This window comes from Thermobia domestica, chromosome 4 (assembly GCF_964235325.1).
Source record: "Thermobia domestica chromosome 4, izTheDome1.hap1.1, whole genome shotgun sequence".
Classification (NCBI taxonomy): Eukaryota; Metazoa; Arthropoda; class Insecta; order Zygentoma; family Lepismatidae; genus Thermobia; species Thermobia domestica.
Window position 1 is genome coordinate 289,613,887 of NC_137457.1, and position 72,089 is coordinate 289,685,975.

General features: G+C 34.8%; 1 protein-coding gene across 1 annotated transcript; it reads left to right on the forward strand.

Moving 5' to 3' along the window:
* The first annotated feature begins 21,956 nt into the window (after positions 1-21,956).
* Positions 21,957-35,534, forward strand: LOC145683161 (uncharacterized). Its single transcript, XM_081754525.1, has 2 exons — positions 21,957-23,319; positions 35,497-35,534. Exons 1-2 carry the CDS (start codon positions 21,957-21,959, stop codon positions 35,532-35,534), a joined length of 1,401 nt encoding a protein of 466 aa, XP_081610651.1.
* The last annotated feature ends 36,555 nt before the right edge of the window (positions 35,535-72,089 follow it).

The following is a 72,089-nucleotide window of genomic DNA, read 5'->3' on the forward strand; positions in this document are numbered from 1 at the left end:
AAAAAATGGGTTTTTAATTTGTTGTTAAAAAATTATTAGATAAAACTGATAAGGATAATAGAAATATAAAAGGCGTAGGTAATGTTATTTGACTCACGGTGAGAAACTGTTTTTTCTTGTTAAAACTAGTTGTTTTAATTCTCTCTTTTTTGCATTTTTGTGCGTGGATTTTTTCAAATCTGTTTAAGATTCTTAAAAACTGAATTGTCATTCCTTAAAACGAATACGTTTATTAATTAAACCAGATAAAATATAGAACGATAAAGCTTCAAAATGATAAAAATGGTAAAAAGGGGAGTAATTAAATGTACTTAAAACGGTTATAAAATACAAGAAGTAAATTCTTCAAATAAAGGGGGAATAAAAATTTAGGTCTTGTTGTTTAGTGTAAGAAATTAAGAACTTATTGAAAGAAACCTTAAATTACTTGAATTAAATTTATTGAAAATAAAATCCTTTATAGCTATGCAAATTAAAACCGGTTCATTTGACTTTAATTAAAAATGAGTCGTGCACAATAGAACCTTAAAACTTTATTAATTGCTTTTGAAACTTCTGATTTAAAAGATATACTTAAATAATTGTGTGAAAGAGTTGAATGTAAGTTGAGTCAAATAGGCAACCGTTTTCACATAGAACACGGAAGTAAGTACGTAACTGCTGAGTTTTGGTAAGTATTGATTTTTAAAATTTTTTGTAGATATTAGTTGGATGTACACTGCACTGAATGATGAATGAGAGTGATAATAAATTAAATTATAAATGAACCCTAAAATTTAAAAACTGAGTGAATGAATTCGGAACTAATGATTGTTAAAGTTGATATTTTTGGAATTTCAAGCAACGGCAACAGTTGAACTTTACCATCTTGCAATTTGATATATTACTACGTTAAAAGTTTTTTTTTAAGATAATTAACTTTACTAGGAGTCTTCTCTCCTCCTGTAAAATAATAACTTTGATAGTTTATAATAAATTGTTTGAAAGTGTAAATGTTCTTTTGATTATTTCAAGAAATTTCTACTCTTTTTTATTTAGATAAGGTTAAATTGTGCAGTGCACATAAGTGAATGTGATGTGTGAAAGCTATTGGATATTTTCTTGTGTTTTTTGTCTTTTCCAGGATAAATTTTACTTTTTGCGTTTAGGTCTTGAAATATGCCTTGCATATAAGACAGTTGGCAACATTAAACCTTTGTGCTCTTTAATTGCGAGGAAAAATAAGTTCAGTTATTTTACGAAATGCTTTTGGGCATTACATTTAATAGAACCGCTGAATTCCTCATGTATGCAACAATAATAGGTGTTACTTACCCTTATGAACCGCCAACAAAAATCGAATGAATAGCGTTTTTAATAATATACAGGGTGTCATAGCAGTAGATATCTATTTTCAAGTAAAGTAAATGTTAGTCTTGATTAGAACTAAGGTTTTCATGTGTATAGCGATCATCTTAAATAAATATACCGTATATAAAATTGATCAATAAATTAAGAATTATTGAGTAGGTCGGAGTACTGTTTGAATTTTTGTAGTTGGAATAATTATTAAATTGTTGGTATCGTTTTGTAATTGCGATTTGCATTAAGCTTTGAGAGGTTCTATTAAAATTGCGACATTGAATGTTGTTTACATTAACAGTCTATGCAGTTTATGCTATTGCCTTGTTCAAAGAATTCAGAAAACAAAACAAATATATATATATATATATATATATATATATATATATATATATATATATATTGGTTAAATGAGTGTTGAACAGAACTTTGTTTATATCCCATTAAAGTAAGACAAATTTGGTTTGTAACGTTATTCCTGCCCTTAGATTTTGTAACTGGGTTTCCGTAAAAAAAAAAAAAAGAAAGAAAGAAAGAAAGAAAATCGCGAGTAAGGTTGGTTAAATGATCTCTCATGTGTGATGTCCACATGATGGAGTCTGGTGCGGAGTAGCAGGAATATTATATTTTGTTAGTAATAAAATAATAAAATTGATTATAAATTGTTTGGTAATCTTGATTGTTGGACTTATTTATGGTAAGTTTTGATATTTATGAACTTTTGTGTGATTGTATGTGTGAGAGAGTAGTTAGAAGTAGATTAGTATAATTGTATTCTGGTTGCATATTTATATTTTTTGCCTTGTAATTCCTTCCCTGATTTCCTTTCGAATTTTTTTTAAATGGCTGAGTATTCGTCTTTCTCGCGCAGCAATATGAGTTTAGAACCTAAAACCTTCTATACTCATGATAGGACAGGGGAAGTCGAACCTTTAATTACTTCAGATTGTGCGACGAGTTCTTCAGGAATGCCTTTTAGCACAGTTAGATTAAATGAGACGGCTGAATTATATAATAATATTCCTAGTTATGATTCTGATTCTGATTCGAATAAATTACAGCAAAGTTATATAAATGTTAAAAATAATTTAGATGTAGGTAATGCTGTTTCGAGGTATAGTGGCGGTGTCGGGGTGTCAAGTCATGTGCCTTACTCTGATCCTAATAGAATTAGTTTAATGAGCGCTTATAGGCATAAGGGATCAAGTCAACTCAGTACAAATAGGAAATTTAACTAATAATCATGAATTACGGAGGGTGAAATCCGAAACTTTGATGTCTCCAATGAAAGGTAATCCGTTTGTGAAGTATGATCAAGGAGATGCATGTAACTTAAAAATTCCTTTTAGATCATCCGGTATAATTACTAACTTATCCCCTTCTAGTGCATTCAAAGATCACGAAACAGTAGTTAAAGAAGTTGATTTTAAAATCCCAACTATAGGAAGGTTTCAAAATGGTGGACAAAGTTTAACAAGTAATAGTAGCCAGGCTCAAACAACATTAAATCAAAATTTGTCAAAAGCAGGTTGTGATTCTAATTATGGCCAGGCCAAATCTAAAGTCAATCAGCCTTTAAGTCAAACGTAGGTTATGCTTCAAATATTCAGAACCCTGTTCAGAATTTCGAGGTAACTGGTGGATTTGGTGTACCGAATAAATTAATAGATAAATTTTTTTGACAAAGTTACCGAGAATTTAAACGAAAGGATTGGCAATTTAAAAAACATTGATGGTTTAGATAGTGTCGTTGTGTTTGAGCTTTTGCTAACTTTAAATGAGAATAGAAAATTATGAATTTCCCTTGAGATTAATATTATTTGCAATTACAACTAAAACTATAGGTCTTCTGTTGGAAGAAATTAGGTCATGTATTCAGCTTCAGTTGGGATGGAATGATGTTAGAAATAAAAACTTTTACAGATTTGTGTCTATGAATGCTAGGTCAAAGCTTATTTCGGAAAGAGTATATAGGTGTATAAGATTAAATGAAGATGTTAATGTGTTTATTAATAGTATCTCTCATTCAGCTAAAGTTTTAGGAGTTGGTTCAACTGAATTTGATATTGTTTCCATAATCTTTCATGGTATACATCCTAGTTATCGATTTAAATGTTTTGGTAATAGTTGGCCTAGGACATTAAATGAATTAGAACAGCGAGTTGAAATATATAATTCGAATGAACGTTCTACATTAGAATTTTTGAAATTTAATTCTAAGTCAAGAAATGAAAAACAGAATTTTTCTGGATATAAAGGTAGTTATATGTTGACCATGTCAACTCAATGGGGTTCCGGGTTCGAATTTGGACCTGATGTTAGGAAGTCAAGCTCAAATCAGGGAAATTATCTTAGTAATTCTTCGATGAATGGAAATTATGGTAGAAATAAAGGGAATAAGATTATTGAAGGTAAAAATTTTCACAAGTTTGGTAATTATTGTCTTTCGAAACAACAGCTTAGGGATGATAGTGGAAAATTTAATTTGAACAATGGAAATTCAAAACAAGGTTATAATTATAATAGTTATAAAAGCTCTGACTCAGATTTCAATAAACGCTCAAATAGAAGAGTGGTGCCGACCAATATTCAAGGAAAATCCGCATCATTTGTTATTGGTAAAGTTAATGGTCTTCGTGTAGCTCTTTGTGTAGATTCAGGATCATCATTAAATTTATCCAGCAAAGGGTTTTGGGAGTTGTAAGTCAGCAATGTGAACCAGTTAAGATGGATTTTGCGAATGGGAAACAACTTATTAGTAATTACGTGATTACTCTTCACGTCGAAATAGCAGGAATGAGAAATACTGTGTCATTCAATGTGGTGGATAGTTTGCCATGTGACATTCTATTAGAGGTGCCATATTTAACTGTGGTCAATGCCATAATTGATTTGTGCGATGGAAAACTAATTTACAAAGATTCTGGGAGATCCGCTAGTTTGTGTTAGATAGATGATCCAGAGGTTCGAGAGACTAAATTCGAAAGAAAAGGTGGTGCATTTACATCAGAAATATTTGAAAGATTCTTTTTCAGTTTGGGGATAAAACATATTAAATTGAGCCCCATCACTCGGAGGCGAATATTGCTGAACGTTATGTGAAAAATTTTAAAGTGAGTATGAAATCATATTTCGCTAAATGTCAAGACAGATGGAGTTATTTCTTGGAAGAATTACAGTTCAGTATGAATTTGTCTGAACATGAAGGCATGAAACCTGTTCCTTCAGAAATATTTTTAGGACGTCCTCTTCTTAGTCCATTAGAAGCCAAATGGAAAATATCAGATTCAAACATTGATGGGGGAAATCAAAAAGAGGATTGGATGAAAGCTTCGGAAAACATGAGAAAGAGTTGGGAGAAACGTAGAATATTATTTGAGAAAAATAGAAAAGAAACAAATCTTGAAATTGAAGATCAAGTTTTGATTAAAAACCACGCAAAATCTTTCTTAAAGGATAAATTTGCCAAGAGTCTTTCTTGTGTATGGGTGGGCCCGTTTAAGATAATTCGTTTTCTTACTACTAACACTTTGTTAGTTGAAGATGTTTCTGATGTAAACATAAAAAAGGTCCATGTATCTGATAAAAATTCTTTCCTAGAAGAAATTAGAATTTAATTTGAGTTGTGCTCAGATTTGTAAAATTACTATCAAATTTGGGTTTGTTGTGATAGGTTAGCAACCAGTTAAATTGTAATTGTTGACTGATACAAATTCTGTAAAGGTTTAGGAATAAAGAATTGAAGATTAAGTTGTTTGATACTTTTAGTAATGGTAGTAAAATGTTTATAATTCCCATCTCCGACTTATTCAATAAAGTTAAGTTTATGTATTTAATAATGTATAAATGTTTTGTAAATATTATTATTACCTTGTTTCTTAATATTTTCACAGAGGCTCGTCCTTGTTGAGGTGTGAGCGTCCTAGTCATGTATTCATTTTCTGTTTGTTTTTCATGTGCCTATTAAATTGGAAGTGATGGAGAATTGCATTCGCCTCATTGTATTGGTTGTCTTGTGGAATGTTTTGTTAAACTTGGTACTAAGGATTTTGAATGGAAATACACTGGACGCAATAACCCATCTTCAGTATATTGACTGAGTATACAGCTATAGGCTTTCATTGAAGAATCGATATGCAGAACAAAGCTACTATTAAAATCAAGCACTTTTAATAAAGTATGATTAGCGAAAGCTTCCTTTATTTTCTCCAAAATTCTGTCTTCCTGATCCTCCCACCTAAAGGGTGTTTTTTCAGATCTTAATTTATTCAAAGGATCCACTAACTCGCCATAATTGGGTATAAACCTCTTGTAATAATTACAAAGACCTAATATTTGTGACAAGGCTCGTCTATTTTTAGGCCGTGGGATGTCATTAACAGCTTGCAATCGATCCTTATCGATAAACATATTGCCCCCACCAAATTCAAAACCCAAATACTTGATATTAGTTTGGAAAAGGCTCGTCTTCTTTGGAGATACTCTGATACCCCATTGTCTTAACCTATCTAACACTTGTTCAAGGATTTGCTTATGTTTCTCTAAGTCATCTGTATGTATTAGGAGATCATCATAATATATATCAAAATATTCTCCTACAATGCCTTTAAACACCTTTTGCATCAAACTGCTTAATATAAATCCACTGTTTATGAACCCCATTGGCAAAGATCTATGCCTAAGTAATCTGCGTGGAGTCGCAAAAGTGGTATAGACTTTGCTACTTCCGTGAGTCGACATTGATTAAATGCTGATTTTACATCGAGCTTAGATATAATTTTATGATTCCCTAGATTTGCAATACAAGTATCAACCTGAGGACTCGGAAAGGCATTTATAATAACCCTAGAATTAATATCGCCGTAATTAATAACAAGCCGTTTAGATTTATTCTTGTTAACTACAAGAAAGCAAGGCAAGACAAAAGGAGAAGTATCAACCTCTTCAACCACACCCATTTCAATTAATTCATTAACATACTTTTCAAGTTCGGCAAGTTAATCTTTTGGCAACTGATACGGCTGTTTGACACAAGGGGATTTATCCCATATCTGAATTTGATATCTAAAATTTTTCACTTCTCCCAATCTATCTGTTATTACATCATCATAATTATTCATAAGGTTTACAACATATTCATTTAAACTAGGAAACTGTTTATGTAATTCAGGGGAAATAATTATATTACCTTTTTCCAAATCGTGCTGGTTGGCATCAAAGCAAGATTGACCCTTGGCTTCATGTCCCTCCGGTTGTAGCACAGGTTGGTCCAGCTGATGATTTGGGAACACCCCGGATGACTCGGTTTCAAAAATCCCACGCTTTTCCTGGGTCTCGGTGGCTCAGTGGTAGAGCGTTCACCTCTGGTGCTTAGGGTCTCGGGTTCGATCCCAGCCCCCGCCAAGTGAACTTTGTGGTGGATAAACACCGTGTGCTTGGGTTTTCTCGGGGTTCTCCCGTTTCCTCCCACTTTCTTCATTCCACAATTTCATTCATTACTCATCATCACCGTCTCCTTTAGCCTAACAGGCATAACCGTGGGACGTAAAACTGAAAGATTTCATTTCATTTCATTTTTTCCCACGCTGCTCCTGACACTCTGTAGACCAACGCTGATTTTCGGAACGTCTCGTTGAATTATGCTGTGGCAAATCCGATAAACAATGCATTGTAGTATAATCCTGTACGCCAATTGGGATGTTTGAACCAGATACCTTGAAGTTACTCGAAGACCCCTCCGATAAATCCGCCACTAGACGCCGCTGCACTGAAATATACTTGGAAGACCTGCCATGGAACTCGTCCTGGTTCTGCTTGGCTCCCATAGTTCTGCTCCGTGCAAATTGCCTTGACTTCTTTGGAATTGCTCCCTTCAACTGCATACATGACTGTGAACCCTCAGACACAGCACGAAGTTGACCATTCTCGTGACCATCCATAAGTTGACAATGCATAGGGCCTGTATCCCCTCTTTCCCCAAGTCCAAGGTGTCGTGGTGGACCGGGATCCGATAGGGAAACCCTACAAGTAGAAACATTACTCGGCAGAAAACGATTATTCGGTAATGGCGTAACTAACAATTTTGCAGTTAACTTCTCACTCGGTATAGTAAGCTCCTTGGCATTATAGTCAATGATAACAGGATGTCTCAGGAAAAATTGATTTCCCAGCAACAATTCAAAATCGTCTGTTGGGACAATATAAAAGCACTCCGAAAACCGTTTATTTTGGATCAAGAAGTATAGTTCGGCAGATTTTGTAATGTTAACATTATTTTTCCCTAGGATGTTAAATTGTAATTGAACCTCCGAAATCTTTGGTGAACACTTTTTAATAAGGTTATCGAAACAACTCTCACTTATAAAGCTCACGGACGAAGCTGTGTCTATTATTGCACGTTTCATTACACCACATAATTTTACATACACAAAAACCATATGTGAATATTCATCACTACTTACATTACAATGTAAGGTTTTATTTTTCGTTGATTGATCGCAGTAGCGTGCTACATGAAATTCAGAATTACATTTAAAACATCTACGCGCATTCTTTCCTTTACTTGCAGAACTACTTAGGAAATCTCTACTTTGATTCGTTGGCAAAGCTTCTTTACCTAATGCCGAAGAAAACTGTTTCGGATTGTTAACTTGAATACTAGGGTAAAGCAAATTACTAGTAGGACGCAACTGTTGATTTATTTTCACAAAATCGATAGTATACCTTTTATGTGAATCATAAAGATCTGCCATTTGACATAACTCTAGCAATGTGCTAGGTATCCCATTACTTAGATATAGCGCATGTATTTCTGGGACAACTAAATTACAAATTAGACTGACAAGCGAAGCTTCGTCAAGAGTCATTCCCAAGACATTCGAAATAGATTGTTTTTCATGTACAAATTGCATGAACGACTCCATTGAATTCATAACGCGATATAGTTTTTATTGTATAAACGTACAACGTGCAATCGTAGAAATAAATTTGACAAATAATCTGGAACAAATATCTTTCCAACCTGTGGTGTTTCCTAAAAGACATAATAATTCACGATACAATTCACCCTTGGTTCGGCTTAGACTAGCCACTAAGACGGCCTCTGACGGTATAGCTTGTCTTTCTATCATATCATCAATACCCACTAGGAATTCAAATAACATGTCACTATTCATGCCATCAACGAGTGGCAATTGAGTTATCTGCAATTGAGTGGTACTATATAATGCCCTCGATAAATCCTTATTAAATTCAAATCTTATAGCTGGCCTACCCATAGTTACGATTGAAGATTCAGCTTGATTACGGTCCGTTAAATTTATTAAATCTTCTATCCGAGAACTAGTATTACGCACCCTACTATAGGTCCCCACCTGACCCGGTACACATGCTTGCATTACTAATGGTTTAAGGGGATCAAATTCATCCGAAAAATTTAAACTTGAATTAATGGACATATTACGATGTTCATTACATTCCATTATTGATAAATATATATATATAACAGGGACACAATATTTTAGACCTTTAATTTTATATAGCAATACTCAAATCTAGTATTCTACTAACAACCATTTGACCTTGTTTGATTTCACTAGTCAAATTTTCTGGGATGCGTGTATTGCAAGCCTGCCCTTTTATGCCCAAGCTAAGCAAGCAACACTGACATGCAGTCTAAAACAGGTAACTTTAATATGTATCACTCTAAGTAGTGTCATAAAGACCTTAAGTTCAAGAAGAACTAGAAGTAATACCGGGAAATGTATGTATATATGCCGCAATCCCAGAGAAATCAAACAATTGGTTAAAAAACAATAACAATATTTTATTACAATTAACGTCTGTGGCTGCCTGATTTTTTGTTAGTAACTGAGAAAAAAATACATGGCCAGCTAAGGCAATATCTCAACAGTCGAGCCCAACCGAAAACGCTCGATAATAATACGGTTTATGTTAGCATTTGACAAGGCGAGCCTATTGCTCTGAAAATATATACATATGTTACTTAATTTCCTCCAAGGATTAATACGCGATGTGGTCTGCTCACCAATTTTTAAATTTAATAATTTTTCTGCTAATTAGCTAATTAATCCAATGAAATTCAATATATTATGAGTACCTAGTATTTTAGAAAAAATATATATTAGCGTACACATACGCATTATTTATGAGATTTCATGAACTGACTATATGTAATCGCATCCAGTACCTTGTACATCAAACCAAGTACGTTACCAGTTCCCATTCACAGTAACAAATAGCCCTAAATTATTCTTTCCACTTAAAAAAACTTTTTCTATTATGTGCTATCGTTTATTCTGGGACTAATATTCAATAGTAAATAATGGTATCGAACCCAAGGCTCTTATCATTCAAATGCAACACGTAACCAGTCACCTCTCGCCCACAATGTATAACCATCAAATCATACACTCGGTTATAAATTGTACCCGTTTCAAACAAGCCTTTTAGTATATTAAAACAACTAATAAAGACGAGCAGAAAGTAACTCTCCCATTCCGTAATAATCGCGTTTAAATAGAGCAAAGCATGAACGAACAAATGTTGGTGATTACTCCCAGATACCCTTTTTTTTATTTCTACACGTTTGTGTTTCTTTTAACAGCCATAAAACCAGTAGTTTTGAGTCTTGAATAAACGCAAATAGCATTTATAGTGATAACTGTATTAGAGACTTTAAATTACTTTTCGTTTTTTTAAACAAGTTTCAACAAGAATTCTAAGTTACGAACGTTCATTTTGACTCAAAACTCTGATTCCGTACCTTCCCTTAGTATTACCTGTTTTAAGGCCAACATACACTAGCGTATTTTCAGCGCGCATTTTCGGTCCGTAAAATGATGTCGTAAATTTCGGTCCGTAAGTTGGCCCATACACCTAGCGTAAAAATAGGCGCGTAAAAGAAGTAGAAAAAAGAAGCGGTCATTTTTCGCTCTTCCTTTTGCCTGTTGTTTCAGCACGCGGTCGTTTTCCAGTTTGCTCAAGTTGTTTGAACAGGACAGGTCTATGTTTTAAATGCAGGTCCTATAAACATTATGCTATTAAGGAATCGAATAAAAAGAAAGAACAAAACAATAGAAACATTTGGACTAGCAAGTGATATTCAATGTAGGAGTACTTTTTATTTCTTTTCATAGTAACGGAATGTGAAAATTCCCATAGAATGTTTTAACAAAGTTAAATCAGACAGATTTTTAAAAAAAGAAAGAAAGAAAGAACGAAAGAAAAACAAAAGCTAAATCCATGATTTTGCGAAAGCAGTAATTCAATTTAAGAAATTTTCTCACTAAATTTGTTAGATTTCTCGAATAAATAAATAAATAAATAAATCTACCCTCTGTGGCGTAACATATCTCATGGAACCAGAACCTACCATCCAGCTTGTGCCACTCATGCCTTTAGGGCAGGGTGCGAATCCCGGGGCGGAATTTCATTCTATTTTGTTTTAATCCCTTTCAAAAGCAACAAATTGAAACATTGGTCCCTCACAAAGCAATCAACTATCTCCTGTTAGGAACTATTTTATCCCCCTTCAAATATACACAACCTAATTCGCGCACAGCTATTGGGTAATATATGCTCAGCACATCTGCTGCTCTTGTAGAATCTTGTCCTTAATGAAAGGGCCAACAAAAAGAAGGAAAGTCAACCGTCTCCAAATACAAACAAACCAAGTTTTAATTCCGAAGTGTGACTTGACAAGCTATTTAAAAGTTACAAAGAATATCTAGAATAATTAAAATTTTATATTTAGAAAACGAATTAACACTTAATCTGGGATATAACATAACCAAATGAAAACAACACTGTAACCAATAACCGTGAAAATAAGTGCCTCCTACCATAAAAAATATACGGTTTACCGTTTTTCTAAAATAATGGTAGGAGACCGATTTCCTGTCAGATGCTTGTGTCGGGCATGCGCATTGGAGAGAAGAAGCACATGTTCGAAGCGAGGATTCATGGCGCGTAGGTTCGGATGTGTTGTGCTTTGTTTCGTTTCTTTCTTTTGTTTGTTTGTTTGTTTAGTGTGTGGTTTTCTGGTGTGATATATACGGTATTACAGTTGAAGATATCCTGGAAATTCAACATTAAGCAAGGTAATGTATGGTAAAGCACCATGTTAATATTTGAACTTTGTTCGGTGACAAGCAAAACTTTAGTTAGCTATCGTGGCAAGCAGATCTCTCCAAAGTGCAACGATTCTAAACCAAGAAGCTGCTGGATGTATAAAGTCTTATGATAATGTAGCCAACTACGAGTGGTATGTGAAGCTAGAATTAGAATCACAATGTTGAAATACTAACAAAAAAAAAAAAAAAGGAAAAGTGTTTCGTAGTTTACCGTAACAGCATTATATAACTTGTGTTGCATCAACTGGAATTTTTCATGTTACAGAAACAAAAGTATACTGTCACTCATGTGTGCCCGAAGGAGGGGCAGGGGGTCGCTCCCCTAGCTAGTGAAAACGTATTAAATTTCTTAATACAAATAAAAAATATCAGGGTATATAGTAACCAGGGAGTTGAGTCCCCTAGAAAATTTTCATCGGGCGCCCATGCTGTCATTATTTTTTCTGGATAAATAAATTGTTAATTTGAAAAATATTTCTGTAAATGCTTTTATCTTTAATTTTGTTCTGAGTACCTATAATCTGTTCTGGTGTCTTGTTAATACATTTGAGCGTTTAATAGTCTAAATATGATAAAGTTCGATAGTCTGGAAGTTTGGTGACTTTTTTTTAAACATTGATGCCACTGTTACATAATTATACAAACACGTATTTATTAATTTGAGATAGCGGATACTGGATACTGTAGGCAGTGTTGTGAGAAGTCATATGGTTTTACACTTGTTTAGTCGTACTTCTGGTCATTCTAAGCTATGTTGTCGAGTGCCCGCTTGGTTACCTGAAACCGTAAATAATGCGACTAATCGAATGAATCTCTGATTAGAATATTTGAGGTCTATTAGTCTACTGGTACTCATAGCGAAAATACATGCAATAAAGCTAGTCTTAACACTGTAACAGAATATCGATTTATGAATATCTTAAAAGGGAATGGATGTTTGTTCCAACTACATCTTCAAAGCGTGCGAAAACAGCTATAAAATTCAAGATTTTTTTAAATGTAATATCGAATTCTCTTCTGGTGTTTTGTTCAATACATGACAAAATTAGTAATTTTGAAAAGAAAAAGGCAATGTATGTTCAAGATGATATCAGAACAAGGGTTCGATATTACAAACTAAGAATTAATTTCAACTTTTATTCTTATGGATATTATGCACGTCGTAGGTGCTACGCTTCTTTCGTTCACTTTTGTTTTCTTTAGTTAAGTAGTCTTTAACAGCAGTGGACCAGTGTGCACTCTAGTTGCATCCATCCAGCAAAAATTATTGCTAGCCAGTGTGTGATACAGCTTCCAGCAATTCGATGAAAATTGGGTCAATATATATTGACCAACAAGAATTCTTACTGGATCTAGCAAGAGGGCACAGGTGTGTTATTACCGTAAATATTGTACGGTAATAACACACCTGTGCTTTTTTTAAAAAAAAACGACCCCTAAATATTACGGTAAATTACCGTAAAATATACAGTACCAAATTTGTTTCTAAACACGGTCAATATTATTTTGCTTCTAAATATACGGTCTGCCGTTTTTATGAAAAAACGGTGGTCTTAAAATTTAGGGTAATCGGATAGCAGCGAGAGTTGACGGTAATCGGTCAGTAAATTTAAGGCGAAATTTTTTACAGTGAATATCAATTGTATTGTTGTAATTTACTAGTATGAAATGCGGCAACTAATTCACTCTCCTATTTTCTTTCACAATCTTTGAAGTATAGCATTTGTTCTAACAGTGACGATATTAATGCACCATGCTACATTACATTGGATGATAAGAAGTTTTCGGAAGTTAAAATATCTTTTTAAGATAAAAAATACTTTACCTTAAATACAACTAATTTTTAAATGTATAAGTGCTTGTGTTATCCCTTATCCATTTAGCAACTGTAGAATAGATTGCTTTATATTTAGAATAGTTCTCATCAGAGTCGTAGCTAAGTTGGGGCGCCAGCGGGGCGGTTTCCCCGGGCGCTGATAGCAAGAGGGTGCCGAAGAAGCAAGAAGAAAGGAAAGTGTTGGAAATGTAAATAGATTTGTTAAAAATTTTCTTGCTCGCTACGCCCGCAATCCAAATGTTTCAATAAGAGTTAGAACAAGTTTTTACTTATTACTTTAAGAAAAAAGCTATTATGTATGATTTCTTAATGACGATGTGACATACATGCTGCCAAGTAATGACTTACAGTGTAAGCAAGAGCGTTTTCAAAATCAGAAACGGTCACAGTCTTAAATACGTACGAATTACGCATTTTGATGATGATGAGTTTGGTTAGTTAATCACGTTTTTCTACCCAATCGTTTTAATCACGACGGTGAGAATAAAGGTATGAAAAATGAAAGGAGTGAAGAGACACACAAGTTGGTGTTCGCGCTGGAATATTAAAAATGAAGGCAAACAAGGGGAATAATAACGTTCTTGAATTTGAAACAGTTGTAGAATAGGGGCTTAATGGGTCAGAACTTTACCCCACGAATTTCGTCTTTTTCAAAGACTCATCGCTACCAATGTTTTTTTTTTTATTATTATTATTTCATTGACATATGAAATGCTTCCAATTTAAAGGAATTTATTGGGATCATTTCTGCATTAACTACTTATGTCGCCAGGATTCATTTTTGTGCTTACGTGTCTGGTTGCATGATATTTTTTTTATTTATCTACATACCTATAAAATACACACACACATTATATATATATATATATATATATATATATATATATATATATATATATATATATATATATATATATATCTGTGTGTGTGTGTGTGTGTATTTTAATATTTTTATTAATAAAAGTAGCCTTAAATTCAGAATTTTCAGTCATTAAGAAATTAAGAAAGTACTATAATTTTAAACATACACTATGTGATCAAAAGTATCCGGACACCCAGCTGAAAATGACTTAGAAGTTCGTGGCGTCCTCCATCGGTACTGCTGGAATTCAATATGATGTTGGCCCACCCTTAGCCTTGATAGCAGCTTCCACCCTTGCAGGCATACTTTCAATCAGTGCTCGAAGGTTTCTTGGGGAATGGCAGCCCATTCTTCACGGAGTACTAAACTGAGGAGAGGCATCGATGTAGGTTGGTGAGGCCTGGCACAATCGGCGTTCCAAAACATCTCAAAGGTGTTCTATAGGATTCAAGTCAGGACTCTGTGCAGGCCAGTCCATCACAGGGATGTTGTGGTTGTGTAACCACTCCACCACAGGCCATGCAGTATGAACAGGTGCTCGATCGTGTTAAAAGATTCAATCGCCATCCCGGAATTACTCTTCAACAGTGGGAAGCAAGAAGGTGCTTAAAACGTCAATGTAAGTTTGCGCTGTGAGAGTGCCACGCAAAAAAACAAGGGGTGCAATCCCCCTCCAAGAAAAACACGACCACACAATAACATCATCACCTCCGAATTTTACTGTTGGCACTACACGTGCTGACAGATGACGTTTACCGGGCATTCGCCATACAAACACCCTGCCATCGGATGGCCACATTGTGTACCGTGATTCTTCACTCCACACAACGTTTTTCCACTGTTCAATCGTCCAATGTTTACGCTCCTTACACCAAGCGAGGTATTTACCTGCGTGATGTGTGGCTTATGAGCAGCCACTCGACCATGAAATCCAAGTTTTCTCACCTCACGCCTAACTGTTATAGTATTTGGAGTGGATCCTGATGGAGTTTGGAATTCCTGTGTGATGGTCTGGATAGATGTCTGTCTATTACACTTTACGACTCTCTTCAACAGTCGACGGTCTCTGTCAGTCAACAGGCGAGATCGGCCTGTACGCTTTTGTGCTGTATGTGTCCCTTCACGTTTCTACTTCACTATCACATCAGACACAGTGGACCTAGGGATGTTTAGGAGTGGGGAAATCTCGCGTACAGACTTCTGACACAAGTGACACCCAATCACCTGACCACGTTCGAAGTCCGTGAGTTCCGCGGAGCGCTTCATTCTCCTTTCTCACGATGTTTAATGACTACTGAGGTCGCTGATAATGAGTACCTGGCAGTAGGTGGCAGCACAATGTACCTAATATGAAAAACGTATGTTTTTTGGGTGTCCGGATACTTTTGATCACATAGTGTATGTAGTAGCCAAACTACATTTTGGATTTCAAGTACGAACATTAAACATATTCTTTACCTCCATCGATCAATATTAAGAAATTCGCAAAGAAGGTCTCTTCAGAGTTTCCGTTACATTTCACAAAATATTTTTGACCGTAAAACGATCAAAATAAAAATCTTTATGTGGTCACATACAGAATAAAATTACAAAAGTTTACAATTATTACTGGAAATTGATGCTGTTACCCATTTCAAACATTTTTAAATCACATAGTTTCTAACGTATTAAAATTTCATTTTTTATATATAGTATGAAACGTAAAAAGTTGTAAATGTTTATAACTTTTCTCAAAGTGGATTTGTGTACAGCAAAGGCAGTTTTGTAAGTTTAACAAAAAGTCCAAAATTAGCCTCTTGAAAACAACTTTTATTTGTAAAAGAATAGAGAACGATCATTTTCGGTTGTTGCAATAGTCTGTGCAAGCAGCTTGATAAAAATTCAACGTAGCATAACAAGAACAGCTGTTTCTCTTATTTGTAAATAAATAAATAAATAAATAAATAAATAAATAAATAAATAAAGGAAGGAAGCTTGATAAGGTGAGTGTAGGGGCGCTGAATTCTCTAGCTACGGCTCTGTTTTTCATCCACCTTCTAAACATTTGTATTGTTTACTAACACTTATCGATTCGACTGTGATATTCCTCATTATTGTAATATATATATATATATATATATATATATATATATATATATATATATATATATATATATATATATATATATATTATTCGAACTTTTAATATTCTCCTTCACCGGACGCAAATTCTTATTAATTAATACACTGAGAAAAGTCCGTTATCCGGACAGCGGTATATTGTACAATTATACGGAATCATTATGTTTACTACAGAAACCTGCACGGAGCATACATTATCCATATGCTACAGACTTTCCCCGCTTAGATGTTACATCATGCCGTTGCAGGATGTATGACATCTAACAGTCTTCCATATATCACATACGTATACGTATGTTACATACGCCAGTTGTATGTTACATGCATATATCTGTATGTGAGATCCTGACCACCTATATACAGTTCTTTCGTTCGTACAGAAAGTACGTTTATTCGAAACATGTATGCGGAAAGTATGTATAAAATGTACTTTTTTCAGTTATACATTTGCTGTACGTTAAGTCCTAAAACTACATGATTTACACATGTAACCTACGTTTCTGAGTATATAATTTCACAATACGCCCTATATCCGCCTCTCATGTTAGTGTATAAGAATAAAGAAATTTACAGCATTTAATGTAAGGTCTACTGAAAAGCTTTTGACACAGTAAGCAGACACTTTTGATCGATGTAAACCAACTTTTAAATTAAAAAATGATTGATTCAAATGACTGGACCAAACCACACATTCAAATTAAATATAACAAATTTGGTGTTTTTTTTTTAAAAAAAATTTAGTTAATTGTAAACAAATTAATTTAAGTTGTTGGCCAATGTAATGACTATTAGTGAATATTCTACGTTTGAACGCATTGTTGGATGATTAACAGTTAATGAAAATATAATGAAACTAATTGTAAATCTGAAATGAAGTGATTCAAATAAAAGCGTATAGATCTAATTAAATACTACTAAAATTATTCCTCAACAAAGTCTTAAAATTCACTTAAATTAGGAATATTATTAACAAATGTGCTGTCCATCGGCGATTATGGGCGTGAAGGTATTTGCTGCCCCCACTTTTTTGGCTTTACACTGTAACCTAATTACATGCCCCCTTACTATTAGTAGTGTTTTGTCCTCCTTTTTAGTGTTCATACCAAATTGTCGTCACTGGTAGCGAATAGATCTGTGTTTTTGCGCAACTACAATTGATTACGGAAAGTAAGATAAATTTATCTAACGCTTGATTAAAATTATTATAGTTATTTAGTATACTAAATATTAAATTTGTCTTTAAAAAAAAGGTTTGCACGTGTATGTTATATGGGAACATAAGAAACTGCAAATAATAAAATGTGGAGTTGTTACAAATGATTATATCTGTTTCATGAATTTGGCGTAGCTATGATATTTGGCATATTATCACGAAGCTTTACCACAATATAGACCTTAATTTATTTAATTTCGAACTTAGTCAAATTCGGTCCAAACATTAGCTATTCACAACACTCTATTCTCCAATTCAACTCAGATTAGGTTATTTTCAAACAAAGTCAAACTATTCTGAACGACTGGTTTGTTTAAATTTCACTACATGTTGGTACAAACATCCAGCTGCTTATTAAAATTAACTGAGCTACCCAATCTTAGTTCAGATTTCTTTTTCAAATGAAGTTTAAACTGTTAACTCATTAAAGACACTTTGAACCAAATCCATTCGTTCGTTTAAATTTATTATTATTATTAGAGCCTATTATTATTATTATTATTATTATTATTATTATTATTATTATTATTATTATTATTATTATTATTATTATTATTATTATTACATTTGTTTCACAACTTATGAACCAATGATTTGAAGCAATCTATGTCGGAAGAGTTTCCATTTACTGGTTCAGAAAATAAACAGATTTGTTTTATTTTAAATTTTCATTTTTCTCAGTGTAAAGATCCGTCGAATTGTATGTTTTTAATACTCATAGTTCTTGTATTCATTGAATAAGACATATTTCACTGTAAGAAAGCGTAGTTATAAGGAATTAAGCAGAAAGTAAAAAGAAAAATGTAAACAAACTTGTATGTTATACAAAACTAAAAACAATTAAATATCAATTAATTTCGAAGCTCTAGTAGTAAAAATGGCAGTAAAATAACACTATTAAGTAAGAAGTTGTGTCAATTATTATATAAATTCTCCTGACACTGATCGACATGCTACTTATAAACATAATAAAACGATTAAGTTGAGTTGATTTTGAATTTAACGTCCCTTTCAGCAGCGAGGCTATGTGAGACGAGACCTACTGATTAACGTGGAATCCGAACCACATGAGCTCCCACCGGGAAGCGAACCCGGATCTCCCACGCTACAGACACGCACGCTAACCGTTTAGCCACATAGGAGCTCAGTAAAATGCTTGAGTTGTTCGTGAAAGAAATTATTTAAGTGTCAGATATTCATTGTTATTGAATATTTTGTGGTAATAGATCTTATTTGGGAAGAATTGATAGTAACCACACCACAAAAGTTGAGAAATGCTTTAATGGCATACTACAAGTTAACATGAACTATTATGAGTGTAATCCTGTTTCCTGCAAATGGGTGTCATTTCAATTTTGGTGTTAGGTATGTTCTGTTTTGAGTCTACTTAAGCTTTTCAAATGTGTTGGTACAGTCCCCATCATGACGAGATATAATAAAATGTTGAAAAATATTCAACATAGCTGGTACCCTGGATTGAACTAGAACTTTTAGGCTGAAAAGCAAGCACACTAAAGCGAGCAGTACAATGATTGTGCTATTTAGACTTAGTATTTGAGCATTAATGGTGAAATAGGATTATTAGGTCTATCAAATTTAAATATATGTACAATCTGAGGTTTGAAATAATTCACAAAGAAAGAAACATTAGGCCATGTATTGCGGTTTCTCACATTTTCTTTTTCACGAGTAATGTTAAGATCACGGGAAAAATAGTTACTTTCTGAACCTATTTTGTTACAAGTTCTTGTAAAATTGAGAAGGTACTTAAAATAACAAGCAGCAAGTGATCGAAATAGCAAAAAATTTTCACCGAATTTCGATAGTCAAACGTAATTTTTTTGCTGTTTTATCAGGCAGATATCGAGATAATATCTTGTTGAAGGTCAGGATTATTACTTTTTATTCTTAAATATACCTAGTAGGTATCGTAGCCTCTATGCTGGTAGTGATTTCTTTCAAAAATATTGTACGAGTAGCGTGGGACAAAACTAAATATCAGAAGGCTGAATTTGAACATTATTTGGTGAAGGAGTGTTCTTTATAAGAGTGAAATGTAATTTATCTTTGCTACTGGGGACATTTTTATTCATATTCGACCGGAGAGAATTAAGTGAACGAGAAAGTATGTCTGGAAGTAACATTTTATGTTGGTTGCCAGGGACGTACGCAGGGGGTGGCTCCTGGGGTTCCCCCCCCCCCGAAATTTCGACTGTTGTGTAAATTTAGCCTAATTTTAGGGCCAATTTTATGAATTTTAATATAAAATACCCTCATATTGAGTTTGGACCGCTCCCGAAATAAATTCCTGCGTACTCTACTGTTGGTTGCCCTAACCTTTCCCTTCTCTTGCTTTCTCTCTCTTTTCTAAATAGCATGACATTTTTAGTTTGGCGGGAATTAGTCACATGCTATTAAAAGTCATGTTATACTTCTTTTTTTAATATCAGTATATGAGCAACTCTACAGGTGTGACTTCATTTTTATAACCATCTTGACCTCTGTGTGTGTGTGTGGGGGGGGGGGACTAATTGTCAAATATTAAATTTAATGTTAAATTCGTAGTCGAAAGACATCGTGTTCGATTGGATTGGGTTTGAATTTAGCGACCTCTCAGACAGCGAGGCTATATGAGAAGTGAGATCCAAACTGTGTGAGCTTCTGCCGAGAATCGAACAGGACGTCCTGCGCCGGAGAAGCTTACGCTGACCATATAGCTACGGAGGAGCTCTCATCATTTGCGAATTCTAATTAGAAAGTACTGGATTTAAATACCTTTTCCTCTATGTACTGAAAATTAATTATGAATTTTAATTAGGAAACAATGTCTCGTTTTGTGCAATAGAAAATATTAATTTAGCCGAAATCATGTATTGTATAGAAAGACTGAAACTAGATTGAAATGAAGATTTCTGGTGAGTCTACCAGCAAACCTCAGCAACGATTCGCCGCGAGAACAACTCAAGAACAGGTTTTCTCTTCTGAAAACAATAAGATCAGACCTGGGAGAAGGCCGTGGAAAGGGTAAGAGACCACCTGCTGCTCGAAAACCCTTTCATCTGAGCCGTTTTTACGCGCCGTATTTACGCTCGAAGTTAAAAGCAGCCAGACTTTTCCAGCGTATAAAAATTCGGTATAAAAATGACTACGACTGAAAAATACGTCAATGTTTGGCCGGTACTGCAACGAGACATTCGTAGCAGCCGGGCAGCTAGGTGGCAGCTTACGTCATGGCGCGAAGCACGCACGAGTCCTTTAAGGCGCATGGCTGCCTACGAACACAGACAGATACAACTGCCAACGTAACAACTGGTGGTTCGGAACAACTCTCATAGCCTCAATGCCCAGAGCGAACGGAGATTAAAGTATGCTAGAAGATTTCTCTCTCTCTCTTTTTTTTTTTAGGAATCAATAAATTTCGCTACAATTGATAGTGGTTGTTTGAAAAAAAAAATCAAAAACTTATATATTAAATCAATATTAGAGAAATAATTTAATCAATAGTATACAAATAGAGCTTAAAAGACTTTCCTCTTCATATTTCCTGAATATTTTTTTTCGGATAAGACTCAAGAATGCTTGCGCGTACCTACATACCTTTGATATTGCAACATTGCAACCGGTGCTTGCACAGACTACGAACCGCTACAGACATATATATATATATATATATATATATATATATATATATATATATATATATATATATATATATATAATAACAGTTTCCCTATAACAGTTACCCTAGAGAGAGAGTTTTAAGGAAATAAGTGCAATGGATATTACGGGGAAGATCATAACAGGCTAGTAAAGTGGTACAAAAATGGCCACTAGATAGCAGTAGCTTAGAAGTTTTAATTTCCCAGAAAGTATGGAGATAATGCATAGATAAAAATGATTCTCTTCCTTAAATGTACTGCTGTTTTATAGCGTATTTTAAATTGTAGAGCCTTTTCTTCTTAATTTGTGTATTGTTACGAAGAAAATACATGAACTTAAAACTTTCGTAGTTGATAGGATTGTTTTTCTGATATGTAAGGAATACGTTCGTCCGCAATCTAACCCGGAACAACACCCCACATATAGCTATCGCTGCAAAGCACGGCCAACGGCTGAACCTTTAAATCCGGAGCTCACTGTTCCGCTGCGACCCGTCCTACCAGAAGTTCAACAACATGTAGCACCACAACCTATTGATGAAGCAATTTCCGTACAGCAACTCCTTTCATTCTTTACCATCGCTTTGCAGAACATTCACCCGTTTCTACGTCAGCATATTCTCCAGGTAGTCAATCATGCAGCCCGCATTATATTTAAATATTCTTTTCAAGCTACTTACTCTGGACCTCATGTTTATTTTCACGCCACCCCTCTTGAGGAATTACATGTCTCCTCCGCCACTTCCAACACTACTGCTGCACCTTAATCATGGGTATTTCTTTACTTTTTCTTAATATTCGATCACTTGCTTCCCAGTACACTCTCTTCGAACAGCTACTTCTCGAAGAAACTATTCAGGCCTTCCTTCTGAACGAAACTCTTCTTACTCCGTCTATGACGTTCAGGATACCTCGATACACCCTACTCCGTTCTGATTCTACCATCGCAGCACGCCGAGCAAATGGGGGAGTGGCCATTGGCTTCCATCCTTCGATTAGTCACCGCCAATATCATCCTGCATTGACTAATGTTCCAGAGTATCTCATTACTACGTTGTACTTCCACTCCCTTTACGTTACCATAGCTACCATATATGTACGCCCTGGACATCCCATCCCACGCTCATTCTTTCTTTACATCTCCAATAACTTCAAATATTATATCATAATGGCCGACATCAATATTCACAGCCGTCCAGCTAATCAGAAACAAAGCTTCCTTGACTTCATTACTACTCATACCACCGGCCATGTTTTTGATATACCTAAAGCAACTAGACCCATCACGAATACCACACCTGACGTAGTTATTTCTTCTGGCAATCTCTTTCAGCGTTGCACTCTTGAAGTGCTCGATTCCATAGGTAGTGATCACCTTCCTATCAAACTTCATATCGATCAACCGCAGGCTCCTACTCTTCGTTTGCTCCCTGAACCTCGTCGTGTTCCACGATTTGATCAAGCCAAGTGGGATGACTATCGCACTACGATTGCTGCAGATTTGGTTACCATCGAGCCTCCTACTACCGAAGATGATCTCTACGCACGGGTATCTGAAATCACTCATTCCATTCATCACGCTTCTGACCTTCATATCCCCACAACTGAAATATCCAGGTACCAACCACGTTTACCGCCAAACTACCTACCTCTCATACATCGTTCTCGCGAATTCTTTCGCGAATATCAGCGCACTGGTAACCTAGAAGCTCTTCGTCATCATCGCCAACTTCAGCGCACTGTGCGTAACTACGTCAAGGCACATAAGCTTCGCAACTGGGTAAAGACGTGTAACAACTTAGCTGAAACTTCACACCCTACTAAGTATTGGAAGAGATTTCATATGTTGACTGGGAAGCTTACTCGCACACCATATCCGCTGTTAGTAAATAACCAACCATTACACACAGACGAAGAGAAAGCGAACGCCTTTGCAGACCACCTGCAGACTACCTTCACCCCATTCCCATCTGATTTTGTTCAAAGACATCCTACTGATCGCTTGAACTTATCATCTTCATATCTACAACCCAGTGCAGCACACATTCTTCCAGACGACAATCCTCTCACAGCTCCAATTTCTACATCTGATATCGCCACCGTCGTAAACCGCAAGCGCAACACAGCTCCTGGTATCGACCACATAACTTATCGTCATATCAAAGAGGCTCCTTATTGTCTTCTTCTGCTTCTTTCATATATATATTCTTTTATTCTCCGGACCGGCTACATCCCCTGTGACTGGAAGACTTCTTCCACTCTCATGTTTCTTAAGCCCAACAAACCTCCAGATTCTGTTGCTTCTTACCGTCCAATACAATTAACCTCCGTTTTTAGCAAAATTCTTGAGCGCATCATTGTCATCAGACTACATCACCATCTTTCTCAATATAATCTCTTTCCTGTACACCAAGCTGGTTTCCGACCTAATTTCAGCATCAATGATCAATTGCTCAGACTTCTCAACCTAATCACAAATCATTATAACACTGCTCGGCCTTCATGCCTCATTCTTTTTGACCTAGAGAAGGCTTTTGATAAAGTGTGGCATTTAGCCCTCATGTTCAAACTTCACCGTTTTAGGCTTCCACTCTGCTACCTCCGTTTCATTTTCCATTTTCTTTCTAACCGCCTATCTTATGTTACCATCAATAGTTCTTCATCACATCCGATCTTTATCCATTCTGGTGTACCTCAAGGCTCCGCTCTCTCGCCTCTTCTATACCTTCTGTTTGTAGCCGATATGCCAACCCTTCCTCCCAATGTTCATACTTTTCAATATGCAGATGACACTGCCTTTCTTTGCACAGCCAGAACTATTCAACAAATCAATTCTGCACTCCGCCTAGCAATAGACTCTTTTCTCCGATGGTGTGCTAAGTGGCGCCTTCATATTAATTCGACTAAAACTCAAGCTATCGTCTTCATACCACCTCGAAAACGTTCTCGAGTTCAGAAAAACCCCAATCTACTTAATCTAGAGGTTCACGGCACACGAATATCACCTACTAAACAGGTTACCTATCTTGGTATCATAATCGATCATCACTTAACTTGGCGGCCCCATCTTCAAGCAATCATTCGTAAAGCATATGCTCGGCTCAATTTACTAAAACGTCTAGTTGGTACCACATGGGGATTGCAACCCACTACAATCCTTAATACGTATAAGGTATTCTTACGTCCAGTTCTAACTTATGGTCATCCCGCTTGGATTGCTGCACTACCTTTTTTCTATCAGAAATTACAAGTTCTTGAAAGGCACGCATTTCGTCTGGCTTATAGGATCAAGCTTCCCAGTCCGACACAGGAGCTTTACGACCGTATCTCTTTTCCTACCATTCTCCGTCATCTTGAACAGTTGCGACTAAAGTTCATCACAAACCGGTTTCAGCAACGTCATCCATTACTTCTCGATACTATGGATGCCGACCGCCACTATGATTTAGGATATCAATTTTCTACTTGCCCTCTATCCCTACTCTTCTCTTTATATCTCAAAACCATTCCACCAGACCATCCAGATCATTTTGTCGCTTCAGCTTATTCTTCTGATCACCTTCCATTTCATATATCACCTACATATGCTGCACCGTAACCTATTGTGCTAACAGGGCTCCACTTGTCTACATTACTGTCCAGAGCAGCCCCTGGACAAGAAGATAATCTGCATTCGTCTCACTAACATATCCTTGTGTTGTCCTGTCATACGCACTTCATTGTCATTTTTTTTCCCTGTCCTCATGATTATGAACAAAGTTCATAATGTCCAATGAAATTGAATAAAATGCAATAAAAGCAATAAACTGAACTTATGATCTAAATAAAATAAATGATTCTTTCCGCTTACTCTTACTTCCCATAGACCACCTCCAATATCCTTCATTCCCCAGTCTCTGCACTCCTCATCCCGGATAGAGGGCGTAACCCTCGCAAGGGAGCTAGCCTTTGGCTAGCACTAAAAAAAAAAAAAAAAAAAAAAAAAAACCGCAATCTAACAATACAAGAAATATCCAAACCAAACTCGTGGTCACGAGATGATTTTTTGGGAGGAGGGTTAGTAGTAGTTGCTTCGGTAACTCCTAATTCTCTACTTAGGTCAAGATATAATCAGTAACAGAGTAATTTCTACCGTAAGTAGTTATAACTTCATAGGATCAGGTCCCTTGCCTTTGTATCACAAGCGACTGGATGGAACGGGGTTTAGCGTAACTTTTAAAAGTTTTGTATGTGTGTGTGTAATGTATTTCACTACATACTGGTGAATATAACTACAAAGAAAGTGATGATTATACATGAGTCAGTGCAAAATTGTTGAAATAACTGAAAATATCAACTGTAGGGCAATTAAAGGAAATTAGTTTGTAACTCTTAGTCTCCATTCATGTCGTACTAAAATTCCTCGTAATTTCAACAACCCTCTCCTTCTCCACAGGAAAATATCTAGCTTATCACCAGTATCGTAGCGTTAACTTTCGCAAAGGGGAGACAGCACAGGCGCACCCACGATGGGGGGGGGGGAGGAGTCAACCGGGTTCCGACATCCCCAAAACTTCTTAAGTCAATATACTTTTATTAATTTTCTTAATAAAACTATGCTTGTTTAGTAGTGAAATTATTGATGTAGAATGAAAATTTGATCTTACATATCATCTGTACTATTTCTCTTATAAAAACAATGTAGTTCCATATTTTTTTTCTGAAATCATAGATGAAAGTATTTTACAGTTACTTGTCGTGTCGAGTGCAGATTAATATCCGTTCAATACTATATAGACGTAGTGGCTTGGATCCAGGGCTGTAACTTGTGGGGGGCAAGGGGCAATTTCCCCCCAGAGAATCTCCCCGCCGTTCGAGGAGGACCCATTTTAAGACAAAATTTTCTTACTCCATATACGATACGAACATGAAATTATAAATGAAGCATCAAACAGGTTCACTACATTACATAAATAAAACAGCACACAAAAGGAAATAAAACAAAGAGTCGTGGTCCCATTTCAGTAAAAAAAATGTCTGCTATTAGGGGCCCTAGAGATAATATTTATTCGTATGGCTTTGAGATTTGTCAATATTGTCCCCTTAATTAATTTCTCATGTATGAAACGAGCCCAGAGGTGTAATTAACGGCCCCGCAGACCTTGTCGTACTTGAGGGCCCACAGGCTCCAGGGGGGTCATAAAGAGTAAGAGAAAGATGGAAAGAAGGGGTCCAAGAATTCGAAAAACAACTTCCAACAGGGAACCCAAATACGCGTATTAATTCTTGCCTCCCAGAAAAATCTAAGTTAGGGGGGCGCTGCTTTTATCCTCCCAAACCCTGCACCCCTCCGCCATGAATGGAGTTAGGAATTTTCTGCTCGGGCAGACCTTTTGGTCATTGTCGGACCTGTGGAACACTATCTACACAAATGTGGAGTTAGCATATAGGTGGCATTTTATTTTTTGTCAAAAAGTTGGGGGCAACTCCGCCCTCCCAACAAAAAATTGGGTGCGTGCTTGGTAGATATTATTATTATTTCTTTTCGAGTTCGTAACCAACATTAAGTTGTAGGGCCATGTCTCATACAGCTTCGGTGATGGAAAGGAATATGAAACTCCTAACCAAATTTCGTTTTAAACTGATTTTTGCGAGGTTGCACTACTGTATATAACATATGGAGACTTAATTTTGATCAACAAAGTTCTCAACGTTTAAATGAAACAACCATACCGATATTAATTCATTCTGAAGAATCTCAGTAGGGGAAAGTGGGGGAATACCACGCAACGAGGGAATACCACGCACCCTATTTTCTCAGTTCTAATGCTTCGAAACTGATTCAGATTAGTGCTAATATCTAGCTTAGACTATGAAAAACATATTGCATGAGCGAGGCGCCAATTGCTGCTAGGTGTGGTTTATGGCATGGCGAAATGTTGTTTTGTTGTAATTTCTTCTAATTTACTTCGTTTGCAGATTTAGAGATATGTATTGAAATACTTAGTTGATTTTTATAATGTGTATACAATATTTTAGCGTAGTGTGTTAGTATTAAGTTCATGCTAAATCTGTTTATATGAAACGACGTGAAACTTCTGAAGGTTCAATTTTTCTTTCTCGGCTTGGAATGGGGTAATTGCACGCATGTCGTCCATTGTGCGTGGTATTGCCCCTTCACGAAGCAGTTATCAAAAAAGTTTATGCTGCGTTTCTTTTCCTTTTTTTATGTATATTGCAGATGCCATGACACTATATTAGGCATACAGAGAAGTGCAAATCGACATTAAAACAACTACCAAACGCCATAGGAGTAATAAATGGCGGAAGAAAAATTAGAGAGGTAGTAAATGATTTTGGGATACATGAGGCTACATTAAGAACAAAAGTGAAAGCTGGGACTGTCTGTTCTAAGAAAATGGGAAGAAAAGCTGTATTGAGCTCTACACAAAAAGCGGAACTTTCTGGTCACGCTTTACATTTAGCAAAGTTGTTTTACGGAATGTCTTTAATTCAACTACGCAGAAAAGCTTATGAATACGCAGAAGCTAATAATATCAAACACAATTTGAATAAAAAAAAAGGTCGACTTGCTGGGAATGATTCCACGATAAGGTTAAGGAAATCTGAAGCAATTAGTATTAACAGGGTCGACGAATTCAATGAAGAAGAGGTGAAAGAGTATTTTAAGAACCTGACAGAGTTACCGAAAATATCATTTCTGCGAAGATTAGATCTTTAACGTTGACGAAACAGGTATATTCATAGTATAGACAAACTAGCAGTTGACCTAAACGTACAGTCAACAAACGACCTAAGTTTATGGAAAGATATTCTGATGCTTCACGTTAAGGAATTAGTGCGTGCCAATACCCGATGTAATGCGTGTCATTACCCGATATGGTGGGGAATACCACGCGTTTCTCGTTTTCCACAAACTTTATTTTTACAGAATCTATGAAAATCAAGGAGCACTACCGACGACCGAATATGAAACTAGAATGATTAAGTTACAACATACATTTTCCTCATGTTAATTTGTTTGATTTGTAGCGAGATATTGGAAAATGTACCTTAAGTGCGTGGTATTCCCCCACTTTCCCCTATATACACTGGATACGTTAAATTGAATTAATAATTTACTTCCTATGTAATATCTTGTTTGCTTAGGCTTTGTAAAGTGTGATCTCTGATTCAAAAAGTAAGGTCAGAAATTGGCTATGTTTTAAACTTGATACTAATTTTCATACGACAACTTAGCATGCCATTTAATAACAACTGGTGCAATAAATCTATATCTAATCATTTAGTTTTCACATAATACATAATTAACACACGTATCCAAATTCACACAAAGTTGGCTAACAATTTTAAAAGCAACACAGAATAGCATACTATAAAACATCTTGCGCTCGCTTTTGCCTTTCGCAGTGTTGATACACTGATATTGCGATTAAAAAGAAGCCGAAGCTAAATCGTGGAAGATTTATATGAATTACTGGTATTCATAAAACTTTCAGCAATTGTTCCGGTAGCTATTAATTTGGTTTTTTTCTTATATTTCTTGAAATTTTCTCTGAAATATGATTGAATATCTAAAATGAAGAGGAAAAAGTTTTGGATTTATAATAGTACAATTACGCTGTGTGTGGTATCACTGCAGCTGAAACATGTCTCATTGATTGGTTCTTTCAGCGAGCGAGAACTCCACACAGCCACATGCGCGCGCAACTTTCAAGTAGGATCTCCACTGACTTCTTCAGCCACGTTGAGACAGATTTCTTGATGTCTCTCTGTGGCCTGTTTGACGGAGACAGAACTTTAATTTCCCAGTTTTGAAAATTAAAATTACTTACAAATTAGATTCTACCACTATTGCTATTAACCAACCTATCACGGACCCTATTATTTCTATATTTTTCTACAACATGAAATGTATATTGATTCTTATTAATTAAGAAATTCTAAAACTATGTTCTTTTAATTTGAAAGGGTAGACAGTGTCTCAGTGTCTCATAGCACTCTACGCTACTGCTTATCACACCGTGCATGGATTGAAATTGCAACATGTTAAAATGTTCGAGACTGTCGAGATTTCAACTCGGATCTTCTGCTTGCAAATTTAATGAAGTACCCACTCACCAGCGCTAACCACTTCCTTAAATTTACACAAAAACTGTAAACTAGTTAAAATCCTTTCATTTACATCTACACGAGCCACTAAAGCCGTATGAAGAGGTTATCCTTAGCTGAGTTAATCAAATATGTTCATGAAATGTTAAATAAATATCTTCAAACCTTTGTTTCGTTTGAGGCACATCAGGAAAAAAAGCAGAGGCGGTATGTTTTACTATGATTTTGACTCAACATACCGGCTATTTAAATATTGTCTTGAATACTAAAATACCAGAGGCGGTATGGCATACCACTGCATACCGTCTCACTTCCACCACCTGTTCCAAGCATTCGCGACAGCCCTGCATGTGATTTTCATTCCTAGATGCAAAAAGCAATCATATAAAAATACATACAATACGTTTTTTAAAAAATTATGGAACGAATATGAAATATGAACAGGGTCAAATACAAATTTTCCAGTTTTAAATTTACAAGACAATTGCGAAATCAAGTTCCTTTGCGAAAACGTTTTCATTTTCCTCTACAGATAATTCCTTTGCGGAAGATCTTGAAAGACATTGAAAACCTCGCGACACACCTGATATGCATTCGTGACACAGCGGTTGAGAAACGTTGGTTTAGATAATTGTTATTGGGATTCGATTAGCTAATACTTTATTATTTATTAACTATTATTCCAACTCCTATAATTTACCAAATTGAACTCCTTTTTTCATCAGTAATTTTGACATAAAAGAAAATGTTACTTGTACGAAAAATATACTTAATACATTGCTAGAGATGTAATTTGTCATTATTTCTTGCAAACTCAGCTGTATCGAACAGTAGGGTGCACAGTGACTAAGTAGTTGAGCGTTTATCTGTGATATGTAAGGTAGCTCGTTCGATTCCCGGCCAGGTAAGTTTCTGATAAGTAAAATCGTGTCTATGAGTTTCCTCGGAGCACTCTTGTTTCCTCCCACTCTCTCATTTCATCAATTCTTCCATTATCATTCACTTGCCTTAATCCCTCGTCTCCTGTAGCCTAAAGGACATAAAAAGTAGGGCATTCAACTGAAAAATTTCATTTCATTTATATCTGACTGTAAAGAAAGCCTAATGTTGAAGAAGAAACCATTTTTCATAAAACAAATTTTAAGTAGTGTACGAAATGGTCGAGAGGTTTTTCTAAACAGTTTGTTAATCATATGTTCGTGAATTCAAATCTTGGAGGTGGTCATTACTGCTTCCTCCTAATCTATCCGGAGACTGACAACATTTCTTTAAACAGCCCTTTATCAACACTTTTCTTTCGAAATACGATGTGAATTAACGCATGAAATTTCGAGAAATAGGCAGGAAGAAAGGTCGTATGTGGCAATGTTTTACGTGCAAAATTCTACTAAAGGTAAGTCAGTATCTTGTAAATATTGTGAACGTAAATATGTATGCGCAAATGTTGATAAAATGGTAAGACAAGTCTTCTGACAGTTAACCAATCTAATTTGTTTATAACATTTTAAAATTTAATATGTTTATAATATCAGTACTAGAATCAAGTTTAAAAAATCCACTATATAAGCAGTATTACAACCCACTTCCCCCCAAGAAGTCCGTCCTGGATCCGCCCCTGCATCTGATATGTTTGAATTATATGGAACTTGTGCTTAAGGGCTAAACTCAGTTCTCTGAAGTCAATCGACAAATGATTATGTATTACAGACACAAAGATAACACTAGGCTCCCAAGTTTTAAAATTATATTGTGTATGAAAACAGATAGTAGAATTAGTTCTTTGTCACCTGAGTCTGACAGAAATTCAGAGAGAGTTCAAGGGGAACTTCTGTACTCATATATAAAAGTTGAGAGTTTATTGTGTTAAAGCAATGATGCTTACGCTTACATTACCCATACGCTGATGTTTTATCAATACTTTTATTCTACATTTATTACTGGATTACGATAATAACCCTGAAAGAAAGATGTACTGTAATCAGATTTTACAAGTCAATCTCGAAAGGCAAGCTATCCAATCCCATAGCCCTTTTAAAAAATGAAGGAAAAATTTATTCTTTACCTCCTTTTTCCCCCAAAGGGTTCACATTCACTGGAAAAATGAAATGAAATTTCTTTACTTTCAGATCCCAGGATTATGCTCTTTATGCTAGAGGAGACAGATTATTAATGAAAGCGAAAGATTGTAAAATTCATTTTTGAGCTCTTACGTGGATTTCAACCCAGAACCACGCACAACAAAGGCACAAGCGCTAGCCAATAGACCAACGGAGAGGGCTTCCACAGTTCTTGAGTGGAAAGATATCGAAATTCTTCCTTGGCTAAAAGTCGAGAAAATAATTTATTTGTCAACCGACAAACATAAATTTAAAACAAATACAAGCATCGCGAGCCTTAACTTGATTTAAACTTACAGTTACAAGATATTGTGAAAGACCCTTAATTAATCTTTTAGTCATTGGCATCGTTATTCCTGCGTTTTACAGGTTGCTCCTCTCTTATAATGAAATCAAATAAAATGTAATCAATTTTTATACAATCTGCTTAATACATGGTAGAAACTCACTTGCGTGCTATGTTCTTCTTAAATAGTTAATTTCCATGCATATGTCATTATCCACAATACATCTGCATTCTTGCAGGAATAACCATTCATGCATTCAATAACAACTATATAATTTATGGCGCTCTTTATTAAGCGAAACAGATTAGGCTACTTATAACATATGAACTGTAACTTTTAGAAATTGTTGGATACACTGCAGAGTGGCGCTCTCCGCTCCACTGTCCCATCGCTTTTACCAAGAAACTCATGTAAACACAACAGCATCGTCCTCCTAGAAAAACCGCACTAATATCCTGGTCAGGTAATAACGATTTGTTTTGTATTGTTAGATGCTAATAATGTGCAACAGTTACAAAATATCGTTGCAAAATTAAACCAATATAGAAGTAGTAAATATATATCTGTAGCTGATACAAATGTATTCATGTAGGAAAATTAAAATATGCATGCAGTTTTATCGAAAGTATTGATAGTAGGCCGTTACTCAATAGCAAGCAAAATAATATTTATGCGAAAGAGCATAACATTATATAAACGTCTCGTACAAATGTTGATACGACCAAGGTTTGTAGAAATAAAACAAATGTAGTTGTCAACTCAAGTGAAAACATTTAAAATAAGTTTGGTCAAAGCATGGTTCTAGGTACCATATATTCTAAAAATGTAGAATTTTGTGATATTGTGTTGCCAGACGAAAGTGAAAGTAAGTTCTCTGCTTGTTCACTGTGTATTTTGAGGATTGCGGTAGAGTATGACTCCCTTCTAGCGTCTGTGCCTTCTGATATAAATAGTTATGTGCCCTTGGAGTCATATCTTGTGCTATTAGAGCACACCCGCTCGTCAAAGTTAATTTTTACGAAAAATGGAACTAGAAATAACACTATTAATGCCCAGCTTGCTTGTGTATTGCAAGTAAATGAGATAATTGTTGCTGCGTTGTATTTTGATTATTTGATATACATGCCTGCTATATTAAAAGAAACATTGAATTGAAATACACACAGTTCACCTTTCTTAAAAATCAGAAAAGTTGCGTTTGTGAATTCTTACACTAAGAAGTCTCTGTTGCACAAAGTAAGTACGTGAACATGAAAAGAAGCAATGCACAGATAACAAACAAACAGATTACAGTAAACTTGTAGATGCTTTGCGCAAGTTGAAAAGTTCTAATATAAAAGTTCCTTCCGCAGCTGTAAATTTAAATGCTTGTTTTGTTCCTTATATCGGTAGCAAAAATGCCAATGTAAAAGTCAGAGAAGCATCCATTCTGATTATACTACGATACAAAAGTAAATGTACGGCAGCAAGAAACGTGTAAAATTTCAAATAAATTGAGTTTTACGTCCCACATTTATGCCGGCTAGGCTAAAGGAGATGGGGAAAATGAGAAATGAATGAAATGGTGGAATGAAGGAAGTGGGAGAACCCCGAGAAAACCCACGCACACGGTGTTTGTCCACCACAAAGTTCACTTGGTGGGAGCAGGGTTTGAACCCGGGACCCCATGCACCAGAGGTGAACGCTCTACCACTGAGCCACCGCGGCCCTAATTTCAAATAAATTTTAAAACTGTAAGAAAAAAGTATATTTGGAACTTTCGAAAAAAGTATCTGAATAGAGTGAAAATTGTTAAAAAGATAGTTACTGGAAACCAATTTGTACCATGGAATTCCCGATTTTTCGTCAACTTCTGTAAATTAAATTGTCAGCAAAATGCAAAAAATCAAATTACGAAATATGTGTTCGAAAAGAACGTACGCCAACTGAACTAATATTCAAGAAAGTGGTATGTTAGTGCATGATTCAAACAATGCTTGCGCTAATACTAGAAACTTTTTTTCACAAGAAACTTAGATATTATGATGATAACAATTTTCTACTAAACCAAGCTGTCTCACAAAACAATAAAGCCAAAAAGCATATGAAACGTAACCATGTCAATATCAGGCCACAATGGCAAAGTAACTCAATGTTATCTAGGATACTTGAGACTTTTTGCAACGCTTTCAGGCAAGAATCTTTGTGAATAGTGTAAAATTGAAACAAATTAGAGAAGGTATTGCATAAATAATAAATGCTTCACAAGCGATTCAATTATTTATACAAATGACCTAGGTTATGTTTTTGCTATTTGTTAGAAATTTATATGTAAAACGATGAAATTATGATTCTCCTCAAATAATGGCAGAAGGTCATGGAATAAAATTGTACATACGTGACTTAATAATATTAGTGTTAGATGAAAATAAAGCATTTTTTTGCATGCGAATGTTTAATATGTTTTATACAACCTGACATTGAAAATTCTAGTTTATTATTAAATCCTAACGTATATTCGACATTACTCTTAGTTTTCTACGATGCACTATGCCATATTGGTTACTGAGCTATGTTCATTGAGATTTAGTGTCTCTTTCCAGAATTATTTTTATACAAGAGTGAACTTTAATGTTGCGACGTGTATTTTAAAAAAAGTTATTGTGAATCTTATTGCAACTGGTAATAATTTGCTTATTCAATAAGAGATGGCAGTAGTAGTAGTCTTACTGCTTGGTGTGCTTGACCACGCCTCTTACCCGCGGTTTCGAGCGCCGTACCTGTTTGTTCATAAGGGAAAGTAACATCGGATAAGAGCAGATGGGACTTCTGTTGATTGGCTTCCGTTATGCTGTGTGTGTGGGTGTTGAGTTAAACGGAAAAGAAGAAAAATGGAGTGCATAAAAGTTGAAACACGTAACTAAAAATCTAAAATTAGCTTGAAACTAAATACGTCGAAATTACTTCTTTTTAACAAAAAAATTCTTAAAGGCTTTATTCAAAAAGGTTAAACAAAGGGATTAATTTGACAAGATCGATTAAAAAACGTCAATTTTTGTCTTAGAATTAAACTTGATTAATGAATATAATGCTACATAAATATTAAAGATAAAAAATAGTGTTCTTAAAGTTGTCGTTAAAAAAATATTAGATAAAACTGATAAGGATAATAGAAATATAAAAGGCGTAGGTAATGTTATTTGACTCACGATGAGGAACTGTTTTTTCTTGTTAAAACTAGTTGTTTTAATTCTCTCTTTTTTGCATTTTTGTGCGTGATTTTTGCAAATCTGTTTAAGATTCTTAAAAACTGAATTGTCATTCCTTAAAACGAATACGTTTATTAATTAAACCAGATAAAATATAGAACGATAATGCTTCAAAATGATAAAAATGCTAAAAAGGGGAGTGAGTAATTGAATGTAATTAAAACGGTTATAAAATACAAGAAGTAAATTCTTCAAATAAAGGGGGAATAAAAATTTAGGTTTTGTTGTTTAGTGTAAGAAATTAAGAACTTGTTGAAAGAAACCTTAAATTACTTGAAATAAATTTATTGAAAATAAAATCCTTTATTGCTGTGCAAATTAAAACCGGTTCATTTGACTAATTAAAAATGAGTCGTGCACAATAGAACCTTAAAACTTTATTAATTGCTTTTGAAACTTCTGATTTAAAAGATATACTTAAATAATTGTGTGAAAGAGTTGAGTGTGAGCTGAGTCAAATAGGCAACCCTTTTCACATAGAACACGGAAGTGAGTACGTAACTGCTGAGTTTTGGTAAGTATTAATTTTTAAAATTTTTTTGTAGATATTAGTTGGATGTACACTGCACTGAATGATGAATGAGAGTGATAATAAATTAAATTATAAATGAACTTTAAAGTTTAAAAACTGAGTGAATGAATTCGGAACTAAAGATTGTTAAAGTTGATATTTTTGGAATTTCAAGCAACGGCAAGAGTTGAACTTTACCATCTTGCAATTTGATATATTACTACATTAAAAGTTTGTTTGTTAAAGATAATTAACTTTACTAGATGTCTTCTCTCCTCCTGCAAAATAATAACTTTGATAGTTTATAATAAATTGTTTGAAAGTGTAAATGTTCTTTTGATTATTTCAAGAAATTTCTACTCTTTTTATTTAGATAAGATTAAATTGTGCAGTGCACATAAGTGAATGTGATGTGTGAAAGCTATTGGATATTTTCTTGTGTTTTTTTTGCCTTTTCCAGGATAAATTTTACTTTTCGCGTTTAGGTCTTCAAATATGCCTTGCATATAAGACAGTTGGCAACATTAAACCTTTGTGCTCTTTAGTTGCGAGGAAAAATAAGTTCAGTTATTTTACGAAACGCGTTTGCGCATTACATTTAGTAGAACCGCTGAATTCCTCATGTATGCAACAATAATAGGTGTTACTTTCCCTTATGAACCGCCAAAAAAAATCGAATGAATAGCGTTTTTAATAATATACAGGGTGTCATAGCAGTAGATATCTATTTTCAAGTAAAGTAAATGTTAGTCTTGGTTAGAACTACGGTTTTCATGTGTATAGCAATCATCTTAAATAAATATATATATAATTGATCAATAAATTAAGAATTATTGAGTAGGTCAGAGTAGTGTTTGAATTTTTGTAGTTGGAATAATTATTAAATTGTTGGTATCGTTTTGTAATTGCGATTTGCATTAAGCTTTGAGAGGTTCTATTAAAATTGCGGCATTGAATGTTGTTTACATTAACAGTCTGTGCAGTTTATGCTATTGCCTTGTTCAAAGAATTCAGAAAACAAAATAAATATATGTATATATATATATAGATTGGTTAAATGAGTGTTGAATAGAACTTTGTTTATATCCCATTGAAGTACGGCAAATTTGGTTTGTAACTTTATTCCTGCCCTTAGATTTTGTAACTGGGTTTCCGTAAAAAAAAGAAAGAAAGAAAGAAAGAAAATCGCTAGTAAGGTTGGTTAAATGATCTCTCATGTGTGATGTCCACATGATGGAGTCTGGTGCGGAGTAGCAGCAATATTATATTTTGTGTTAGTAATAAAATAATAAAATTGATTATAAATTGTTTGGTAATCTTGATTGTTATACTTATTTATGGTAAGTTTTGATATTTATGAACTTTTGTGTGATTGTATGTGTGAGAGAGTAGTTAGAAGTAGATTAGTACAATTGTATTCTGGTTGCATATTTATATTTTTTTTGCAATTGTAATCCCTTCCCTGATTTTCTTTTGAATTTTTTTTTTTAAAAATGGCTGAGTATTCGTCTTTTTCGCGCAGCAATATGAGCTTAGAACCTAATACCTTCTATACTCATGATAGGACTGGGAAGTCGAACCTTTAATTACTTCAGATTGTGCGACGAGTTCTTAAGGAATGCCTTTTAGCACAGTTAGATTAAACGAGACGGCTGAATTATATAATAATATTCCTAGTTATGATTCTGATTCTGATTCGAATAAATTACAACAAAGTTATATAACTGTTAGAAATAATTTAGATGTAGGTAATGCTGTTTCGAGGTATAGTGGCGGTGTCGGGGTGTCAAGTCATGTGCCTTACTCTGATCCTAATAGAGTTAGTTTAATGAGTGCTTATAGGCATAAAGGATCAAGTCAACTCAGTGCAAATAGGAATTTAACTAGTAATCATGAATTACGGAGGGTGAAATCCGAAACTTTGATGTCTCCAATGAAAGGTAATCCGTTTGTGAAGTATGATCAAGGAGATGCCTGTAACTTAAAAATTCGTTTTAGATCGTCCGGTATAGGTACTAACTTATCCCTTTCTAGTGCATTCAAAGATCACGAAACAGTAGTTAAAGGAGTTGATTTTAAAATCCCAACTATAGGAAGGTTTCAAAATGGTGGACAAAGTTTAACAAGTAATAGTAGCCAGGCTCAAACAACATTAAATCAAAATTTGTCAAAAGAAGGTTGTGATTCTAATTTTTAAAGTTTTCTAAGTTTTAACGAATTTGGAGGTTAAAAAATTTAAAATTATTTCACGGTACTTTATATAACTAATAATATGATTTTTTAAGTTCCATTTCCATTTGTACTAAAAAGTAAGGTAATTGTTTAGAATTTGGGAGCCAAAACTAGCAAAATGTAGGATGATTTACGGAAGAAATGAGTTGATAGTGATGTTCAAGTAGTCAAGAAAGTATCGAACACATTTTTTTAGGGCACTAGGGATTTATACAAAACGGAAAGGTAAGTGGAAGTGATTTATGTGAGAAAAGAAAGTGAATTGTTGGAAACGAAGATAGAAAACAACGTGATATACGGGGCTCTAACCCGCCTTCATTCGCTAACGTTCGCTCTGCAAAGCAGTCTGAATTTAATGTTCGTAACGTAATTTAACGTATGAAACCATAAAACAACCGCATCGGAATAGAATATCGCAAAAAAGTAGATGCAAAAGCTGGCCCCCAATGCTAAAGAACAGCCAAAATGAGCAAAGTACTAATTTACAAATGATGAAAAGGAACCATTTTATAAAGTAATTTAGAATTATGTAGAAATAGAGATGAAGTACTATTAATAAACCCTGAACCACCATTAGTAATAGACGTCGGTCTGTCTCCTCTTTCTGACTCGAATTTCTGAAGAGGTATTCGTACTTCTTTTACATGTGAATTAACGTATGGAATTTCGAGAAATAGGAAGAATGGAAGGTCGTGTATGGCAATGCTACGTGCTACAATATAAAGATAAGTAAGTATCTTTCAAATTTTGTGAACTTAAATATGTATGCGCAAATGTTGATAAATTGGTGAGACATGTATCTTCTAGCATTTACCCAATCTAATTGGTTTATAACATTTATAAATTTAATGTGTTTATAATATCAGTAACAGAGTCAAGTTGAGCAAATCCACTTACATATAAATTTAAACTGTCACTATATAATTTTTTTCACACATATTTAATTGATAGAACATATTGTAAATAAATATACATTTATGTGTACTCTCTAAATATATTAAAGTGTTAATAAAGTAACATAGCAACGTTCAGAATATACATTTTAAAGAATCCTCTGTGGACAACAGTAATAATATGCTGTGATATAAAAATTAATTGAAGGGTAAGGGGAAAAAACAAGGAATGTCCATGTATGAGCTTTTTCGGGTGCTTTCTCCTATCTGTTGGTGACTCTTAGTACTATTTGACTATATATGCCATGCATACGTAGATGTAAAAATGTCCACGTAAAAAGGGGCAAAAGATGTAACTAACCCTATTCTTTTCATGTGGTTTTCAATATTCAAACTTCGTTTTCTCGAAAATGCAGTTTTGTGACATTCCTTCTTTTTTCCCCTTACCCTTCAATTGAACTTTGAAATCACAATATAGTAATAGAATGCAATTTTCTTGCTGATTGAATGTAAATTCCCGGATAAATTCCCATTTTGGGAATCTTCCCGGGAATTTACCCATCACTATCCCAGACAGAACTGACTATGAATTCAGTCACAAATTAAATACAACTCATAGATACCAAGTTTTAGCTTATTATCTATGACCCTGATTTAACTATAAGTCCAAAAAGCTACATGTTTTTATTCTAGGTACCTGTAAAATTGTCTTTTATTTCACAATAACTGCAGCGAACGAACTTGGGCTCCTCTCTGCAAATTCATGAAACCCCAAACAATGGTACCAACTTCGTTGTTTTCCTCTTGCGCAAGTATGTGTGCATTGTTTAAGCTTTGTCCTGCTCATATTAAACTGACTTCCCCTATTGTTTCAGAAAGTGAAAGTGATTCAGTGAGAAGTAAAGTAGAACAGACTTTTGCAAATTTGACGAAATTAATATATACTTCAAACACAAATCTGTACATGACTTGCCTTCCATTGACAATAATTTTGAGGAGTTCGTTTACTATAATTTGCATATCATTGTCGGTGTAGCCATACATAAAACTATTTTTATTTACAGTAGAAAACTTATACCAGAATGGTTGAGCATTGCATATGGCTATATTTCTTTATTATATCTATGGAACGTTATGTCCTGTAACTATAACGTATAATTAAAACAAGTTTGTCTTTCCAAAGTAATTATGCTTCTTTTTATATTTAATAATCAATAAGGGGTCCAGGGACCTCACATCACTAACTATGCAATAAAAATTCACTACACCATCTGAAGGTTAATTAACAATGGCGATACTGGTCTCAGTCGCTGCACCCGTCTGCCGGCTTTTAGGCACAATTTCTTCTGAGATCGGAGTTGTCTTTAATATATTTTCCCATGTGAGGGTAAATATTTCTAAAGATGCTATGCACATATTCAATAATTTTGGTTTTATATTTTTCCTTTAGCTGATAAAATTTTCAGGCTAAAAATTACGTAACAACTTACTCTAGCAAAGAAATGGCAGTTAAACACTTAAAGATACGTATCTTGTTTAATTTTGTTACTGGATTTTGTTTTCTGCCAAACTTTTGGAGAGGCTGCGTAAGTCTTTGAATAGATTTTTTTTTTATCGTTCTGAATTTAGTGTAAGTGTATTTTCCTTGCTAAATGCTAAATTTGTATTTCTTTTAGGACAGTGTTTCTGACTCAGGTGATGACGCAATAAAGAAAAAATTTCTTCAACCATAATTGGGACAGTGTGTCGTAATTGGTGCAATATTTGGAACTTGTTAAACAACAAATCGGATTTCAGAATAAGGGACTCCAGGCAGCTCTTTTCACATTATCTTTTCTCATTCTTTATACATCCCTTGTAAGTCTTCATTTGTGTTAACGATGTATAGAATGAACTATAAAATTGGGAGTAAATAACGGAAGGAAAACAGGTAATTAATTGACCCTGATCAAATGAGTAGCAAACCTGACCTTTAAACATAGTCTGAGATTGGTGTCCCGGTTTTTCGTTTACAAAATCTGGCAATACTAATCTGAGTATAACAAACCGTTCTGCATGCGAACTCGAAATATTTTAATAACCAGTTCTAGCGAACCGGCTGAATAACGCCACTTATAATGGGTGTTTTTTTTTTCTTTAGAGGCGGAGAACTTTATATCAAAACAAAACAGAAAAATGTTTTTAATATCCATCAAATTGGTTTTATTTGACAGACTGTTTTATGTTATTAATGTCTGAACATGATTTCGGGCATATGGCTACCGCAGCTGGCGTGTACATGACGTAATCTGGAGGTCCAATTTTCACACACTCTTCTCAGTAAATCAGGCTGTATTTCGGCAATAACGCGTTGAATGTTGGCTTGCAAGTGCTCAATTGTGTCTGGTTTCTCGGCGTAGACATGTGACTTTACATATCCCGAGAGAAAATAATCTAATGGCTTCAAACCGCACAAACGAAATGATCAGTTAACATGTCCATTTCGTGAAATTAATCGTTCAGCAAACATTTCTTTCAGTAAATTAATTGTGGCGCGCGCTGTGTGCCATGTGGCGCTATCTTGCTGATGCCACAAGTCTGCAACATTAATGTCTGTGAATTAAGGCACGAAAAAGTTAGTTATCATGTCTCTCTGCCGCTTGCCTTTGATTGTAACGTTCTGACAAGGGTGGAAAAAATCATGATTTAAAAAAAAATCATTGTTGATGATTTTTTTTGAATCAAATCTTTCTCCTCGTATAATACAAGTTACGAACTGAAGAAAAAGCATTACGAATTAGTATTAAATGCCAATTATGCCATTTAAGTGATAGTATTGGGGTTGAATTTTGAATTAATCCCCAAACGTTAACCTACATCAATCCCAAACAATGTTTCTTAATTTTAAATTATGTCTTTTTTTTTTGGGGGGGGGGGGGTAAATTATAGACTTTCAGTCAAGCATCATCCCTATTTATCCATGGTTCATATCTCATTCTCTTTAGAATAGAACAGCCTTTAAAATGGTAACATTCACATTTTCCCTATCATGTCCCTGAAGCGGAAAATTTTGAGAGAATTCGGGATTTTTTCTGATTTTTCTTTTTAAATTGACCCCCTCTCAACTCCCCTGTGTTAACGCACAGATCTCAAAATCAACTGGGAAATACTAAGAGTGTACTAAATGTGTGTACAAAATTTCAAGCTTCTATCTTGAATAGTAAGGGTGGGAAAAATATTTAACAATGAGCTAACAACATCCCCACAATACCCCAGATGACCCGCATGTAATATAAAAATTTCCTCAGACATCCCTATTTATCCTAGAATCATGATTTGTGCATTATCCTCTTCAGAATAAAACAGAGTTTCAAACGGTACCATTCAAATGTCTCCATCGTGTAGGCTATCTGGGGCTGGAAAATCACGAAGAAAGGGATTTTCTGTTAAGAAATATCCCCTTTTTTACTTTTTACCTGTAACGTAATAGTCCCAATAAATGTTTTTTGTATACATTTTGTATAAGAACATTTGTAAGAGCGCAAAGATAAAATGACATAGAGGGAGAGATAGTCTAGCATTGATAGGCCTATGTCTGAAGTGAGCTACCATCTGGTGGGCAATTTCGGTACCAGGTCGAGAAGTAAGCCGGGCCGTTACGAATTTGACTCACTTTGGATCTAGCAGGTAAGACGTAGAGATGTAGTTTAGCTCGCGTCTATAATAGGTTATAATTTATATAATGTAAGAAATCATATTCTTTTAAAATCGATGTAAATGGGAAAGGAAGTCTTATGGTATCATCCCGGCATAAAAAGGCTTCATTTAAATATAATTTTGGTGATTTAAACCTTCTAAATTGTAAACCTGCAACGAGGCCATTTGCATACGAATCATTTGTGCTCACTTCTATCTTTTTTACAAAGTTGTTACTAGTATTGAGTATTCAAGGATTTTATGGTAAAGGAATATTTGAAGAAACCTATATTTAAATTATTATTTCGGTCTTGCACAAAAATATATATTACTTGTTGTTACTCGTTACGAATTCACTATTTGTTACTCAACGTGTAAAAAAAAAAAAAAAGTAAAATTTTTCTTGTTAATAAATTTGTTAATTTTCAAATCGTATATACTTCACACGATATTAACTATATAACCTGTGCTGGCTTCCGTCAATTTTACGAAATTACTAGAAGCCAAGCATGTTACATAATATATAAAGCTGCTAGATCCAAAGTCCATCAAGTGGGCAAGCATAAAAATTACAGCTGTCTTCTTGATGAGATATCGTGTGGAAAAAAAAAAAAAGAATCATTGAAAGTTGTGAGCACCTTAGTGATTTTATTAAGTGTCAAACATGAGTGAACATAACCTAATTTCTTTCTCAGATAATGAAGATTTAATTGAGAGTAATGAAAGTGATAAAGGTGAATTTAATCAAACTATTGAAACTGAAAGTGAAGTTGGTGTGGGTTACCCAAACGCTGAGGTTTTTAGAGAGCCACTAAATGTTGAGTTGAATGCACGAGGTTCACGGGAGCCATTTCGTGCTGAACAAACTGCACACACAGCCAGTGGGTTATATGGTGCAGAATTCAATGCACACTCATTTAGAGAACAATACTGTTCTGAACAAAATGTACAAGCTCCGTGTGAGCCCTTTAATAGTGAACATTTTTCACAGACAATTAGGTACCCATGTCCACGTTGTGGCAATATTAGTGGTGCAGGTAAACCTTATGTAAACCAATCAAAGGTATCTTGGACTAAGGTTCCGATGCGACGCGGTGTGAATGTACAGTCTGTAGGCCAAAATAATCTTGGACAAGGCCCAGATATACATCAGCGTAACATTTATTTTTCAAAACATAATAATAAAGGTACTCCCAATGTACAGGGTAGGCAGGATCAGTTCATGAAAAATGAACGAACTGTGTCTTATAGGAATGAAAATGAAACGCAGTGTAAACAGTACATGAATAATGAAAGTAGAATGCCGTTTTCATTGGCACAGATGAATTTAATGCAGCCAAATATGGCACGTCCTGCTATACAATGCAATTTTGATAAATTGCTAGGACAAAGTGTTTTCCGTTCATTGGAACAGCAAATTAAGTCATTACCGATAGTTGATGGCACAGATAGCCATTCTTGCTTTATCTTTCTGGTTAGGTTAGATGAGCTTATAAGGAGGTATGACTTAGAATTAGAAGCTATTTTGGTAGCAAGTTTAACCCAAACTAGGGGTGAATTTAACAGAACCTTTCATTCTTTCCTTACACGTTGTAATGATTGGGAGGAAATTTGTACTAATTTGTTATGTAAATATATATCCACAGTAGGTCGTACACAATATGTACGAAAATTCTTCTACCGATTAATGAATGATGGGGAAGAACTTGGAACATTTTTCCAAGAGAAAATCAGTGTTGCCAATGTTCTTGGTATGACATACACTGAACAAATATTTTGTAATATTGTAACCAGTCTGGTTTTACCAGAAGTATATCAAAATTGTTTTGGGGAAGCCATCCCATCTTCAGTTTCTGAATTGTTGACCATAGCGCAAACTTACGATCATTTTGTTAAATATCAAAGAGATTATGCGTCACTTAAAACAATGCCACCTGCTATAAATATACCGAACATTTTTGAAGAATCACAAAATCATTCTAAATTTCAAAAACAAGTTTCTGGCTTACAAAAGGAAAAACGTAATCTTATTAGATGCTATAAATGTGCTGGTTATGGACATACTCAGCGGTTCTGTGTTAGTGGAAAAACTATGCGTACACAAGTGCCACCTTCAAAAACACTAATTAATATGCAGCGTGATAAACAAATATTATTCATTATTGTGCTAATTGCGGGCATCACAAACTCTTGTTTATTGGACACAGCTTCTAGTATCAATTTGATAAGCAGAAAATATTTACGACAAATTATGTGTCTTGTTCCTATAAAACCTACTTCAGCAGAATTAGTGACTACCACTGTTGATGGTCATTTGGTTGAACTTCATGAAAACACAGAAATTAAATTTTCAATTCAAGGTTGTGAATTTAGTGAAACATTTTACATCATAAACTCTCCACATTTTGATTTGCTGTTAGGAAATAACTTTCTTTTAAAATGGAAAGCTGATATCAAATTGAGTGCCAAACAATTTATAATTGAACAGAAGAATCTTACTGTTCCTCTATTTTGGAGGGATTATTTATCTCCAATGGAAACTACTCGTCCTATATCTCATTCCAGCGTCTCCGATGCGGTCCGGAGTCACTCTAGAGAGAGGTGCAATGGACAAAGGATCGTTCGGGAAGGACACTGGAAACCAAAAACAAATAAACAAGGTGCCCAGCAGAAACAGCACTGTACCTTTCTGGCAGCAGATTCCGGTGGACCGGAGGACCAGGCCACAACAAAGAAACCAGGTAGTGAATACCTTGTTTATTATCATAATAAAACGAATAGCATTAATGACATATATGATGAATGTGATTCTGACAATTGTAATTTTGATAATACTTCCTCTCTTTCAGTTAAACTTGTAGAACAATACCCAGATTTACCATGTTATGTTGAAAATCTTTGTGAGAAATATAGTGATGTTATCACGGAACAACTAGGGACAATAAAGGGGTTCACTTATGAAATAGAAATGGAGGATGAAACTCCAGTACGTCTACCCCCATATCAAATTACAGGCCCTAAACTTAAGGCTCTTGATAATTATATAAATCAGCTTATCGACAAGGGAGTGGTTCGTGAGGTTGATTTCTCTCCTTATTCGTCTCCGTGCTTTTTAGTCCACAATAAGGACGATACTCCTAGACTTGTGATAGCATATTCAGAAATCAACAAGAAAGTAAGGGTTAACAGTTATCCATCCCCGCATGTAGAGGCAACTATAGCGAATTTAGGAAAGGATACCATCTTCGGAAGATTAGATATAAAGCAAAGTTTCTATCAGTTCTCTATCTCTGAGAGTAGTAGAAAATACACTACATTTTGTACACCTAATCGTTTACTAGAACATTTAGTTCTTCCAATGGGATTTCGTTTGAGCCCATATGTTCTTACCAGTTTCATGTATAAAATCTTTGGGGATTTAGTAGGTAAAAATCTTGAAATTTTTCAAGATGATTTCCTTATTCATGCCTCAGATATTGAAACATACAAAAGAGTATTAGAGGAAATTCTCGAACGTTTTCGAAAATGGGGAATTACAGTTTCAAAAAGGAAAACACAACTTTTCCAAACAAAAATCAAATTCCTAGGTTATGAATTTGAAGCAGGAGAAACTAGAATTGATCCGGAAAGGATTGACACTATTCTTAAATTACCTAAGCCCAAAAATAAGAAAGGTGTAAATCGTATCTGTGGGTTTTTTAATTATTTCCGAAAATATGTGAAAGATTATGCGGAAATCATGGAACCTCTTCACCGTTTAAGATCCAATAAAATTAAATTTCACTGGGGTGAGAGGGAAGATGAAGCCTATAATAATATTAAGCAAGCATTTGTTGAACATGCTGTGTTACAATTACCAGACATGAATAAATCCTTTGTCATTCATGTGGATAGTACTTATAAGAAACATTCAGCTATACTTTCTCAATATGATGATGATGGCCTTCTTAGACCCGTGACATTTTTTTCTAAGAATATTTCATCAGTAGATTGGTCAAAAAGCATATACGAACTTGAACTACGTTCTCTTCTTTTAGCTATAGAAAAATTTGAAATGTATCTTATAAAACCCTTTACTGTTTTATGTGATAATTCATCAGTCACGTGGTTGTTACGGAATCATAAGCGTCAACGTAAGTATGGTACACTAATTGAAAAACTATCTAAATATTCCTTCAAGGTTGTTTATCTCCGCAGTAAGCAGAACTTTTTATCTGATTTTATTTCGCGCACGAACAATGGTGTGGAATTCTATACTAATGATCCTTCAGTTAATGAAATTGAAGAATTTGAAGGGAAACCAGTCAACCTTAGTTTCGCCAATTTTTGGAGTTCACCCTTGTTTAGTAAACCGTTAAAAGAACATCAAATGGAAGATCCTGAAGTACGGAATATTATCCAAGAAGTGCGGCGAGGTGAAAGGGCGGATGAATACTGTCTTAAGGACGGAATCTTAATGAAGAAGACCCGAGGCAGAAGAGACCATGGTTGGAGGATAGTCATTCCTAAGGGAATGGTATATCCTATCATGAAATATTTTCACTGTGATGAGATGGGCGGATTTCACGCTGGATATTCCAAGACGATAGCGAAAATAGCCTCAAGATGTACCTGGAAGACCTTATACCGTGACGTCAGAGAATACGTGAAAGGATGTCAGCGATGTCAACACTGCAAGGACACCAACAGAAAAAAACAAGGAATTTACTACAGTAGGAAAGTTACTACGTCAAACAACAGTTGGTATTTAGACACTGTTGGCCAGCTTCCAAATTCTGGACCTTATCGTCATATCCTCGTCATTACTGACGCAGCATCACGATTCGTCATGCTTCAACCTTTGCGTTCCCTGAATTCCAAGGTTATATGCAAACATTTAATGAAGTTGTTCATGTTAGTTGGACAGCCTCAGAAAATCATACATGATCGTGCTCAAGTGTTCTGTAGTCATCATATGAAGCAATTTCTCTTTAGTTTAGGTATCCAGGATGTGAGTACAGCTCCGTACAATCCTAGCAGTAACCTTTGTGAAAGAGTGAACAGAGTGCTTAAGAACATGCTCCGTGTTTATTGTAATGAACACCAAAATAATTGGGCTGAACTGTTGGACAGAATCCAATTCACCTTAAACTGCAGTAAGAGTGAGAGTACGGGATACGAGCCATCTGAATTGTTTCTTGGCAGAAAACTATATACACCTCTGGACGTGTTGTGGGAAATAGACTTCGACGAGTTAACTAAGGCGCCGGATAAAGAAGAAAGGTTGAGGAGAGTCATCATCAACATCGAGAAAGCCTGGCGTAGAAAGGAGAAATGTTATAATAAAAATAGAGAACCTAGTAATTACTCGGAAGGTCAGAAAGTATTGGTTAGGAAGTTTCAAAAGGCTTCATTACTTAAACATTATACTCCTAAATTATCCCCCTTATTTTATGGGCCATTTGAGATCATTAATAAACCTACGTTAAACACCTTATGGTTAAGAAAATGTGATCAACCTAATGTTATCATTAAGAGACACATAAATCATATTAAACCTTATGTTGATAACAATAATGAATCTTAATATGTATATGTTACCTTGTAATCATTGTTAGATATTTTCTGTGGGTTTATTATTTTTTTCTTTCCAGAGAGAAGTATTCCATATCCTTCTAATCCTTTGTAAAGCAGGCTTGGCAATAAGATGTAATATGTAAGAGGGTAGTTTATTATAAGATTCTGGAAAACTGTAAGTAGGAAATTTAATTCTTGGTCAACAATTCATATTCCATTTATTGTGGACTATTCCTTTTGTAATAAGGTTAGTATCCTATATAGAGAGAGGGGTAGGATATATTATGTAACGTAATAGTCCCAATAAATGTTTTTTGTATACATTTTGTATAAGAACATTTGTAAGAGCGCAAAGATAAAATGACATAGAGGGAGAGATAGTCTAGCATTGATAGGCCTATGTCTGAAGTGAGCTACCATCTGGTGGGCAATTTCGGTACCAGGTCGAGAAGTAAGCCGGGCCGTTACGAATTTGACTCACTTTGGATCTAGCAGGTAAGACGTAGAGATGTAGTTTAGCTCGCGTCTATAATAGGTTATAATTTATATAATGTAAGAAATCATATTCTTTTAAAATCGATGTAAATGGGAAAGGAAGTCTTATGGTATCATCCCGGCATAAAAAGGCTTCATTTAAATATAATTTTGGTGATTTAAACCTTCTAAATTGTAAACCTGCAACGAGGCCATTTGCATACGAATCATTTGTGCTCACTTCTATCTTTTTTACAAAGTTGTTACTAGTATTGAGTATTCAAGGATTTTATGGTAAAGGAATATTTGAAGAAACCTATATTTAAATTATTATTTCGGTCTTGCACAAAAATATATATTACTTGTTGTTACTCGTTACGAATTCACTATTTGTTACTCAACGTGTAAAAAAAAAAAAAAAGTAAAATTTTTCTTGTTAATAAATTTGTTAATTTTCAAATCGTATATACTTCACACGATATTAACTATATAACCTGTGCTGGCTTCCGTCAATTTTACGAAATTACTAGAAGCCAAGCATGTTACATACCCCTCTGTACCGCCTCTGTTTAAAGGCAAAAATCTGAAACAAATCTGAAAAATACTAAGGGTTGCAGTGAATGAGTGTCCAAAATTTCAAACTTCTAGATGCAAAGGTAAGCCCGCGAAAAATAATATTCTCAAATACCACAGATTCCCGTATAAAACAAGATCTCAGGTAACTGTTTCCTGATACATCCCTATTTATCCTAAGATCATGGTTCGTACATCATTCTCTTCAGAATAGAACAGCCTTTCAGATGGTACCATTCATATGTCTCCATCTTAGGGGGGAAAAATCGCGAAGAAAGCTATTTTTTGTTAAAAATATACATTTTTCTTACATTTTTGCCCCTCTGGACCCCCCTGTTTTCACGCAGAGATCTGAAATCAACTGTAAAATACTAAGGGTGCACTGAACGAGTGTGCAGAATTTCAGTCTTCTGAATGCAAAATGTAGGCCCGCCAAAAAATAATAAAAATAGGCACAACCATGGGCGCCCGCGGGCAAGACACACACACACACACAATTGCTAGAATGAAACCCAAGAAAAGAAAACTTCATTGCTATCAGCACTACGTCAGCAAAAGAAACAACAAAGAGCGAAATTATCTTTTCAACTGAATTGACGGATACCATCATTCAAAATACTTAGCATTGCATGCAGCATATATATATATACAAAGCATTTCATTCCCATCCGGAGATGGGCGGGCCGTAGAAGGTGACGCCTTCTCTTTGGCCAGAGTATTAACGAAACTAATGATACAAGAAAAGGTAGATGGTCAGAAGGATATAATTTAAATCTGGTGGAGTATGGTATTCAGCCTTTGTGGCCAGCTGGATGGAAAAGTATGATGGGCTTTGCCACGGTAGAAGATTGAACATGTAAGTAAGTACAGTTTAGATAGGATAGATGGACGGATGGCTGTGATATGTGCGATGAGCAGGGTTGTAATCAGCTGTATTTGCCTCTAGTTCGTATATTGCAAGTAGGTAGTCCAGGGGTGGGTATGCTCTGCGTGGGATTGCCGGGGTTTGCTCCAATAATTCTGCTATGATGGGATGGTTGCCGATTACGTGTTGCATAATATAACGGGTTCGGAGACGGTAAACATGATCCAGGAGAAAAGGCATAGAGGTATGGTTGTAGACGACTGCAGTGGATGTTCTGGCTGGAAGTGAATAAGCTATGCGAATAGCTCGGCGTTCAAGCAGTTGGAGGCTCAGGCTGAATATAATTATTACTGAAAAAATACGAACATCACATGGGGGAGAGAAGTAGATTAAAATCTTGGGGATAGGTTTGACTAAATTTTGTTACTCTAACCATTTAGTGAAGGTTGATTTTAAGAGTATACTATTGTCAGCAGAAGAGCCTATAAATGTTAACCTTTTTCGAAAATCCAGGGAGGGGCAATTGCCCCTCTTGCCCCTCTCTGTGGGCGACCACGGACACAACAAAAATATATTTTTAAATTTATGACGTCCTCACACCCTATGTCTCAACGCACAGAGGCGAGAAAGCATATGTAACGTGCCCTACAATGCTTTCAGTCCTGAAAAAACGAAGTTAAAAGCTATATTGGTTCTTTTTTAATCGAATAATGAAGATGTTATCCTATCACCTAAAAATAGATGATATAATTTAAAAGGTTAAGAATTAAGGAAAAAGTACAGCAACGCTTAACAAAGTGACACATTTTTTCCACAAAAGTTACTGATACTTGGCAGGGGCATATTTTTAAGGAAATTGTAACTCGCTTGCGGCACGAAATACCTACATAAATTTTGCCTAAAGTTATAAAATCTGAAAAATTTCCGGAGAAGGAATAGTACACTTCTAATTACGCCCTATTGTCTATGAACAAATATATAGACGCGCACACAAAAGAATCTTCGTCTTAAATGTCGATGGTGATTTCCCCGTTGGAATAGTTAACGATTTACAATATAAACCCTATGTTATGAAGAAAAGAAAACAGGATTGCCCTGTTACCCGTTCAAAACAGAATTTTCCCTAATCATCCTCTACATGACACTTGTTTTCATACTATGCTGTACATACCGTACATTTGAGTCTCATTGTATTATGATTATCATCTTCTATAATCGAAATAACAGAACAGAAACGGGACTTTACTTATTTTCACTTTAAATTATTTCGGAATTTGATTTAAATCAACGATTTTATTTTAAAAATCAAGTGATTTAAATCTTGAAATCAGACTGATTTAAATCTTGAAATCAGACTAATTTAAATCTTGAAATCAGACTGATTTAAATCTTGAAATCAGACTGATTTAAATCTTGAAATCAGACTGATTTAAATCTTGAAATCAGACTGATTTAAATCTTGAAATCAGACTGATTTAAATCAATCCACCCTGGTTCTGACCAGCATCATTTTAGAAGACGTTGCACATTATCAATCTCTTGTTGTGTCCGCACTGTACGACGTCTTACGTGAATCCTATTATCGTTTAGAGTAAACGTATTGCGAAAACGATCCATAGTTTCTCAAATTAATCATTCTGATGGACGATTATGAGCACGTAAAATGCGCGTAACACCTGATGAGTATGTCAAATTGAACCATGGTTTTCAAAATAAATTTGCACACGTTGCTCCGGCTCATAATGTGTCTATTCATTATGAATTGCCAATCCAAACTAACCTCAAAACAACCCAGAGCTGTCACATAAAACAGTTTTGCCAGTTTAAAGTTCTCCGCCCCTTAAAAAAAAAAGTTTATATGATTTCTTCCATTAGCAGATAGTAAAGTAGTACAGAAATGCCCTGTAGATGGCAGCAGCTATACGCTTTGAATTTAGCAAAAGATTAGAACACTATACAACAATGAGGCTCACTTAGTTTCCCAAATGTGCTGCAGTAACATAGTTCTAATTAAATTATAAAACTTCTGATGATTACTCTGTAAATTGGTACGGAAAAAATATACCAAATTACAAACAACGCAGTCAATGAATTGTATAATGACTGTGTAATAGAAACTTGCGTTCCTTCCAGCATTAGACTATCCGCAATTGAATCGAAATCTCGTAACCACGAGATTATTTTTTGGTGGGAGTATTAGTAGAAGTTACTTCGGTAATTCCTAATTCTCCTAATAAATTGTTTGAACAAATAAAATAAAATTGTACTTAATACCAAACTTCTGTGTAAGAACAATGAGATAGAAAAGAACTTGAAACATTATTAGCTATAACATCGTTACGTCGGGTTCACCAGCTTTGTTAGAATGACTGCTCACGTCGGACAGAGTTTTGCCTAAATAAAATTGACGAGTGTGAACTTAGCAGAACCACTTTTGAAAATTATAAATATTTGCACACCATACGTTTGTACTGCGTTTGCACCGGTTTGTACCGTAAAAATTTTCGTTTGTAACGGTCTCAAATTCGAAAAAATCGAAAAATAAAGTGGTCCTGCTAAGTTTGCGGAACTTAGCAGGGCAGTTGATAAAGTTTTACAAATTTCTTGATTTTTCTGTACGAATCGTTTGTACTGCGTTTGTACTGAATTGTACCGTAAACATTTTCGTTTGTACCGGTCTCAAATTCGAAAAAAACGAAAAATATAGTGATCCTGCTAAGTTCACGTGAACTTAGCAGGACCACTGAAAAATTTCTGCAAATCTTAAGATTTTTCTGTTTGAATCGTTTGTTCTACGTTTGTACCGTAAAAAGTTTCGTTTGCACAGGTCTCAAATTCGAAAAAAAAAGTTGTCCTACAAAGTTCACGTGAACTGACCAGTGCCACTGATAAATTGCTACAAATTTGATGATTTTTCTGTACGAACCGTTTGTACCGGATTGTACCGTAAAATTTTTCATTTCTACCGATCTCAAATTCGAAAAAAAAAAACGAAAAATAAAGTGGTCTTGCTAAGTGTGAACTTAGCAGGACTACTGAAAAATTTCTGCAAATCTTAAGATTTTTCTGTTTGAATCGTTGGTTCTACGTTTGTACCGGTTTGTACCGTAAAAAGTTTCGTTTGAACCGGTCTCAAATTCTAAAAAATCGAAAAATAAAGTGGTCATGCTGAGTTTGCGGAACTTAGAAGGGCAGTTGACAAAGTTTTACAAATTTCTTGATATTTCTGTATGAATCGTTTGTACTGCGTTTGTACTGGATTGTACCGTAAAAATTTTCGTTTGTACCGGTCTCAAATTCGAAAAGAACGAAAAATATAGTGGACCTGCTAAGTTCAAGTGAACATAGCACGACTACTGATAAATTTCTGCAAATTTTAAGATTTTTCTGTTTGAATCGTTAGTTCTACGTTTGTATCGGATTGTACCCTAAAAATTTTCGTTTCTACCGGTCTCAAATTCGAAATAATCGAAAAATAAATTGGCCCTGCTAAGTTCACGTGAACCTAGCAGAACCACTGATAAATTACTACAAATTTGATGATTTTTCTGTACGAATCGTTTGTACTGCGTTTGTACCGGATCGTACCGTAAAATTTTTCGTTTTTAGCGGTCTCAAATTCAAAGGAAACGAAAAATAAAGTGGCCCTGCTAAGTTTGCGGAACTTAGCAGGGCAGTTGATACAGTGCTATAAATTTCTTGATTTTTCTGTACGAATCGTTTGTACTGCGTTTGTACTGGATTGTACCGTAAAAATTTTCGTTTGTACCGGTCTCAAATTCGAAAAAAACGAAAAATATAGTGGTCCTGCTAAGTTCAAGTGAACATAGCAGGGACACTGATAAATGTCTGCAAATTTTAAGATTTTTCTGTTTCAATCGTTTGTTCTACGTTTGTATCGGATTGTACCCTAAAAATTTTCGTTTCTACCGGTCTCAAATTCGAAATAATCGAAAAATAAATTGGCCCTGCTAAGTTCACGTGAACCTAGCAGAACCACTGATAAATTACTACAAATTTGATGATTTTTCTGTACGAATCGTTTGTACTGCGTTTGTACCGGATCGTACCGTAAAATTTTTCGTTTTTAGCGGTCTCAAATTCAAAGGAAACGAAAAATAAAGTGGCCCTGCTAAGTTTGCGGAACTTAGCAGGGCAGTTGATACAGTGCTATAAATTTCTTGATTTTTCTGTACGAATCGTTTGTACTGCGTTTGTACTGGATTGTACCGTAAAAATTTTCGTTTGTACCGGTCTCAAATTCGAAAAAAACGAAAAATATAGTGGTCCTGCTAAGTTCAAGTGAACATAGCAGGGACACTGATAAATGTCTGCAAATTTTAAGATTTTTCTGTTTCAATCGTTTGTTCTACGTTTGTATCGGATTGTACCCTAAAAATTTTCGTTTCTACCGGTCTCAAATTCGAAATAATCGAAAAATAAATTGGCCCTGCTAAGTTCACGTGAACCTAGCAGAACCACTGATAAATTACTACAAATTTGATGATTTTTCTGTACGAATCGTTTGTACTGCGTTTGTACCGGATCGTACCGTAAAATTTTTCGTTTTTAGCGGTCTCAAATTCAAAGGAAACGAAAAATAAAGTGGCCCTGCTAAGTTTGCGGAACTTAGCAGGGCAGTTGATACAGTGCTATAAATTTCTTGATTTTTCTGTACGAATCGTTTGTACTGCGTTTGTACTGGATTGTACCGTAAAAATTTTCGTTTGTACTGGTCTCAAATTCGAAAAAAACGAAAAATATAGTGGTCCTGCTAAGTTCAAGTGAACATAGCAGGGACACTGATAAATTTCTGCAAATTTTAAGATTTTTCTGTTTGAATCGTTAGTTCTACGTTTGTATCGGATTGTACCCTAAAAATTTTCGTTTCTACCGGTCTCAAATTCGAAATAATCGAAAAATAAATTGGCCCTGCTAAGTTCACGTGAACCTAGCAGAACCACTGATAAATTACTACAAATTTGATGATTTTTCTGTACGAATCGTTTGTACTGCGTTTGTACCGGATTGTACCGTAAAAAGTTTCGTTTGTACAGGTCTCAAATTCGAAATAATCGAAAAATAAATTGGCCCTGCTAAGTTCACGTGAACTTAGCAGGACTACTGAAAAATTTCTGCAAATCTTAAGATTTTTCTGTTTGAATCGTTGGTTCTACGTTTGTATCGGATTGTACCCTAAAAATTTTCGTTTCTACCGGTCTCAAATTCGAAATAATCGAAAAATAAATTGGCCCTGCTAAGTTCACGTGAACTTAGCAGGACTACTGAAAAATTTCTGCAAATCTTAAGATTTTTCTGTTTGAATCGTTGGTTCTACGTTTGTACCGGTTTGTACCGTAAAAAGTTTCGTTTGAACCGGTCTCAAATTCTAAAAAATCGAAAAATAAAGTGGTCATGCTGAGTTTGCGGAACTTAGAAGGGCAGTTGACAAAGTTTTACAAATTTCTTGATATTTCTGTATGAATCGTTTGTACTGCGTTTGTACTGGATTGTACCGTAAAAATTTTCGTTTGTACCGGTCTCAAATTCGAAAAGAACGAAAAATATAGTGGACCTGCTAAGTTCAAGTGAACATAGCACGACTACTGATAAATTTCTGCAAATTTTAAGATTTTTCTGTTTGAATCGTTAGTTCTACGTTTGTATCGGATTGTACCCTAAAAATTTTCGTTTCTACCGGTCTCAAATTCGAAATAATCGAAAAATAAATTGGCCCTGCTAAGTTCACGTGAACCTAGCAGAACCACTGATAAATTACTACAAATTTGATGATTTTTCTGTACGAATCGTTTGTACTGCGTTTGTACCGGATCGTACCGTAAAATTTTTCGTTTTTAGCGGTCTCAAATTCAAAGGAAACGAAAAATAAAGTGGCCCTGCTAAGTTTGCGGAACTTAGCAGGGCAGTTGATACAGTGCTATAAATTTCTTGATTTTTCTGTACGAATCGTTTGTACTGCGTTTGTACTGGATTGTACCGTAAAAATTTTCGTTTGTACCGGTCTCAAATTCGAAAAAAACGAAAAATATAGTGGTCCTGCTAAGTTCAAGTGAACATAGCAGGGACACTGATAAATGTCTGCAAATTTTAAGATTTTTCTGTTTCAATCGTTTGTTCTACGTTTGTATCGGATTGTACCCTAAAAATTTTCGTTTCTACCGGTCTCAAATTCGAAATAATCGAAAAATAAATTGGCCCTGCTAAGTTCACGTGAACCTAGCAGAACCACTGATAAATTACTACAAATTTGATGATTTTTCTGTACGAATCGTTTGTACTGCGTTTGTACCGGATCGTACCGTAAAATTTTTCGTTTTTAGCGGTCTCAAATTCAAAGGAAACGAAAAATAAAGTGGCCCTGCTAAGTTTGCGGAACTTAGCAGGGCAGTTGATACAGTGCTATAAATTTCTTGATTTTTCTGTACGAATCGTTTGTACTGCGTTTGTACTGGATTGTACCGTAAAAATTTTCGTTTGTACCGGTCTCAAATTCGAAAAAAAACGAAAAATATAGTGGTCCTGCTAAGTTCAAGTGAACATAGCAGGGACACTGATAAATGTCTGCAAATTTTAAGATTTTTCTGTTTCAATCGTTTGTTCTACGTTTGTATCGGATTTTGTACCCTAAAAATTTTCGTTCGTAGTGGTCTCAAATTCGAAAAAATCGAGAAATAAAGTGGTCCTGCTAAGTTCACGTGAAGATAGCAGGACCAGAATACTCATTTCTGCATATCTTAAGATTTTTCTGTTTGAATCGTTTGTTCTACGTTTGTACCGGATTGTACCGTAAAAAGTTTCGTTTGTACAGGTCTCAAATTCGAAAAAAAAGTGGTCCTACAAAGTTCACGTGAACTTAGCAGGACCACTGATAAATTACTACAAATTTGATGATTTTTCTGAACGAATCGTTTGTACTACGTTTGTATCGGATTGTACCGTAAAATTTTTTGTTTCTACCGGTCTCAAATTCGAAAAAAACGAAAAATAAGGTGGTCCCAAGATTTTTCTGTTTGAATCGTTTGTTCTACGTTTGTACCGGTTTGTACCGTAAAAATTTTCGTTTGTACCGGTCTCAAATTCGAAAAAAACGAAAAATATAGTGGTCCTGCTAAGTTCAATTGAACATAGCAGGACCACTGATAAATTTCTGCAAATTTTAAGATTTTTCTGTTTGAATCGTTTGTTCTACGTTTGTATCGGATTGTACCCTAAAACTTTTCGTTCGTAGCGGTCTCAAATTCGAAAAAATCGAAAAATAAAGTGGTCCTGCTAAGTTCACGTGTGGTTGGACATTAGGTTGGGCACTAACTGAGACAGAAACATGGTCAGTGATACTGCTACAGCACAAATTCAACAAAAGACTTGTCTTGTAAGATCTTGAGGTTAAAATCTACTAAAACAAGAATTGAGCTAGTATTAATCGTGTTAGTTTCAGTAAAACTATTGTTCATTGTGAATAGGATACTAAACAGACAAAACTTTTATTGTATAATATAAATTTGTGATTTGAAATATAAAAATAAAAAAGTAGAGTATTCTCTTGAGTTAAACTGGCAGATAATTGCAAGTAGCCGAAAACGTAACGGGTCGCCCAATTTGAAATTTTAGTAGGAACTTTTGGGATCAAAAATTGCCCAATCCGCTTCTTGTAGCCCAATATGCCTACACTGCTGAGAATGCGCACGAATCATTGAAACCACCTTTCCAAAACAGCAACTGATTGGACCAACGAAGATCGAGAAGCAAGAGGCGATTCGCGAATGAGCAGCATACAGTCAGGAAACAATGTAAGGTATAGGTTGGAGGTACCAGTATAAAGAATAAAAGCTCCAACCTATACTTAATATTGTTACTGGCTGTACGAGATTCATATGCTACAAATATTGTCAAACCGTGTCTTCCTCAAAACCGTACTCCTAAAGAAACCTGACTGCCAAAGACCATGATCCTAGAAGAACCACGTCTCCTTGGAAACTACGACTCCTGAAAATACACGAATCACGAAGAAACAAGACTCATAAAGAATAGTCGATCATTTCTAGTCAGAGACGACTCACTCGCTCATCCATAAAAGTAGTCAAAAGATTCGGCTCAATCGCGAGCGACACATTATTAATTAATCTTTAAATTAGTACCATAATTTGACTCCTAGCGTTTTAGCAACAGATAATGCAATAGAATATAATGAAAATTGTTCCAAAAACTATTACACGAATACCTCATTTTATCTTAGCAGAACACTTTACTTTCCGAATTTTTTAATTTGATGCCGATACAAACGAAACTTTTTACGGCACAATCCGGTACAAACGCACTACAAACGATTTGTTAAGAAAAAATCTCCAGATTTCTAGAAATTTGTATTCTAGTCCTGATACGTTCACGTGAACGTAGCATGGCTACTTTGTTTTTCGATTTTTTCGTATTTGAGACCGGTACAAATGAAAATTTTCACGGTACAATCCGGTACAAACGATTCGTTAAGGAAAATCTTCAAGTTTATATAAATTTATCAGTGGTCCTGCTATGTTCACGTGAATTTAGTAAAACCATTTATTTTTCGATTTTTCCGAGTTTGAGAACGGCACAAACGAAAATTTTTACGGTAAAATCCGGTACAAACGCAGTACAAACAATCCGTACAGTAAATCATCAATTTTGTAGAAATTTATCAGTAGTCCTGCTAAGTTCACGTGAACTTAGCAGGACCACTTTAGTTTTCGATTTTTGAGACCGGTACGAACGAAACGATTTACGGTACAATCCGGTACAAACGTAGAACACACAATTCAAACAGAAAAATCTTAAGATTTGCAGAAATTTGTATTCAGGTTCTGCTATGTTCACGTGAACTTAGGAGGACCACTATATTTTTCGATTTTGTCGAATTTGAGATCGGTAGAAACGAAAATTTTTACGATACAATCCGGTGCAAACGCAGTACAAACGATTCGTACAGAAAAATCATCAAATTTATAGAAATTTATCAGTGGTCCTGCTAAGTTCACGTGAACTTAGCAGGACCACTTAATTTTTCAATTTTTTCGAATTTGAGACCGGTAGAAACAAAAATTTTTACGGTACGATCCGGTACAAACGCAGAACAAAAAATTCGAAGAAAAAATCTTAAGATTTGTAGAAATTTACAGTAGTCCTGCTATGTTCACGTGAACTTAGGAGGACCACTTTATTTTTCGATTTTTTCGAATTTGAGACCGGTAGAAACGAAACTTTTTACGGTACAATCCGGTACAAACGCACTACAAACGATTCAAACAGAAAAATCTTAAGATTTGCCGAAATTTGTATTCTGGTCCTGCTATGTTCACTTGAACTTAGGAGGACCACTTTATTTTTCGGTTTTTCGAATTTGAGACCGGTAGAAACGAAAACTTTTACGGTACAATCCGGTACAAACGCAGTACAAACGATTCGTACAGAAAAATCATCAAATTTGTAGAAATTTATCAGTGGTCCTGCTAAGTGCACGTGAACTTAGCAGGACCACTTTATTTTTCGATTTTTTTCTAATTTGAGACTGGTACAAACGAAATTTTTTACGGTACAAACCGGTACAAACGTATGTTGTGTAAATATTTATAATTTTCAAAAGTGGTCCTGCTAAGTTCACACTCGTAAAAAAATGGAAAGTACTGATCGTTCATGAATCAAAAAATTGTTGAAATACACAGAAAATAATAAATCTCTAATCAGGGGTGTCCAACCCCCCAAGGTCCAACGCGCAAATCCCCCTAAAATTCACAGAAATTCTCCAAAAATTTACGGAACCCCTAACAAAGTTCCCGCACATTATGCAATAGTGAAGCCAGAATTCACCGCTGTAAAATTTTCTATACCGTGACTTACTTGCTTAGAGGTATTGAATAACTTCAAGGGTTCGGAGATAATTCCCTTAAAACAAATAGAATGTAATGATCAAAACACATTTTGTAGACAGGAGGTCAATTTATATGTTGAAATTATGAACTATGGTTAAAATTATTAACTTTTATGGATTCTTCTTTTAATTTTCATGAAAAAAAAAAATAAACTCCACCGAAAACTTTTTTTAAGAGAAAATGATTCAGTTTAAAGTATGCATACTTATAAAATTTCGTATCTTTTAATTTATAAGCAACATTTTCAACTCTAACCGTTTGGAACTATAATTCATAAATATCACTGGCAAGTTTTTTGTTCCTAGTAGTAATATTATTTTTCAAATAAATAAATAAATAAATAAATAAAATAAAAGGTTCTACTGATTACTAAAATGAAACGAAAACTTTTCAAACATTTGTTGGTTATGTGGTGACGTCGATGTCCTGACATGAAAGTATAGGTCCTACGTCTCTACAGAAGGGAACCTTTTTTTAAAAACAATTTCGTTCATCGAAACAGAATATTGGAATGCAAGCGAGTAAATTCCAAGGTGTTGTTGTATACAAGAAAAATTGTAATTAAATATTTGCACAATAAAATTCCATCTTACAAGAAAAGTATTAATGTAACAACCTAAATTATCTTATGAAACTGCGCAATTGTCAACAAAAAGAAACAATAATGCAAAACAATTTTCTAAAATAATTCGAGGAAAACACATGTGTTAAAGTGGTCTAAAATTTATACTTATTCATTTTTAGTTTGTCTATATGTCTTATTTAGAAGCAGTTTTTTTTTTGAAAACCTGTTATTGCAAACTTATTTATGATTTCCTCATGCGGAATCTGGTTTAATATACTCTATTCAGTTGATAATAACAGCTGACTTGACAGCCAAGAGTCACCTATACTGCTAGGTACACGATTCTTAATTATTTGTATTCTATTCGTTACAACACCGTTAGGTAGGGCCGAAAGGTTTAAAACACATCTGTACGGTTTGACGAAACTTCTAATTACCTACTGTACGTACCATCATCCTTCATTTTTCACTTTTTACATTTCATTCCTCTACACCATCATTTTCACTGCTGCCTATATTTGTTCCTCGGGTTTTCACTTCATTCTCTTCTTCTATCGTTTCAACTTCAGATCCAGGGAAAGGTAGCAAGTCAGAAATGTCCATGTTTGCATGGATGATTTTGTAAATGATACCGAAAGTCTTTAATTCTTAAGCAACAAGTTATCTATCGAGATTGTAGTATTCACAAAGATCATATATCTTACTGGGATTAGAGCTCTTCCCAGATTCCATCTCTTTTGCCATATATTTGTACCTCCATTTTGAGTGAGAAATGGCATTTTCTTAACCGGTGCAATTGAGTAGTCCCAGAAACGACCGCTAAGTTATGACAATAATGAATCTACAACTAAGAAATAAACTATAACCTTCATTATCTAAACAGGATCATCAATGTTTTCATCTAAGGTAAGTTAGTCCATCAGGCGTTTCAGTTTCCTATTCGCTGAGTTGTTGTGTGTGACATGTTCTGTTCATCTAAAACTGTGATAAATTATTTCATTTATCCTACTCCTAGCCATAATGTAGCAGTCACAGAAGAAAATGGCAAATTTAAGTTAACGAAAAATTATTTGCATTTGGCAGTTTGAAATGATATTTTAGAGTTCATATCTGTAATAACAATTGAGGGGGTTAGTGAAACAGTGGTGTAACCCATAATTTTTAAAAATGGAGAAAAATCAAGTTATACTTAAACACGTGTGTTTTTTTGTGTGCAATATATGTATATATATACGACTCCAAAAGTACACTACCACCTGCAATTCATCTTTTTCTGCAATAGTAGGCAACTCAAAGAGCTCGGTCGTTGGGTTGGTTGAGAATTCAAAAGGCGCTACACCAAGCCTCAGGTATATTACAAATATATGAGTGTGGCAAACTGAAATAAGAAAATAAAATAAATTACTAAGAATGATGATTTTATTATTATGAGGGAAGTTAATAACACAAAAACTTACAAAGCGATCTTACTTAAGCAGTTGAAACAGGATGAATAGTAAGAAAAATATATGAGAGGAAAGCAGTTTCTTTTTTTTAAAAAAAAGCTCCTAAAACAGAAAATAGGTAACATAATGTAAAGATTTAATGTAAATGCCTAACAGCACAACAACAAACATCCACAGGAAACGGAGACAAACACAGACGAAGGGACACCATTAGCGTAGTAGTCTTGCCAGCCTCCCATGCAAGATAAAGAAAAGGGACTCTACTTGTAAACCCAATTTTATAATAATAATACATATTATTATTATTATTATTATTATTATTATTATTATTATTATTATTATTATTATTATTATTATTATTATTGGAAACACGTTTCTTTTCCAAATCTCCGATTGTGTATAAGTGCATGTCTGCATATAGATGTCGAATGTGCAGTTTTTGTCAGGGAGCAGTTTCAAAGGCCAAATGGGATGAAAGTCTCCGAGAAAGAGGAACAAAAACTTATCTTATGATAAATTATACGTCAAAGTTCGAAGCACTTGTTTTTGACAAGTGCTTTTGTCTTTCTTTTTTTCTCGGGAAGAGAAAATTTTTGGCGCCTAAGAAATTACAGTACAAAGTATGTTAATTTGCAAGTGGATTTATTTACATTGTTATTTTCGCAATAAAGAAATTGTCATTGTTAGGCATTATTCTAAAAATTAAGTTTTGTTTAGTCATCCATCGCAACTCTTACGAGCTCACTCACCTTCCCAAGATCGATAACGAAAATGTAGGATTTGGATATATCGATGTTGATATATTTGCCATATCGAATGTTCATATGTGTCAATTTCAATATCGACGATATCGATATATTGAAATATCCCACAGGCCTATGTCCGAGAAGTGATGCCTGAAATATACAGGAATCAATAATCAAATCTAAATATGCTCTTCCATTCCGTATCCAAAGTTAAGTGGGAAGGGGGTGAACCCGAACAAATATTTACCCCATTTATTTAAAAAAATAAAAGTAGTTATTCATCTTTCTTAATAGGAAACTATTAGTATTTATCTTTTAATTCTGTTTCTGATTGTCATTAGAAATCAGCGACAGTACACACATTTTACATAGAATAGCCATATAGTCTATAATTTTTACAACTAGCAAATAAGAAGATGAAATTCTTATGATACTAAAGTGCAATGTTCTACAAAATAATCATAATTCATTGTCCTTAGTTCTGTCAGTAATTTTGACAGACTCAGAACTACAAGACAAATAGAACTAGAAATGAGAGATTTAATTCATTTTCCTTTCACAGTAAAAGACATGTACATTTTGGTGAGATTGTCATTTTTTAAATATATAAGTCCCTATCCCGGGCTAATTCTGGCTACGTGGGTTTCGAGGTCATCGGTTCCCTAAAGTGTAAATTTTGTCGACTCTCAGATCTCGATAGTTTGTTTAAAAGAGCTTTCACCATTCATGTTGTTATTCCTTAGTTACAGAAACGCTTCTGATTGACTAAATCCATGGTGAATTACTGAACTTTTATACTTCGCATAAAAAGCGACAAATAACACCTTGCTGCTAGGCCATCCAATATATACGTTCTTATCCCACAATCGTGTCTCGTAGAGACCCCTTCTCTCTCCTCCTTTCCTCTTTCCCATGTTAAAATCAGCATCAACAATAAAAATGAAACGAAACGAGATTTATAAGTTGATGTAGAGAGAAACTTAAAATTATTTCAATGAAAAATTGAAACCAATAGATATCTGTCAGAGGTACGGAAGTGAGACAGAGAGAGAAGAGCAGATAGAAGAAGAAACACAAGTGGAAGAACAGATAAAAATATTGGATTTATACGTAGTAAGAAAAGAACCTATCATTATAAAGCTACTTTGCCAGAAATCCAACAATAATATAGAAATGACGTTCCTTTTTTAAAAAAATCTCATTACTATTGGAATAAATACTTAGAGAATGCTTGAAAAAGTCATAAAGTCACGTTCTCAGTTAATACCAAACTTGGTCCTCAAATTAAGTACTCAATTTCCAGTGAAACTCAAAAGTTCTGAGACCCATCTAGGATCATGTCAAAAGTTCAACGTAAATTCTGTCTTTCCGCTTGGTTCGATTGCAAATTCGGTAGTGTTCATTAAACATACTGGTCTGAAATACATCATAATAAACCTAGTAGGTAGCATAGGTCATAGTTTCCATTCCAGACTACTAATGCAATTAACAAAAAAAAAAAAAACAAAAAAAAGAAAAAAAGAAAAGAAAAGAAAAAAAGGAAAGATAAGAAAAATATAGAAAAATGAATGAGTCCTACTTTATTGCTAAATTTCTATCACAAAGAGCTTACATTAAAAGTCCAAATTGTATCATAATGAAAAGATACAAATGTTTGAAAGGAAACTTGCATTTTGGATCCTTATAGACGTAGCAAATCCTGCATATTTTGCATTTCATACGTAGATAAAACAATTTGAAGAATTATACGTTGGAAACAAATGTTGTGTCAAATTAATATAAACAAATACTTCTTGAAATAACTCAATAGGGCCATTTTCTAGTCATTTGTTTGTTCTAAATATTCACTATCGATTTCTATTATTGCGGATAGAACGTTGTAATGTTGTAATCCGAATGATAGAATGAATACGCTAGTGTTGAAACGGGTCATCGTAGTGAAACGGTGATTTGATTGAGACTCGGCAACCCACAGGAAAAAAAGACTTATTTCCTTGACATAAAGTGTGTATTTGTGTGTGTGAGTGAGAAGAGAAAAATGGAAGACGTGATAAGGAAACGTCAAGAAAGAAGGATACATGGAGAGAAAGCGAGACTAATATAAATGTGAAAATTACTTACCATTACTCTATATTATGAAGACTGCACACACTGTTTATTCCGTTTCTCACCTTGTAACTTCTCCAACCAACATTGGTTGCGAATGTTTTATGAATAAAAAAGATAGTACCTGATGGGGATTCAAACTGAGATTTTCCGTTTGCAATTCTGGGACGATACCAATACACCAACGGTTACTCTATCCGAAATATATTTAACAAAAGGTATAGAGCTTCTTTCTAAGAACAATAACATGAAAAGTCAATAGTACAGACCAATTCAGTGTATCCAATTGTCCTAGTAGCACCCATAATTATTGTTTGCCATTTCCCAACCAACATTTGTAAATCGTCTCATTTCTAATCATGATACACGTGTTTGCTTCCACATTCTTACGGATTGCTCGTTTAGTATCAGAAGGCACTCTTCGATTCTTCACGTTCGCTTATTGAAAAGAGACCTTTTTCTTGACCAGGATTCGAACCTATGTTTTGAGCCTGTACTACTCGTGAGTCCAGGACGCTACCCCTACCCTAATCTGCCACCCGAAACTGTATCTCACATCTTGCTATGTTCAGTTCTGCTCTTTGGAACGAACCGGCTTCTTTCTGTAAGGTTATTTACAACAAAGAGCAAACCGAAGTTTATTTATTCGATGACCTGAAGACAGAATTCACTAATAACACACAATCTAGGAAAAGTCAGAAATAATGACATACTCTGCAGTAATTACGCCGTGTAAGTTCAAAAGTACATTTATATAATAATAATAATAATAATAATAATAATAATAATAATAATAATAATAATAATAATAATAATAATAATAATATAATAAAATAAATGTTCAACTTTACTGTGTAGTTGTCATTCCTTGAATCACTGCACTATAATAGCCTTGTGACAATAAGTATTGTCCTGCTGAATGATTCGATTCCCATCTGAAAATACGGCAGATATGAATGGGTGTACCTGATCAGCAATCACTTACCGATAGTTAGGAGCCATTATGGTGCCCTTAAGGTCCACTGTGTTCTATAGTCCCTAATGGACTTGAATCCATGTCCACGTGCACAAGACGTAAGTAAATATTTTTGTAAGTAAATATAGTTGGGTTAAGACAGGTGAGTGAGGAGAACATTGTAGCAATAAAAACTCATCTCAGTGATTCAAGGATCACTGAGATGAGTTTTTATTGCTACAATGTTCTCCTCACTCATCTGTCTTAACCCAACTAACCCCTTTGGGATGTCATAGAATGCAAGATCCGAGATCATCGCCCGTTGAATTTGCGGTAGTAAATGATGTGTGTGTGGAGCAGTAGCGGAGCCAAGGGAGGGTCTGGGGGGGCCAGGCCCCCTTGCTCAAAATCTTGGCCCCTAGTGGGCCCCCACACAGGGTGATAATGCTATAGATCGACAAACGTTGAGTTGGTAGTAGCCATAAGTGAAACTACTACCGAAACATATCTCGACAACAGATTTACCAACTGCAGAATACCGTATGTTGCAATAGTGTGCGTTCCGAGAAAAAAAATCTCCAGGCTCGTTTATGTTTGTAGTACAGCAAGATCTCATTCATTGAAATCTGTAAGGTGCACGCATTGACTTCAGCATCTGAACGTTTCCTTTAACCCCTGTTCCTTATCTGACTATCTTCTTTGTTATCGACAAAGAACCAGAAAACAGGTAAAATCAGTCGGCATTCTCATTCGTTTCGATGTTGAAAGTCATACTAAAATAAGAGATGCTTACTTACAAATAGCATGCATTGCAGTAAAACACTATACTCGTGTTGGACGAAAGAAGTCTTCGTGCACTAAGTAATTAATTTCCATCGATTCTGGCGACATAGAACAAATACATAGCATCCATTAAATAATTTAGTATTAATATTATAATTATCAAATAATATCGAGCCGCCTCGTTTAATATACAGTAAAAGAGTAGAGCAGAAGTTTTTATTATTTTTGTCATTCTCTCTGCGGTTCGAAAAAAAATTAAGATACTAAATACTACCAACACCTACTATATACTATTGATACTGGATCTTCTTCTCGACTATCTTCTGGTCTTGTCTCCAGTACGTCTACTTTCCTAGCGCTCGTGGCCGTGGCCACTAAGTAGAAACACTTTGTTGCGATGTTAATAAGCGATACTAGCAATCTCCAAGGAAAACGAAGTCAGTGCTTGGTGAACTTATACTACTAACTAAAGCCTGGGGAAATGAGGCTTAAAAATCACCGATTCTTTATAAATAAATCGTTCAGAAGTATTTTCTTTAAACGATTTTAACTATAACTTAATCCCAAAATTGCTACTACTAGAGAAATTCCGAAATTTATCACAGAGCCAGTGCTACAATCTCCTGATCACTAACCATCAGGCAAGATACCGAGATGATACAACTTGGTCGCGGCAGTAAAGCTGGTAGTTACTCCCATGACTAAGTTGTATCATCCTGTTACCTGATGTTTAGTAATCAGAGAGATATCAAAAGTTTGTTGACTGGCCCACAGATATTCCATTCAGTAAGTTCAGTCAGTGAATAGTACCAAATTTGGTCGCAGATTTATATTTGTTTTTCGTCAAAATATGCATTTCTGAGAAAATTAAGCATTAAGCACTTCTGAGAAAATTACATTGTAGGAATTATGGAGAACAGTAAAATTAGTGGTGACGTGAATTTTCAACAGGATATACTAATTACTGCCTCTTCTTTAAATCTAATCTCAAAACTTACAATATTAATTTCGCATCGGTTACAGGATAGTAGCGTTATTTCAACTACATTTGAATTTATTTTAAGGCTTTGAAACAACAGAGACTCAGAGGATAGAAATGAGGGAGATGAGTCAATAGGGCCATAAAAATTTCCCTTGTCACACCGAGGAAGATTCTAGGTAATCTCGTCAGTCGAAATATTTATCCACGAAGGATCAATCACACCATCTTAAGCTGATGTTCTACTGCTGAGCTTTAGCCATTCGGTGTTTGTGTGAAGTGTTTGTGTATTTGAATTCACGTCAACTTCTAAAAACTAGTGAAGGTAAACAAACAAACGAAAGAAAAAGGCCACGTACACTTCTTTCGCTGTAAGGAGTCCCGATTGAAATGTCTGTTGTAACGCTGTTTCATATTAGGGAAAGAAAAACACATTTCCTCTTTTTGCTTCAAAAAGTGCCCACTTCATCATTTTAATAAAATAAAGGCACATACATTACTGAATTTTAGAGATCAGGGGTAAAAATAACAAAAAAAAAAATTAAACTACCGACAGATCAAAACAAGGTGATGCAAACCGGGGCGCCAGCAAACTAATATGTATGTTTATTGGTGTAGATGTGCATGAAAGGGATACTAATCGCAAAATTTGCCCTGGGCACCAAATGTCTAGTTTCGTCACTGATAAGGCTACCATATTTTTACAACGTGAAATCGGGACGTTTGTCTGAAATATTAAGAGTGCCTGATAATTATTAGCAGTTTACTTTAAAGTGAAACTTAAGCTTCAAGAGCAAGACTTATAATTAGAAGTGGGTTGGAACGTCAAATCAGTGTCCTGTTAAAAGTTCAGTTCCTCTTTCTGTGCGACGTTTGTCTTGTAAGCATTTTTGTCCTTGTACAGCACTTTTTACTTTATTATTATTATTACTAATACCCTTTATTTACGAAACAACTATTTATATTATTATGCAGTATTAAACCAAATCTGGAACTTTGATATTTATTTACTTCAATCATTCCATTCGGCAAATAACTGTGATCTGTACAAGAGGGAATGTTTTCGCGCTGGTAAAAACTATGATGACTGATGCCAGGCTGAAACTTTGAGCTTCGCCTTATCTCAAGTAGATGCAAACATGTCAGGAAGTTTGATTCTTATAGATTCACTAGTTCAAACGCTGTCGAAGATGAGGTCTGGAGAGTATGACTTTCAACGAACAACATTCAAACAAATTTATCAACAATATTTGTGGATATTCAAAGAAAATGGCCTTTAAATTCCATAGCCTGAAACAGATAAAATATAGGGGTTCCTCCTGGAAACGAACTAGACATTCGCTATCGAAATATCACAAATTCATTTTGAATGAATCTCTTCCTTCATTGGAGGCAGAAAACTAATTTTCTAAAGAATATACTAAGAGGCATTTTTCTGCCTACTATTGATACGGCAATAACAGAGACGGAAAAACGCTTTGGATAGTGTAGCAAAATCATTAGATCAATCACCACTCTACATCCAAAAGGTGAAAACTTTCTAAGTTACAACACTGTGGAGCATATGGATCAGCATTATGGAAGTGGTCTGGAAATATTCAAATGTGAACTCAAAATCCTCCCAAACACAAGCAAGTTATGTGAAGACGAGAAGAAACCAAAGTTGATTTCTTGATGAATTTCGTTGATCTTTGCGTCTACAAAAACGTATTCCTAGAAACTTACAAGCTAGATGTCATCCCTGTCACTATATCAGTTTCTAGTGCTACATGTGAAAGGCCATTCTCATGTTTGAAAACATTAAAGACATATAGGCAATTCAATGACTGGTGATAGGTTGAAAAACTTAGGATTACTTTATATTGAAGAAAATTGCTAAATCGTTAGATTTTGAAGAAGTTGTAGATAAGTTCGCTGCTGCCCACAAGAATATCAAGTAGAGGCACAAACCTAAATATAAGTTATTTTCTTGACCTGTAAAAGTGTATTTCCCTGCTTCCACTTAAATCAACCAGCAACACCTATTTTAAAAGCAGCGATTAAATAACTACTTATATAAGAAATCAATTGTATTAATGTATTCTAGTTGTTTGAAGTATAAATTCTTACATTTTCACCGCAAAAGAGTAAAATCATGAACAACAAAGATGAAAACATTCACCATCTTGAACACATACACACACACACACACACAATATATATATATATATATATATATATATATATATATATATTAAGTGTGTGTGTGTGTGTATGTATGATTTATGTAAATAAAATTTTTCATTCATTGGAGATGGAACCTTCATAATTTTCTTAGGCCCTTCATTGGCCCCCTGAAAAAATCTAGCTACGCTACTGAGGTGGAGATGTGATGCCCCATGCCTCCAGTCACCTACCAAGCTTTCATTGTTTATGTCAAACCGCAATATTGCTGTTCTGCGAGGCAAAGGTTGACAGACCAGATTTTTAGTAGCTGGTCTTAATGTTCTGGCTGGTCAGTAGGTATTCATAGTATAATATAGCAGATCATTGAGCTTTCGCCAATCTTTAACATTGAAAGCCAACGGAATCACCATGTTGATATTAACAAAGTAGTCAACGAATTCTTCCAAATGTTCACTAATTTGGAAGTTTGTAAGCAGCATCGAGAAGTTTTGGGGAGTTTTTAAATATTACTTGTGAACATTTTCTGTTAATTTATTTAGGAAAATGTTTGTCTTAAGAAAAAAAAATAATTCCGTAAATTACTTCAAATAATAATAAATGCCATTTTTCCATAATATGAGCAAATAGTGGATGGAAAGATGGAAGGCCAATAATACGTTATCTATAAATTTTACGAGCCTTCATGAACGTGGAAAAAGGGTGAAGGGACCCTTTTCGACATTTTTGCGGGGTGGCCTGTGCATTCTTAGTTACGCGACTGTGTCTAATGTTCAAAGAGTGTTCGTTAGATTGACTCCGCATACTGATAACATTATTCGTTGAAATCACAACTACACAGTGAAGCTGAACATTTATTATTATTATTATTATTATTATTATTATTATTATTATTATTATTATTATTATATAAACGTACTTTTGAACTTGAGTGGTGTAATTACTGCATAGTATGTTATTATTTCTGTAATTCTTCCTGAATTGTGTTATTTCATTCATTAGTGGACTCTAATTGTCTCCAGGTCGTCGAATAAATAAATTTCGGCGTGTACTTTTGTGTAAAAATTCTTACAGAAAGAAGCCAGTTCATTCCAAAGAGCAGAACTGAACTTAGCAAGATGTGAGTTACAGTTGCGGGTGGCAGATTAGGGTAGGGGTAGCGTCCTGGACTCACGAGCAGTGTAGGTTCAAACTTAGGTTCGAATCCTGGTCAAGACATAGGTCTTTTTTCAATAAGTGACCGTAAAGAATCGAAGAGTGCCTTCTGATACTAAACGAGCAATCCGTAAGAATGCGGAAGCAAACACTTGTATCATGATTAGAAATGAGACGATTTACAAATGTTGATTGGGAAAGAGCGAACAATAACTATGGAGGCTACTAAGACAATTGAAAACACTTAATTGGTCTGTACTATTGACTTTTCATGTTATTGTTCTTAGAAAGAAACTCTATACCTTTTGTTAAATATATTTCGGATAGAGAAACCGTTGGTGTATTTGTATCTTCCTAGAATTGTAAACGGATAATCTCAGTTCGAATCCCCATCAGGTACTATCTTTTTTATTCATAAAACATTCGCAACCAACGTTGGTTGGAGAAGTTACAAAGTGAGAATCCGAATAAAGAGTGTGTGCAGTCTTCATTATACGGAATAATGGTAAGTAATTCTCATATTTATATTCGTCTCACTTTAAATCTCTATATCCATCTTTCTTGACGTTTCCTTATCATGTCTTCCATCTTTCCCTTTTCTCTCTCTCTCTCACAAATACACACTTTATGTCAAGGAAATAAGTCTTTTTTTCCTGTGGGTTCCCGAGTCTCAGTCAAATAACCGTTTCACCACGATACCTGTTTCAGCTCTAGCATGTTCATTCTATCATTGCGATTACAACATTACAACATTATCCGCAATAGGAAAAATCTAGAGTGAATATTTGGAACAGATAAATGTTCAGAAATGACTAGAAAATGCCCCCTATTGAGTTATTTCAAGAAATATTTATTTATATTAATTTGACACAACATTTGTTTCCAACCTATAATTCTTCAACTTGTTTCATCCACGTATGAAATGCGAAATGTGCAGGGTTTGCTATGGATTGGCTATAAAGCCAATCCGACACCGTCATAGTTTTCCACCAAATGTATCAAAATTTTCTTTGATGGTAATTTTGTCAAATAACTTTCCTAAAACTTTTCCAAGCATTATAAACTATCAAACTTAACAAACTGTCGAGATCTGAGAGTCGGCAAACTACACTTTCCGGTACCGATTACCTGGAAACCCTGTAGCCAGAATTAGCCCGGGATAGGGAACTTATATATTTAAAAAATGACAATCTCAGCAAAATGCAGACGTCTTTAAGTGTGAAAGAAAAAAGGATTTAAATCTCTCATTTCTAGTCCTATTTTTCTTGTAGTTCTGAACCTGTGTCAGAACTACTGATGGAAATAAGGACAGAGAATTATCATTATTTTGTAACAACATTCAACTTTAGTATTATAAGGATTTTATCTTCCTATTTGCTTAGTTGTGAAAAATTATAGAGTATATTGCTATACAATGTAAAGTATGTGTACTGTCACTGATTTCTAATGACAATCAGAAAAAGAAGTTAAAGATAAATTACAGTAAAAACTTTCTATTAAGGGGTAAGTATAACTACTTTTATTTTTTTAAAAATGGGCTTA

Bases quoted from the DNA above. Each gene is read 5' to 3' on its own strand.
- LOC145683161 (XM_081754525.1), top strand. From the start codon at position 21,957: ATGGGTATTTCTTTACTTTTTCTTAATATTCGATCACTTGCTTCCCAG. The intron at 23,320-35,496 runs GTATCGACCACA...ATTTTTTTGTAG, and splicing joins CAAGCGCAACACAGCTCCTG to ATATTAGTTGGATGTACACT.